Source organism: Macrotis lagotis, chromosome 8 (genome assembly GCF_037893015.1).
Source record: "Macrotis lagotis isolate mMagLag1 chromosome 8, bilby.v1.9.chrom.fasta, whole genome shotgun sequence".
In the NCBI taxonomy this organism is placed as follows: domain Eukaryota; kingdom Metazoa; phylum Chordata; class Mammalia; order Peramelemorphia; family Peramelidae; genus Macrotis; species Macrotis lagotis.
In genome coordinates this window covers 52,070,363-52,130,321 of record NC_133665.1, presented here as the reverse complement: position 1 = coordinate 52,130,321, position 59,959 = coordinate 52,070,363, and the positions used below count along the sequence as shown (strand labels likewise).

Here is a 59,959-nt window from a genome sequence, read left to right as displayed (position 1 = left end):
AAACTTTCTGTTCAGCTCTGGCCATTCCAACAGGAACATTTGAAATCCCCCTGGTTCATTGAAAGTCCATCTTTTTCCCTGGAAGAGGACATTCAGTTTTTCTGGGTAGTTGATTCTCAGCTGCATTCTAAGCTCTTTTGCCTTCCGGTATATTATATTTCAAGCCCTATGAGCTTTTAATGTAGTTGCTGCTAAGTCCTGTGAGATCCTGATTGTAGCTCCACGGTATTTGAATTGTGTCCTTCTGCCTACTTGTAACATTTTCTCTTTGACTTGGGAGTTCTGGAACTTGGCTATAATATTCCTGGGGGTTGGTTTTTTGGGATCTTTTTCTCAGGGGGGATCAGTGGATTCTCTCCATTTCTATTTTTGCCCTCTGCTTCTAGAATATCAGGGCAATTTTCCTGTAGTAATTCTTTGAAAATGATGTGAAGGCTCTTTTCCTGATCATGACTTTCAGGTATTGCAATAATTTTTAAATTATCTTTCCTAAATCTGTTTTCCATATCAGTTGTTTTTTTCAATGAGATGTTTCACATTTTCTTCTAATTTTTCATTCTTTTGGTTTTGAAGTATTGAGTCCCGATTTCTCATACATTCAGCAACTTCCCTGAGTTCTATTCTTTGTCTGAAGGATTTGTTTTCCTCAGAAAGCTTTCTTATCTCTTTTTCCATCTGGCCAATTCTGGTTTTTAAAGCATTCTTCTCCTCAATAACTTTTTGAACTTTTTTATCCATTGCCCTGCTTTTCTTCAGGTCTTTTTGTCTCAAGTATAGCAATGTGATCTTGGACCTCTACAATGAAGAGATAGCCATGTCCTTTAGGTTCATTCTCTGTAATTATATCCTACCCTCCAATTATGCTTAGAGAAGCAAAGTTCTAAAGAATTAGAAATGTTATATCTTCCCTTTTGGGGTTATATACAATTTGATAGTCTTGACCAACATTTGTTTTATTTTGTTTTTTTTCTTCCCCTTTCCATTTATCTTTTTTTTTTTTTTTTTTTTTTTTTTTAGCATGCAACTCTTCAGTCATGTATATGGCAATTGAATTCTCTGTTCAATTCTGGTCTTTGTGTCAGGAAATTCTGGAAATCCTCTATTTTATTGAACATTCATCTTTTTCCCTGACAGTATATGCTGAATTTTTCAGGTTAGTACATTCTGGGTTGTAATCCCAGGTCTTTTGCTCTCAGAAATATGCTATTCTATGTCTTCTGTTCCTCCAGTATTGAGACTAATAAGTACTATGTGAGTCTGATACTGTTTTCTTTATATTTGAATTGTTTTCTTTTTGCTGCTTGCAATATTCTCTCCTTATTTGAGAGTTTTGGAATTTTTATCCTAGGGTCTCTTTCTGGAGGGGTTCTGTGGATTCTTACAGTGGTTATATTGTTAGCTTATTCTAGTGAACTTGGACAGTTTTCACCTTATAATTTCCTGCATGATATTTTCCAGGTCCTTTTCTTGATCCAGGCTTTCTAGTAGTGTGATGATTTATGAATTGTCTCTTCTGGATCTATTTTCCAGGTCATTCGTTTTCCCTAAAAGGTACTTTACATTTTCTTCAAATTTTGCAGCCTTTTTATTTTGTTTTATGGAATCTTGTAGTCTTGTAGATTTATTGGTTTCTATTTGTTCAATTTTAATTTTTAGGGTTTTATTTTCTTCAATTAGCTTCTGTGTTTCCTTTTCCAATTAGTTATTTTTCCTTTTTTAACAGAATTGATTACTTTGGTCAATTTTTCCTAAATTTCCTGCATGACTTTCATTTTTTTTTTCATTTGTCTTCTTGCTCTCTTCTTTGGTTTTTAAATTCTTTTTTAAGCTCTTCACTGAGCTTTTGTATTTGAGTCCGATTTATAGGCTGTTTTGATACTTCCTCTGTGAGTGATTTTTCACTGCTTTCTTCTTCAGACATGGCATTGCTGTCATCTTTGTAAAGTAGTTTTCTATATGGGCACTCTTTTAGTATTTTGTTCATCTTTGCTCTTTTAATTCTCCTTCTGGGGTACAGGGAGTATAGATCCAAGCTCTTTTTTTTTTTTTTTTTGGCTCGGGCTGGGGTCTGATCCCTAGCTTGCCATTGATCAAGATGTTACCTATGCAGTCCAGGACTTGCCTTTGCAGTTGTTCACCCCCCCCCCCCCCCCCGCCTTTATGTCCAGGTTCTGACTTAACAGTGGTTTGTTCCCGACCCAGTCCTATCTTTTACCTCAGGCTTCTCAGGGTTCAGACTTTGGGGCTGGTGTACTCCCTCCTGGTTTGCTATCTAGCTGGCAGGACCTTTGTGCTGTTGTTAAGCTGTTGGGACCTGGATTGCACTATGGCTAAAAACCTGCTGGCTTTCCTGCTTTCCTGCCTCCTGGACTTCCACTTTTTTCCAAAGAATCAGACCTTCAATGAAGATCCTTCATGATGTCTACAGTTGAAAACTTCTTTGAATCTTCTCTTTTCCTTGGTGGGATCTGTAGTTTGAATGTCAGAGTGAGGTTTCATTTATTTTTGGTAGGGAAAGACTCCAGGAGCATGTTAGCTCCCATCTTGGCTCTATCCTGGAAGTTTCTTCCACACACTTTTCCTAGATATGCTATATACTGGATAAAAAGGAAAAACAGAGGAAAAGAACTAGAATTAAGGTGAGTTGGGAAAGGTTTCTGGTGCAAGCCAGCCAAGCATCCAAACTCTAATGTAGAGAACACATTTGAATGCCAAAAGTACATTTGCCTAAAAGACTATTTTATGGAAACTTCACAAAAGTATATACTCTTATGAAGAGCTCAGAAGTGATTACAAGGACATTCTCCAGGTCCCTCTGAGGAACTGTGGAATTGATTGTGTGACAAATAACACAAAGGACTACCCAATGTGGTCAAATGAACTCTATGAGCAAAATAGAATTGCTGTAGTACAAAGGAAACATATGAAAATTTAGAGGCATCTCCACTCCAAATGTTCATGTGAACTACCACCTGTGCTAGAGCCTTCTGAGCTTATATTGATCAGCTACATTTGAACATACTGTACCTTGACTCAACATAGTAATGTCATTTTAGTCATCTTTGAAAATTAAGGATAATCACTGTCACCATTTTGGTGCTGGCTTTCATCATTTTATATCAAGATAATTGCAATAGCCTTCTATTTGGTTTCTCTGCTTCTGATTTATACAAATCACTGAACAGCAGTAGCTTATATACCTACAAATATAGATACAAGAGATTCAAGATAATTTCTAGACGGAGGTCTCAGGAAAGGCAATATAGGAGGTGATAAATATTGAATACAAATTTCATTAACCCCCACAAAAAAATGTAAAGTTCTCTTAAAGCCCATAAATAATTAGGACCAAAAGTAGTTTGGGAGCAGTTTGGGAGTTGTCAATGTGCTATACTTGGGAATTATGACAACCTGTATCCAAATCTTGTCTCTGCCATTGACCATCTTTGCTCAGGCACTTAACATCAGTCTCACATCTGGAGAAGTGGGGAAGGGTCTCTTCTAACTCATGATGTCATAGAGAAGAGGACCTGAACTTGGGTGCTTTGTTGGTCCCCACTTTCCTGAGAATCTGGTCCTTCCAGATTTATAGCCCTCTCTGATGGAGCAGTCCTACAAAAGGAAGCACTTGGTAATTCCCATTTAGAGCACATACCAGAGTTCTGAAGGGCAAACAAAGCCCTGTTTGTTCCTCTAAGCCATGGTTTCCTGCTATGTTGATCTTTGGTCTCCAACCAGTCTATCTCTATTGGAACCATCATTTAATTGTCTCATTTGTCAGAAGTGTGTAGCAGATAAATTTTTTTTCTTTACTACACTATAAGCCCTTAAGGTCAGGTCCAAAATTCTTAGGAATAATGTAGGACATATAGGAGGACCCCCAGTAATGAATCTCTTTGCTTATGATTTCCAAATTTCTAGCCTCACTGCAATATGGAACTATGCCCAAAGAGCAATAAAAATATTCATACCCAGGGAAGCTAGGTGGCTCAGTGAATGAGCACTGGCCCTGGAGTCAGGAGGACCTGAGTTCAAATCCAGCCTCAGATACTTACTAATTACCTAACTGTGTGACCTTGGGCAAGTCACTTAATTCCATTGCCTTGCAAAAATAAATAAATAAATAAAAATGTAAAAAAATGTTCATACCCTTTGACCCAGGAATTACAATTCTAGGTCTATATCCAGAAGAAATTATAAAAAAAAATGGGAAAAGTCCTACATGTTCCAAAATATTCATAGCAGCTCTTTTTGTAGTGGCAAAGAATTGGAAATTGAGGGGATGCCTTTCAATTTGGGAATGGCTAAACAAGTTATGGTACATGAATACTATAGAAAACTATTATTCTATGAGAAACCAAAAAGGGTCAGCTTCTAGAGAGACATGGAATGACTTAGAGGATCTGATGCTGAGCAAAGGGAGTAGAACCAAGAGAACAATGTATACATCATCAGCAACATTATGAGATGAACAACCTTGAAGCAAGCAGCTTCTCTCAGCAGTCCAGAGAGCTAGGACAACTGTATTAGACTGGTTATGTCCTATATTTTCCCCATCTAGAGGAAGAAAAACAAAACAAAACACACAGGGGAAAAAAACCTTTCCATATCTGATGAACACTTTATAAAGATTATTTTATATATCTCTTTCCCCTTAATCCTAATTCCTCATGCCAAAGATTACTAATTTGTAAACATGTTTAACAACATATGTATGAAAATGCTAATCTGACTGTTCCCTGCTCAGGGGAGGGAGGGAGGGAAGGGAGGATGGAAGGAAATTTTGTAACTTGAAAATATGCATGTGCATATGGATGAAAATAAATAAATAAAATTTAGAAACCAAACAAATTTCTACACTCACCTGTTTATTAGATGGTGCAGTAAATAGAACACTGGACCTGAAAAGAAGACATAAGCTCAATTCTTGTTAACCAGGTGACCCTGGACAAGTCTTAGTTTTCTCAACTGTAAAAGGAAGATAATAACACCTATCTCCCAGGGTACTTGGGTAGATTAAATGAGATATCTCTATAGCACAGCGCCTAGAATATTAAATAGGCTCTTAATAAATGGTTGTGCTCTTCTGTCTTCCATTCTCCTAAATCCTGTAATACCATCTGGCTACTAGACAACTCCACTCAGATGTCATTACAGAATTCTCAAACCAAATATATACACAAAACAGATCTCATTACTAATCCCTCTAATGCAGAAGAGCCCTGATCCTAGAAGCAAGACCTGAGATCAACTTAACCACAAATATTTCCTGGTTTGTGTGACCCTGGGCAAGTCACTTCATTTCTTTCTACCTCAATCTTCTCATAGTAACTGTAATATCTACCAGAGTTATTGTGAGGATCAAATGATATAAAAATTGTAAAATACCCTAGTTCAGGTCCTCTTCTCTCAGCAGGACTAATGCAACAGCTTCTTAGTAGATTTCCTTTCATCTATCTATATTTTTTCCATTTTGGCCTCTACAGTACTGCTAAATTGTTATTCCTAAATCACTGATTTGCCTATCACTCTCTTGTTGGCTTACTTTCTATAGGAAGTTTTTTCCATTCGTCTACAATCTTATATACATGTTACCTCTGAGATCATCTCCAATTTAGCCCATTGATATCTGAATCTCTCATTTGATTTTCAGAATTTCTAATTTGGTATTTAACTGAGGATTTTAAATTTGTTCTTTCTCTAGTTGTCTTTAGTTGCATGTCCTCTTCATTGCATGTCCATTCTCTTGCTTTATTTTTTTCATGTAAACTTTTAAAGATATAAAATTTTCCTAATGACTGCTTTGATTTTAGCTCACAAGTTTTGGTATATTTCCTTAATGTTGTTGTCTTGGGAGAAATTATTATTTCTTTGTTATGTTGTTTGTTTCATTCTATCTTTAAAATTAGGTTATTTAGTTTCCAATTAATTTACAAGTGATATCCCATTGATAGCTTGTTTGTATCTTCTGTCTTCTGTTAGCCAATGAGCTCCTTGAAAACAGGGATTGGTTTTATTTTGTCTGTCTTTATAACCCAGATTACTGTGTCTGGTTCCTAGTGGGAATTTACTAAATGCTTGTTGACTGACTGCTCAAGAGGCTCAGAGGATTCCTATTACCTCTATTTTTTTTTTCTTTTTAGATTCTTCAAGGCAGTGGGGCTAATTGGCTTGCCCAAGGCCATAGGGCTAGGTAATTAGTGTCTGAGGTCGGATTTGAACCCAGGTACTCTTGACTCCAAGGCCTGTGCTCTATTCACTGCGCCACCTAGCCGCCCCTTCCTATTAACTCTAAAAGAAAATACTGGGGTGTGTGTGTGTGTGTGTGTGTGTGTGTGTGTGTGTGTGTGTGTGTGTGTGTGTGTGTGTGTGTGTGCTTCTTAGTAGGATCCAAGATCACCTCCCTCTTCTTAGACTCCTTGTTTTACAGAGCTAAGGCCCAGCAAGCAAGCTCTACCCTGAGCTTGTATAACAACAATCCTTTGTGCTTTGGATGAACTTTGCTGAGAATAAATCATAGAACTCCTGGACCCTGAGTTCAGGCAAGCACCAGCAGGCCTAGACACGAAGCCTTGAGACAAATGGATTTTTTTGTCTCTAGACAACCTTGCCTCACTGTTGCTGTTGTGCCTCACCACAGTAGTGGATGCTACGCTACTCTGATTCTTTATCTGTCCACAAATACATCCATCAAGGTTTAGCTCTACTGCTTTGGGTCTTTAGAGAGACCCCAACACACATGTCTAATAAGGGATAAGGTCTTATATGTTCATGTACAGGGTGGCAAAAATTTAGAAATTGAAGGAATGTACATAAATTGGAGAATGGCTGAACTAGTTGTGGTCTAATAATTGTTCTATCTACCTATCTATATATGTATATATGATCATAAATGGGAAGGAAGGGAGAGATCATAGAACAGTCAGTTGGGGGCTTGTGTGATCTTCCCAGGATAAGCCCACCATTCAGAACAATGCAACAATTACATCAACAGTGACCATATAAATAGATAACACAAATGTGAGAATGGTTGAGTTGATTTTATTCTTGGGGTACCCCATTATGCTACTTGAGTACAGAATAGGTTATTCTGATTCATTTCACTTAACACAGGTAAAGGAATGCAGGACTTGTCATATTTTAACAAATTACACTGGTTACCTTGTTTTTAACTATTTCCCAGGGCCAGAGTCTCTGCTTATGAAAAGAATCTCTAGAAACTAAATTACTTTATTAAATTTATTACACATCATATTCATATGAAAATCATAATTCTCTTTGATATAATGTCATGGAATACAGTTATGTTGTAAAGAATCATGAGCATGTGGATTTCAGAAAAACCTGAATTTGCATGAACTGACTGATGTCCATTGAGGTTTTTACATTATATAGTAACAGCACATTGTACAATGAGAAACTGTGATTGATTTATTGATTTAGGATTGACTTCTCAACACTACAGTGATTGAAGATAATTCCAAAAGGCTCAAGATGGAAAATGTCATCCATATTCAGAGAAAGAACTATGGAGCTTCAGTGCACACTATTTTCACCTTTCTGATTTTGTAAGCTTTTTCTATTTGTTCTTTCACAATATGGCTAACATGGAAGTATGTTTATATGATTGTTGAAACTCAAATCTTTATTTAAAAAAATATATGTTGGGGCAGCTAGGTGGTGCAGTGGATAGAGCACCAGCCCTGGAGTCAGGAGGACCTGAGTTCAAATTTGATCTCAGACACTTAATAATTACCTAGTGTGTGGCCTTGGGCAAGCCAGCTAAACCCATTGTCTTGCAAATATATATTATATATGTATATATAATATATACATATATTGTATATATATAAAATATATATGTTGAAAACTATCTTTACAGGCATCTGGAAAAAATAAAATACTATTTACAAAAATAAAATAATAAAGAATAGGGCTGATAATGAGGTTGGAGTTTAAGGGAATAAAATTCTGATAAAAATCCTACTTCACCGGGTTGCAAGGTTGGACTCCAGTGAGATTTTCTTTTTTTCCTTTCTTTTTTTGAACTTAAAGATTTTATTTATTTTGAGTTTTACAATTTCCCCCCAATCTTACCTCCCTCCCCCCACCCCCCACAAGAAGGCAATTTGCCAGTGAGATTTTCAAAAGAGCTTCTTTGTCCCTGTTCCCTCGGGTTAATTACCCCCATTCCGAGTTGCTCGGTCCTTGTTGATATTATTGGTTCCCCTTCTGGGGAAGTGTAAGCTCCTCCAGGGCTGCTCTACTGTTCCAGTTTTGTCTTTATAGCCACACTTCACAGGGGCACATCATAGGCCCTGGATGCTTGTTAAATTGACTTGATTTTTTTTTTGGTTTTATTTTTTTTGCAAGGTAAATGGGATTAAGTGGTTTGCCCAAGGCCACACAGCTAGGTTAATTTTTTTTAATTTAAATTAATTTTTTTTTTTTAGGTTTTTGTAAGGCCTAGGAAATTATTAAGTGACCGAGGCCGGATTTGAACCCAGGTACTCCTGACTCCAGAGCCGGTGCTCTATCCACTGCGCTACCTAGCCGCCCCTAATCCTATTGTCTTCATTAAATAAAAAATTAAAAAAAAAAAGAGTAGAGCGCGAAGGGTCCCACCCCGTGCGCTAAGCCCGGCTCAGGCGGACTACAACACCCAGAAGCCTCTCTCCGCAGCGATACGCACTTCCTCCCGGCGTCCTCCTCGGCGGGGAAGGAGCGAGCAGGGGAGAAGTAGAGCTCTCGAGGCCGACTCGCCCCGTCTCCCACTCGCCGCCGCCGAAGGCCGCTCCTGTCGCCGGCGCCGTGAGAGGAGCCTCCGGCCCGGTCCCCAGCGGCTCTCTTCTCCCTCTCCCCACCCGCCGCGGCCAACCATGTCGGCTCAGGCGCAGATGCGGGCCCTGCTGGATCAGCTCATGGGCACGGCCCGGGACGGTGAGTAGGGAGCGGGCCCGCGGCCGGGAATGGCGGGCGGAGGTGGTGGGGGGGGCGAGGGAAGACGGTGGTGGGGCCCGGCCGGCCCGGAGCCGGGGCGGGTGGGGGGAAGCGCGGCGGCCTCCCCGGGCCGGCCTCCCCGGGCCTGCGCGTGCGCCCCGGGTGCCCGAGGCCCGGGCCTCTTTGTCTCCGCCCGGATCCTGCCTCCCGGAGGCCGCTGCCTCGGGCGCCGGGGCGCCTCCCCGAGCAGCTCCGTGCCCCCTCCCCCAGCGGGCGTGCGCACGCACCCCGGCCTGTGGAGGCCCAGGCTGGGCCTCTGTGGCGCTCCCTCCCTTTCTCTCCACTCAGGCCGCGGGGCGCTGGCTCCCTCCACACACCTCCTTCCTCTAGAGGCTCTGGCGGGTTGTAGCCCTCCTGAAATTTGAATCCTCCTTCGTGGCTCCTTCTGGCCTCCTCACCTGAGCGGAACTTAAAAAGGGTGTCAGTAGTTGCCGGCTCAGAGTAATTGCACTGTCTCTATTTGGTGGGTTAAAACTCGCGCCCCCCTACGCCAACCCGCACATCTTGTCCGCTTTTGACCGTCTTTCTTGGCCCCAGGGCCGACTTTTACTTCCTCCTCTCCTGCACACATCCCCTCTCTTGTTGGCCTAGAAACAGCCAGCCTACCAGAAAAATAGGGAATTTTAGCCAAGGGCCTGAGTCCCTCGATCCGCAGACAGTATGCTTCCCCAAGCCATGTGGCAGTGTTTTTCCTGGGCTTCCTTTGGGAAGAAGTTGTACCAGAGAGAGGGAGCCTAATTAATATACAGATGATATATGGAAGTGCCATTTTCATTCTGTTCCACTGCAAAGAGATCATGTAAGGTCGGCTTTTCTAATATGGGGGTTTGTGCAAAGTGACTATCACCACCTTAAGCCTTCACATGAGAGAAACCCAGCGTTTTATTTTAGTCAACTCCTTACAGACGTAGGTAGGTTTGTTACCATTGATAGGAAGTCAAAATTCTAATAATCGTCTCAGGAAAAAAAAAAAGGCTGTTGCATCCTTTGCAAAACAAACAAACAAACAAAAACTATATTCCAGTTGTGGTTTGTGTTTTCTTTTCTACGGAAATAATGAAGTTGTAAATTCACACTGGCACATTTTCAGGGCTGTGCAGATTCTTTGCACTTTATTTCATAGATGAATAAGTGCTTTTTAGCTTTCTTTGTATATTGAGTTGCTTTTGAATTGCTTCCCATATTTTTATTTCATACAAACTGAACAATTGTGGCCCCTCTATTTTATTTATAAAGGTTCAGTGTATCTTTGCCTGCCTACATCAATCTGCAAGGGAGTTGCAGAAAAGCCTCATGTTCATCGAGCCGTGAGTCACAACCAATTTTTAAAGCTGTTATAACAAAAAAGTGTTTGCTTTTTTCACAAGTAACTTTAAAAGTGTAGTTTAGAAAGAAAACATTTTCAATAAAAAAAGACACTACATTAATCCTGGATGCTTGCAAATCCTAAAATATAGTCCTACTTTAGTATTACACAGATCTGTGTCATATACACAGATTAGCTTTAAAATTGTCACATTCCATTGCCACTTTGCCTTTACTTTTATGTATCATTCCCCTGACTTCCTTACTGCAGGTGTGGGCAAGAAAACTTTTCCTTTAAAACTTTTCAACAGCGGGCATAAAATTCTGCAGCTGAGGTCTTGAAGAATGCAGATGGGTACAGTATGTGTTGGAGCTCGCAGTGTGTATTGACTAACCTAGTTTCTTTCTGCCTTTCTCATATTGTCTTGTTTAAAAGTGACTCCCAAATGCCAAAATATTTTTAAGGGTGGGGAAAAAAGGGAACCAGGGAGATGTCCAGATTATAGGATTCTACAATGACGTTTGAATGCTTTTCCTGGACTCTGGACAAAAAACACTGCCTACTCAGTTGTCCACATCAAGAAAATAGATAAGTACCTGTTCCTGGTTGAAATTAGGAGGTGTAAGTGTCATATTCTTTGATTCATGGCCCTCTGAGAAACATGGGTTTTGGTATCTCCATCCCTATCTGTTCTCCTGGTGGAGGGTCCAGGTAAACTTCTGATAATTGTTAAGCCTTTTAATTGTGGCCATTTGACTTTATTTTTACATAATGGTCCGATCTCATTTGGTAAGATCCCATACTCTGTCATGATGTACTTAAGCCTATAAATTTAGTAGTCCAGTTTTCAAATATGTTTCTAGACCCTGTTTTTCAATGAATTTGATGGGGAGTACACAAAATTGATAGTCGGCAAATCCAGGTGAATTGTTGCAGCAGATACCCATGCATGGTTAATATGATAATACTGTCTTATTTAAAACCAAACATGAATTTCAGGAGACGAAACCAGACAGAGGGTGAAGTTTACAGATGATCGTGTCTGCAAGAGCCATCTCCTGGACTGCTGTCCTCATGACATTTTGGCTGGAACGGTATGTGCTTTTTCATAGTACAGTAAAGTAAAGAAAGTACGGGAACTGGTGCTCTTCAAATCATATATGTATAAAATCTTAAGAAAGAGATGTCTTTTAATATGATAGAACTATTACTTCAGAATGCTAGTCACACTGAATGCTAAGAAAAAATACTATTATTTACTGCAATATTCATGTGTATATTAAATACTATTTTAGGCAAGCAGATTTATCTGTTTTTAGACCCTCTGGGACCCTTAGCAATTACACTCATCAGTGTTGCCCAGTAATTTAGATTCCTGACTTTCTTTCTAGCTACTTGGTGTTACTTCTTTCTTTAACTGGTTGTTTTTGTTTTTTTTTTTTGATAGAACTTTTTCAGTGACTGGTTTCCTTTTTGCAAATTTATTCCATGTCACTATTTTAGAAAAGCAGTATGTAAAAGTCAGCAAATTGGGTTTTTCTGCCATTTTACGTTTTATTTCTTGTTCTGTTTATTTATTTATTTGGAGACATTTGGGACTAAATGACTTTCCCAAAGTCACTCAGCTAGTGTCTGAGTTGGGATTTGAACTCAGGTTCTCCTGGCTCCAAGACCAGTCCTCTATCCACTGTACCACTTAGCTGTCCCCCTTTTTTATTTTGCTTTTTAACTTAATCCACTAAATTCTGACCATGTTTCTTATGAAATTCATGCAAGGTTCTTGAAGATTGTCAGGGGGAGGCAATCTCTGATAGACCCTATCAGAAAGACTTGAGTTATGAGTCTAGAAGTTGATTGTAAGTTGGTTAGGCTGAATCCAGCCTTGCTTGGCTGACGGAAGAGTTTTTTTTTTTTTTTGTCACTATCAGGCCTTGAATGTTTTCAGCTACAGAAACTTGAGAAAACTAAGGGTTTTGTTTTAGATTGGTGAATTTTGCAAACCATGTTGGTAGAGAGTATCAGATGGGTTGAGACCAATTCATACTGACTTTTCAGATTTATTTGTTAGAAATTTTTGTAAAAGGATATCTTGTAAATAGGCAACTGCTGTAAATTAGGGTTTGACTGATTGGTTTGCTGATTACCTACATTTAAAAGTAATGGTGAAAATGTTAAATTATGTAGATCAAAATGTTCTGTTTGCTTAATTTCTTGAAAGCTTGTTGTAAACATTTACCAACATACCCCTGGGGTATATCTGAGATATTGAAATAAATACAGATTTAAAATGAAAAGAAAAACAGCAGATCTGTGCCACTTTTCTTAACTATGCATTTCTAAAATCAGTTAGGATTTTAAAAGGGCACAGCATTGCCTATAGTGATGAAATCTAGAGTGAATACCTTGAGGGCAGAGAGCCTATTAACAAGACCTAGCACATAGCTCCACAAGTATTAATGGATTTCAGAAATTTCATGGTTTTCTTAGATGTAGAGTTTGTCCACCAACAATTTTGAGGATTTTATAGCATGCATTCACTAAAGTGCCCATTTTGGCATTGAACACAAACCTAGATTTTAAAGGCTATGCCAAGGAGTGGATGATCTGGCAGATCTTACTTGCTTGAAAACTTCTGGCCTATATAATGTTAGCTATTATCTTATTATAGACTTTCTCTTGTATTTTTCCATGTGTTATACTTAGCTCACCACTAGAACTATTTTAAAATAATTAGTTAAAATTCTATAAAGTACTTAATATAGCATCATCAGAAATGGGTACTTAATATTAATGAATTGATTGTATGGCTTTCATGTGAAGACCATCTTAGTGATTCTCACTATTCCCTGTTATCAAACTATGAAAAACTAGCTAAATTCAGGAAGATTTATCACCAGGCTGACTGTTGAGTGATGAGTTTTTAAGGAATTCCTGCAGACCATCTACCAAATAGCGGAGGTCAACAAAATTATATATCCTTAGAAATATTGAAGGAGGATGTGTGTGTTCTCAGAGATAATTTTCTCTGTGATGAATCATTCCTTTGTCTATTATTATCTTGAGGGAAGCCAGTAGAAGAATGAACACCGTCAGTTTTTGTCTTTGATTTTGCAAAAGTTGGTAACTTGACTACCATAGCTATAGCAGCAGTTTGATAGGGTATTTGATAATGTTATAACTATTTATATTCCAGACCTTTGTGGCTCAATAGTAATCATAATGTTCACCATTCATAGACTTTATTGGAAAACAGTAATGGAAATGATCCAGGATTATATCCTGAAATTATGCATGGAGAAACTAAAAAGGGACCATTTCAGCCTTATTTTGATTAACTGTTGAAATCTCATATTTTTTTTATCACTGAGTGAAATATTTGTCAGACATAGAATATGTATTTATTGTGAGATTAATATTTAAATGCCCACTTGTTGTAGTGCTGTATTAAGTACTGTATAGCAATTTAACATCTATTAAATATCTTAAAGTGGTTCTAGTGATAAGTATAGCCAACTTAGAAAAATATAAGAAAAGAATAATATTTGGGTAATAGCTAGTATTGTTTAGGAAAAAATGTGCTATGTTTGAGTCCTAGCCCTCTCCTGTTCATTAGTGCTGTAATCTTGAGCAAGTTTATGGGTCCTCATTGCTGGGTTTGGTTTACTAATGTAGGTAAAAACTAGAATCCCTGAACTTTTTTAAAAAACTTAATATTTTAATAACAAACACTGAGTAAGTTTTACATTTAAAAACATTATCCTGAGAAATGGCTCATAGACTTTACCAGACTTCCAAAAAGGGGGTCTATGACTTAAAAAAGATTAAGAACTTAAGCTTTGAAGTCTCTACTAGAGCTCTATCAGTTTTCAATGCTTAGGTAGCCCTTGTCTGATTCTATTTTCCCCTGACATTTTTAATAATCTTTCCTTTAGTTCTTTGTCTCTATTTAGGAAATAAAACCCTGGAAAGAATTTCCTAATGCACAGAGACGGTGGGGTGGAACAGAAATTGAGAGTTCTTCTTTTTGGGGATTCAGTGTGTTAAGGAAATGAAATTGGATATGAAGCTGAGAAGTGAGGTAGAGGCAAGTTTTGAAGGGGAATTTAATAGAGGTAAGTGACTGAAAGATTATTTCAGTTCACTTGTTTTCAATAGTTTCAGGGTAGACACAAATGAGTGGGACGGTGAGCAAAGCTGTTTCATGTTGAGAACTTGATTAAACTTGAGTTTTATAATACCTTGGTATTGGAGTCAAAAGACCCCTGGGTTCTGGTCACTGAGCTACTTAGTTGCTTTATTTTGGATAAGTTAGCCTCTCCAAATCTGTTTCCTTAAGAGGAAAATAGTATTAGTTTTCTTTAAGGTATGGTTGTGAGGAAAGTTCTTAAGAGACAGGAGCTGTTGATATGATTGTAATAGCACTTATGAATTCTGTGGAAAAAAATAGTGATCCAGGTTAAAAAATATTCTTAGTTATAGTAGTGTTACAGTCAGTTCTATCTAGTTTATTCAGCTAGCAGCAATGGATAATATTGCAAAAGGAGCAAGTAAGAAGTAAAAATAACAGTTACTACCACTTTTGGTATAGTTGAAATAGTTTTCAAATCCCTCATTTGAAGGTAAAAGAAATGACATAGATGTCCATTGAGTTAGATTTATTCTTTCAAAGGTTTCTGGTAGTGGTTGCCATTTGTGTTTTCTGGTATGGAATTTGTATAGTTGCTGATACATTTCCATTTTTTTAATTTTAAATTTTAATGCTTTTTTGTTAGTTTTTTCATTGCGTATTCATTGTAAACAGCAGTGCTCTCTTTTTTAAAAGCAGTATTTACCTCTGACTAATGTAATGCCAAAATAGTTTTTCCACTTATATGTACTTCATTTCAGATGTGAAAACTGTACATTAAGGGAAAGTTGTCAACTTCCAGGCCAGATTTGGTTGCAACTTAATGAAATTACTCAAACTTTTAATGTTTTTTTTTTTTTGCAAAGCACTGGGGTTAAGTGATTTGCCTATAATTGAGGTTGAATTTGAACTCAGGTCCTCCTGACTCCAGGGCCACTTAACTGCCCCCTCTTATTGTTCTTAGATTTGAATTTTCCCTGTGCTCTTAATTTCTTCTAGTATACAGTAGTTTTGTCATTGAAGTGTGATAAGAATTTGATTTATATGTATTTGAGTAATTGAGTAATGTTAGAATTGTATTGATATACTTGGCCATGGGACATTGTGGGAGAACTTAGCACTTAACCTTTTGTGATGTTATTAGCAAAGATTTGGGATGTACCTAAAACAATTTTAGTTTCTCCATAGTTATAAAAACTAACTTTTTTAAAATAATACTTTATAGTTTACAAAGCATTTTTCTCACTACAGTTCCAGGGATGGGGGGGGGGGGGAGTGCCTGGGTTATCCCCAGTTTTTAGATAAGCAAACTGAAATATCTGAGAGATGAAATTAGTTGTTCATTCACTTAAGTCTTGACTCCAGGACTTGTGATATGTTCCTTGTACTCTATCAAGGATCCTGACTGAATCTTGAAAAGAGGGATTAGGTGGGGGCACTGATTATCCGTGGTTTTATTAGTCATCCTCCAAATGGTTTATATTTTCTGCTTTTAGTCATCCTCCAAATGGTTTATATTTTCTGCTTATATATAACATCTTGGATTAATGAATTCCTTGTTTCTACCATCTTTGTTATTTCCTATAAAGAATTGCTTCCTTTTTATTTGTCCTTAAACCACCTAACTCAGTTCTGAGCTTTATTTTCTGTAAAGAAGTACTTCTTTTTTATTTGTCCTAAAATCACCTCAGTTCTAACTCTTTCTCCTAGATTTCATTTTATCAAATCAAAGTTCAAGACAACTAAAATTTGTTGAATTACTACTGTTTTTAAAGACCTGTCAGGTTTTGTATATTCCACCATAAACATTACCCTTTATGGTTTTTATAGACTTCAAAGTAGTTGCTTTAATAAATACCTTATAAAACAGGAATTCTGTTTTTATTTTTGCAAGGCAGTGGGGTTAAGTGACTTGTCCAAGGTCATTTAGTTAAGTGTTAAGTGTCTGAGACTGGATTTGAACTCAGTTCCTTCTGACTGTAGGACCTGTGCGCTATCCATTTCACCACCTAACTGCCCCTAAAACAGGAATTCTTAACCTGGTGTCCACTCCCCTTAAGGAGTTCATGAATAAATTTCATATGTGATTTAAAATTTTTTAAATGAATTTGAAAATTTTTATTTTTAAAAAATAATTCTAATATGTTGGTAAATAATATTTAGTAATTCAATATAGTTGCTTTTCTTTGTAGTCTCTTATTTTATTCATTTGAAAACATTCTGAGGGGTGGCTAGGTGGTGCAGTGGATAGAGTACCGGTCTTGGAGTCAGGAGTACCTGGGTTCAAATCCAACCTCAGACACTTAATAATTACCTAGCCGTGTAGACTTGGGCAAGCCACTTAACCCCATTGCCTTCAAAAAAATCTAAAAAAAAACCCCAAAACATTCTGAACCAGAGACCCATAAACTTTACCAGATTGCCAAAGGAATCCATGACAAACAGCTAAGAACTATTATTCTTAAAGACTGACCTATCTGAAGGAAGGAGGGAGGACTAATAACTGAAGAAATTCTGGCTACCACTCTTATATAAGGTTTGGTTCAAACCTATTAGATAGAATGAATACAGTCTCTTTCATAATAATACTTAATCAATATATTGGGGTGGCTAGGTGGTGCAGTGGATAAAACACCAGCCCTGGAGTCAGGAGTACCTGGGTTCAAATCTGGTCTCAGACACTTAATAATTACCTAGCTGTGTGGCCTTGGGCAAGCCACTTAACCCCATTTTCCTTACAAAAACCTAAAAAAGGGGGGTGGGAAGGATAATTGTACAATTCTCTAAGCAATTCTGATTGGAGAAAATTACTTGCATTATTGTCAGGAACAGGAATTGTGAAAGTGGATTCTATTTTCAAAACCTGTATTATATACTTTCTTTGCATTAACTCTTCTTGCTTAGGATAGGGGATGGTGGTTAAAGACTTTAAATTTATAGCGAAATACTTTTAAAGGGGTCTATAGACCCTTAGAAGGGGGACAGGGAATTGTGAACTTGCTGGGTGAGGGGGGATTACATTTTTATTTTCATGGATTCTCCGACTGAAATTTCCTTTGTGGGGCATCAAACTTTAGTTAGACTTCATCAGATTGTCAAGGTGTTGGCTCAGGGGATTGGTCAGGTCAGTGACACAATTAGGAACTACTGTTCTAGGGAGATTAGATTAGGGAAGGTGATTTGGATCCCAGGTGTAGGCTATATATTAAGCAAATCTCCAAAAGCTTCGGAATCAAGGGTAATGGAACTAAAGACCTGCTAGTCTCCGAGGTGACTAGAGATCACAATGAGACCATAGTCCTTTAGGAAGTGGAGTATAGTATTAAGCAAGGAATCATGGCAGGGACTTGGGCACAAGGAAATGAGATAAAAAATAAGTTATTGAGACAGTTATACAAAGTAGGATGTTTTATTCATTATGTACAGCATAAGAGCCTAGTTGTTAGAAAACTTTGGTACAAGTTAAGAGCATGACCTAGCAGCTTGGCAGTGGTATTAAGGTCTGGATTAAGGAAACTCCCTTTGTTCCTTGCTCTCTTACGCTTTGCCTGTGTGATGTTAGATAAAAAGATTTAAAATCTGACGTGATTCTTGATAAAAAAAATTAGGGGATTGGATTACATGATCTTTATTTAATATAATATCTTTATTGAATATAAATTTTTTTTAACTTAAATGTGTTTTTTGATGCAAACTTTCTTGTATTTCTATGTTTTTCTTTTTACCCCTCATGATTGAAATGTAGTCTGTAGCATTCTATTACATTTATATTTGGCAGGGGCAACCAGGTGGTGCAGTGGATAGAGCACTGGCCCTGGAGTCAGGAGTACCTGAGTTCAAATCTGGCCTCAAACACTTAATAATTACCTAGCTGTGTGGCCTTGGGCAAGCCACTTAACCCCATTGCCTTGCAAAAAAAAAAAAAGAACTTAGGGTAAGACTAACCAGGTTTATATCTATATTTGGAATTCAGTTTAAGAAATTGGTTCCTTGGAGGCAGCTAGGTATCAGGTGGACCTGAGTTCCAATGTGATCTAAGACACTTAATAGTTACTTAGCTGTGTGACCTTGGGCAAGTCACTTAACCCCATTGCCTTGCAAGAGAGAGATTATTTCCTCTAGAGTTAAGATTGAAAAGAAAAGTAAAAAGTGAAGACCAAGTAAGGAAGGGCTGATAGTCTGAGGAATAGGATGTCACAATGTCTAGCCAGGTTTATTTCTATAATTGGAATTCACTTTAGGAAAATGAATATAATGCCTTTTTCTGATGATCATTCTTAGAAGTTGCCTTGTGTGTTGTTACAGGATGATATATTTTTTTTTGCCTTAAATAAATTCCTATTTTTCAAAGCACAGCTAATATATTCACAGTGAGGATGTTTGAATCAAATTATTTTTTTTTTTAGGTTTTTGCAAGGCAAATGGGGTTAAGTGGCTTGCCCAAGGCCACACAGTTAGGTATTTATTAAGTGTCTTAGATCAGATTTGAATTCAGGTACTCCTGACTCCAGGGCCGCTACTCTATCCACTGTACTACCTAGCTGTCCCTGAATCAAATTACTGACCCGGTCCTTATACTGGATGGCCTCAACATACATTCTCTAACCTCCCAGCTCCTCAAACTCCTCTTATGATTTACTTCTTTTCTCTATCTCAACCACATATGGAGATGGTCATACTCTGAAATTCCTTTTTATGTCTTTCTACCATCCTTGTGCCTCACTTCTAAATCTATTCTTTCTCCTCATTGTGACATCCGTTCTCTCTATTCCTGAGTACTCCTTAGTTCATTAGCCCTTACTTGGCCTTCACTTTTCTTCTTTTAGGTCTGAACTCTAGAGAAATAAATTGAGTGCGCAATCCTGCTCTGGCATTGCATCTAGCCTCTTCCCCCTTCTCATTGTCAATCATGTCTTAACCAAATTCCCACCATCTACTTCTTCTGTTTCTGCTCCCTTATTACCAAGCAGAGATGGAGGAAGTCATGTTGGGGCCACTACAAATCTGTGTTTTTGATTGACCCTCATTGTAGCTGAGTAGTCAGTCTACTTCAAGTGTCTTTTGCGCTTCAAATCTCTCATTTTACTCCCCCTCCTTCCTCCCTCCCTCCCTCTTATGTAAGAACCTCAACTCAGGCATTATTGAAAAGCATAGACCATTCACAGGGGCTCCCTGTTTTTCCCTTCTATATAGCTAATAATTCTTTATTCTCTGAAGAGGAGGTGGTCACCTCCTCTATATGTGCCCTTGATCCTATTCCTTCCCATCCTTCTGGGAAACTGCCCCCCACAATTATATCCCCACCCATTCTTTTTTTGTTTTGTTTTTGTTTTTTTCCAAGTCAATAGGGTCACAGCTAAGTGATTATCAAATATCTGAGACCAAATTTGAACTCTGGTCCTCTGGACTCCAGGACCTGTGCCATCTAACTACACCCTACCCATTCTTCAGTCTCCCTAACTACTGATCTTTCCCTCCTGTGCTGTTTATAGCTCATCTCAGTCCTGAAAAAAATCTTCATTAGACCATGGTCCCTCAAGCTAATTTTCTATTTTTTCTCTCTTAGACAATCAAATTCTAAGAAACAAAACACTCTGCCCTGCCTACTTTCCTCTCATTTGTTTCTCAACCTTTTACAATCTAACTTCTGACATTCAGGAGTTTGAATTCAGCCTAAGTCACTTACTAGCTGTTTTAGCCTGGATAAATACTTAACCATGATATACTTTGTTTCCTCATTTGTAAAAAAGCCTGACTTACAGGATTGTTGAAAGAATAAAATCACATGATGCTTTTAAATACTATTCTATCTATTACTATATGATGCTATTAGCTACACTTTTTATATCTTTGGTGTCTTTATGACACTGCACTATGTTGTCTGCTGTGATACTCTCTCGAACAATTGATTTACTTTAATTTCAGAGATCTTTACACATTTTCTCTGTTACCTTGTCGGTCTAATTATTTTGTGTATGTGTGTATGTATACACACACACACACACACACACATGCAGACTTAGCCTCTCTCCTCTGCTGCAGTCCTACATCACCCTATGAGTCATATCAAAGTGGATGTCTTCTCAAATTCAGCAGAACACTTCCTTATCCCTAAACCTCCCCTTTTTGATCCTATTGTTCTTGAACTTGACTTCCTCAACTCCTTTTTCTTTTTCTCACAGTCAATTGCCATATCTTGTTTTCCTTCTTTACTCTGTCATAGCCATCTCAGTAGGCCCTTGAATTATTGTTACTAATAATTACTTTCTAGTTCGGCAGTCTGCGTCCTTCCACTGCTCAAAACCTAGGTGACTCTTTAATTTAGGATCAAATTTAAACACTCTTTGCCATTTAAAATCTGTTACAAACCTGACCTCAAACTTCTGTCTCCAGCCTTTATATATCAACTTCTCTTTATACCCTCTGTGATCCAGTCAAATTGACATTCTTATCACAGTTTTCTACTATCTCCCATGGTTGAAAATGTTCACCCTTTTTAAGGTTCTTTCCTTCAAAGCACAACTTCTACAGGAAGACATTGCTGATCCTCTTTCCCCTTCTCATAAATTGCTGGTGCCATTCTCTCAAATTATTTTGTATATATTTATATCTTTATGTTACCTTTGCAGATAGAATGTAAGCTTCTGTAGCCCAAGGACTGTTTTGTGTTTATATTTGTCTATTCCTAAAACAGTGCTTGACACATATTAAGTCCTTAACAAATTGTCTTGATTGATCTCATGCTCTCTTCTTTTTGACAGTAGCACATAGAATACCAATGAGCTTGATATTACTGAGATTTTTGTGCAGGAATGTGCAAGCCCATTTAATATAATCTTGAAGCTTTACCTGTTTGATTTCCAAGCTTGTTGGAATATTTCTTTTTCCTTTTACTTCTCTTTCACTTGCATTATCTTGTTTTCCTGCTGTTTACACATAATTCCAAGACTCTGCAGAACTCAATAATTTTGGTATCAGAAAACAGGAAGAAACACACAAACCTTCCTCTGGTTATAAAGGGGAAAAGGATTATGAATGCAGTTTCACATATACTTTCAGACCTGGTTGCTTTTGTCAGTTGGTTTTGTTTAGTAGTTCTATTTTTTTCCAAGGGGATAGGAAAAAGAGCTAGATCATCATCAGGAATTTTTTTAAAGAGGCATTGATATTATTTTTTAATAACAAAAAAAGGGGGAAAAACTACAGTTAAAGTAGTGTATCCAGATGTAAATATCATCCAGGAAGGCTATGTGATACCGTGTACTATAGCTAATGATAACTGATGTTTAATATTTTAAAGTTCATCATTTATATGCCTTCTTTCATTTTAACCTCATCAATCTTTCACTTTGGCTTAACTACACTGGAGGAAACTGAAGCTTGAACTTGGGAGACCCATGGTCAAACATCTAGTTAAGAGTCAGAGGATAGAGCACAGGCCCTGGAGTCAGGAATGCCAGAGTTCAAATCTGGCCCCAGGCACTTAATAATTACCTGGCTGTGTGGCCTTGGGCAAGCCACATAACCCCATTTGCCTTGCAAAAACCAAAAAAAAAAAAGGCAATGCAATAAAGTTTGAAAAAAAAAGAGTCAGAGATGGAACTTGAAGCAACTTTTCTGGATAATAAAGCATTTGATCCACTCAATCACTGCCTCTTTAGCTGGGCTTGAATTTCAGCTCTCTTGCTTTCTATGTCTGTGTGACTTTTGGCAAATTGGATTAGGTGACCTCTGTGGTTTCAGTTCTTAAGTTTTTCTAATTAGTCCTTCAAATAGAACTCTGAGATTTAGAGAGTAAAAGATAGAGTAAGTGGGAATGAGAAGTTGGCTTTTTTGATATCTTGACTGTTTCTCCAGGCCATTTCTACTTGCCAGAAGTCCAGGTATCCAGAGCCTAGGTACTCAACCTTGGATGACTGATAGGTAGTATTGGAGGTTTAGGAAGGATCAGCATTGTAAGGAAGGAATTTTGACTTCCAGCAGCTCTAGCTAGTTCCTCATAAGAGGTGTGCATGCCTCCTAGCTTCTAATGCTTTCTCCTCTAGTACTACTACAAGCTTATGTTTCCAAATGGCAAGATAGCATATAGATTGGTCTTCAGTTGTCCCAAAAATCTTGCCGAGTACAAAAGGGAATATTTTGGTGTTTTTTGTTTGTTTGTTTGTTTGTTTGTTTTTTAGGTTTTTGCAAGGCAATGGCGTTAAGTGGCTTGCCCAAGGCCACACAGCTAGGTAATTATTAAGTGTCTGAGACCAGATTTGAACCCAGGTACTCCTGACTCCAAGGCCAGTGCTCTATCCACTGTGCCACCTAGCTGCCCCATGACCTTTAATTTTCAATTAAAATATTTATTCATATCTTTCCCAGTCCTTCCCAATTTAGAAAACAAAAAGTCATGGTCATGCAAAATAAGATTCTCTACTTTGTTGGAGAGGTTGTGAGGAATGCACTTTAAAGTGCTATAAAAATATCAGGAGTTATTTTTACAAAGTCCTCAAGAATTTCTGAGATTCAGAGTTCCTGAGACCCGGTGTGATACAGTTTTTTTATACTTTTTTTTTGAGGCAAAAAACTCCACATGGACCCAAATCCCCATATACTACTTTTATTTCCACCATTGCCTAAATTCCTCTTATTCCTTATGTTTCTATAACTTATGCATTTAACATCAGTAGTAATGGTTAACAGGAAGTTTTAGGACTAACTTTGAATATTGCCTTTGTTTATATGTATGAAAACTTAGAAAGTTGATCCAACTCTGGACATCCTGACTAACCCGTTTGTTTGCTATGTAGCCTTATTCAGCTTAACCTCACAAAATATGTAAGGCAAGATTTGATTAATCAGAAGAGAAACCTTCCTAATAACAAGACCCATCTGAAAATGGAATGGACTGTTTTAATATATAATTGAGCTTCCCATCACTAAAAGTCTTCAGGCAGAAATTAGATGATTATTTGGCAGGGATGTTGTTAAAATGGATTGATGCCTTAAGTTATAATTGAGCTGGATGTCTTCTGTGGAGCTTTCCAATGTTGGAATCCTTTGGTTTCTCATTGCTTTTTCCTTTTAATGTACTACTTTCTACCATGTGACTTTATTAAAAGAGTTATGGGTCATATGAACTAGCCAATTGACAGATGACAGAATGAATTTGACATGACAGATGGCAGAATACAAGTGGCAAAGGTAAGCTAATTATGGTATAGTTTTCATTGTCATAATCCTAATAACTATGGAACTAACAGCAACCTGGCCCTGGTTAGCTGTTTAATGTAACATCTGAAAACTTCGTAAGCCTGGAGTATTAAGAGAAATAGAATTTACCAATCATAACTGATTTCTTAATCTTCTAAAGTGGACTTTAGAATGAATAATGTAATATGCCAGTCCTTAACTTCTTAGCTTTCTTTAGCAGTAAAGTTTCATGCACTGATATGTTGCCTTTTTTTTTCTCTCCACAGCGCATGGACTTAGGAGAATGTACAAAAATTCATGACTTGGCCCTTCGAGCAGATTATGAGATAGCAAGTAAAGAGAGAGACCTGTTTTTTGAGTTGGACGTAAGTCTTACTTTGTATAAATTAGTCCAACCCCATTATGAGTGAGTATTTAAATTCCTAGTTGACATTTTTTGTTTATTTTGAGTTTTACAATTTTTACCCTAATCTTACTTCCCTCCCCCCCACCCCCCCACAGAAGGCAATTTGCCAGTCTTTACATTGTTTCCATGCTATACATTGATCCAAATTGAGTGTGATGAGAGAGAAATCATATCCTTAAGGAAGAAACATAAAATATAAGAAATAGCAAAATTACCTAATAGCAGTTTTTTTTTAAATTAAAGGTAATAGTCCCGTTTTTGTTCAAATTCCACAATTCTTTTTCGGGATACAGATGGTATTCTCCATTGTAGATACCCCAAAATTGTCCCTGATTGTTGCACTGATGTAATGAGCAAGTCCATCAAGGTTGATCATCGCCCCCCATGTTACTGTTAGGGTGAACAGTGCTTTTCTGGTTCTGCTTATCTCACTCAGCATGAGTTCATCCCTCCAGGCTTCCCTGAATTCTCATCCCTCCTGGTTTCTAATAGAACAATAGTGTTCCATGACATACATATACCACAGTTTGCTAAGCCATTCCCCATTGAAAGACATTTACTGGATTTCCAGTTCTTTGCCACCACAAACAGGACTGTAATGAATATTTTTGTACAAGTCATGTTTTTGCCCCTTTTCATCATCTCTTCAGGCTATAGACCCAATAGTGGTATTGCTGAATCAAAGGGTATGCACATTTTTGTTGCCCTTTGGATGTAATTCCAAATTGCTCTCCAGAAAGGTTGGATGAGTTCACAACTCCACCAACAGACATTTTTTTCTTTATAGCTTGTTGTTGAAATTGCTATCCTGGCATATTTCTTCCCACATACATGTAGACATGCTGGAATGTAATGGACTAGAAATATTGGGATTTCCATAGATTGGAATGGGAACTGGATGTTATGAGAAAAAGTCATTTAGTTTTATATAGTTCACAATTCATTTGAAAACTTTACATTCTTTTCTTATGTGTCTTCACATAGATTCATGCTGTTTTCTATTCCCTTCTCTTCGTCCTCACATACATGAGAGAAACTGGCATTGGGAAAAGACTAGGAAAGAGGAAGAAGGTCAAATTTATTAAGGCATGTAGAGAAGAGTTGAGTTAATTTTGAGAGTTTAATAAAAGATTAAATTGGAGCCAGTGACTAAAAAATGGTTCTTTAGTAGCAATTTGGAGATCTTTTAAGGTCATATGCTGTGGAAAATGGACAGAGAAAAATAGAATTATATGCTACCTTATTTGAAAATTATAAAGTATTGATTTGGAGGGTAGGAAAGGGAGGATTGGAACTGTCAAATTTATGGCTAATGCAGATTTGATTTTTATATAGGTCATTGATTAGGGTAGGACTCAGTTTTATTGACTGAAATCTCGATTATATAGTTTTTAGAAATATATAATTATCCAACAGATAATCAGACCAAAATATCAACACATTGCAGAAGATTGTTTTATTTTTGTCTTCAAAGTTTCTTATATCTTCTTCAAAGGAGAATAAAGCCAGAATAAAAAAAAAATTTCCCCATAAAACCTGGTACAAGTTGAAACCTGAAGCCTTAAGTCCATGAGAAATGATAGTTATGAGATGCTTTGATTTGGAATTAAGAACAATGAGTTCTGAAAAATAAGGAAATTTGAAAGTACATCTTTTAAAATTATAAATCAATTTATAAATAAAGAATTTTTCATACCGGTGATGTTTTTACTATTTTTCATAATCTCTTCAGGGTATAGGCTCAGTAGTGGTATTGCCAGATCAAAGGGTATGCACATTGTTGTTGCCTTTTGGACATAGTTCTAAATTGATTTCCAGAAAGGTTGGATGAGTTCACAGCTCCACCAACTATGTATTAGTGTCCCAGATTTCCCACATCCCTTCCAACATTGATCATTGTCTTTTCTGGTTATATTGGCCAGTCTAAAATGAAGTTTTTTCTTTAAATAGGGAATATCTGTGACTGGTCACTGTTATTGGCCATTTCTGCTTGCACTTTGAGTGCATTGTATGAGGAATTTATTAAAACAAAACAGAACCATAGTCTCTTCTATTTGCAGTCTCTTATGGGTATTGCTCACTGCTGACTACTGTTTGTTGATTTGATTGACAAATGTATGAATTTATATGGAGTATGAAGTAGTATGGTAAAGCATCCTGGTCCTGGATTTAGTCAGGGGACCTTGCAGGAATTGCATTTTTAGAAATCTTAGAAGGAAGTGATCATTGCTTTTTAGAATTTGTGATTAAGAAGGAAAGCAAAGCTACATAAATTGAGATATACACCCTAGAATTTTGGAGAGAAGATACGAGATTTCACAGATACTAAATTCAGACTTTTGATATAAATTTTTACAGGGAAATGGGTAACTCCCAAGAATAAAATCCTGAAATCACAAAAGCAAAACAGTTCTGGTGAAGAGGAAAAGGAGAAGTCTATAAAAGAGATTTATATGAATGCACTGGGAAGTTACCAGCATGTTTTTTTTTCAGCATGGGAAGCACATGTAGGGGTGGCTAGGTGGCACAGTGGATAAAGCACCAGCCCTGGAGTCAGGGGTACCTGGGTTCAAATCCGGGCTCAGACACTTACTGCACCTAGCTGTGTGGCCTTGGGCAAGCCACTTAACTCCATTTGCCTTGCAAAAACCTTAAAAAAAAGGACATGTAATGATGTGTGAATGCAAAAGCACATATATGAATAGTGTCAGGAATGATGACACTGCTAATAAACTCAGTCTGGTGAGGAAAAACAAGGACAATAGGTGTTGGTGACTGTTAAAGGAAAAATGGGAAGATCTCAAAAAAGATGGGACTGCTCTAGCTCAGAGCAGATGTGACTGTGATCGGGTGAGAATGAAGTGTTACTCATCTCTTATTTTAGTTTTCTCTACCAATAAGGCTGATATTTAGATTGCAAAGGATAGAACAGAAATAACTAAAAGATAATTAATTCTCAAGTTATTAGCGAACCAGTCTGAAGTTGGAAGTATTGAAACCCATAAGATCTATATACAGCCTAGGGTACTGAAAGAACTGTCAGATAGGAATTCTCCAATTGTGAAGAGTGGGAGGGGTGCTGCAGTAATGGAAAAAGGAAAATGTTCCAATTTCTGTGGTTAATGAATATTTCTAAAAAAGGGAGTGGTAGTCAGAATGAACCAGCATAGCTTCATCAAGAGCAGATCATGGCCTAACTTTCTTTTATGACTGGGTTTCTAGAATGGTGTAGACCAAAGGGATGGTGTAGAAATAGTGTATTTCAACTTTAGCAAAGCATTTGTTTGGTTTTCATACTATTTGTGGCAAAGACAAGTGGGCCAAGAAAGACATAAAAAAATGTGGACTTGGGTAATGATATAATTAAGTTTATTCAGACCTGGTTGATCAAACATTCTTAATGATTTGATGTTGACTTGGAAGATCTTTAGGGAGTGACCTGTTAGGGACCTGTGTTTAACCTTAAAATTTTTATAAGTGATTTAGATAAGGACACTGATTACCAGTTTTATCAGATTTGTAGATCACATAACATTGGAAATGGTAATGTGCTGCATGATAGAGGTCTGATTAGAAAGAGTTTGACAGGTTGCTAGAACAAGTAAAATAAAATATGATAGGAATTTAGAGTCTAAGCTTAGGTTCAAAAAATAACTTCAGAGTATAAGATGAGAGGTTAATTTTCTTTTTGTTTTGCAAGGCAATGGGGTTAAATGGCTTGCCCAAGGCCACACAGCTAGGTAATTATTAAGTGTCTGAGGCCGGATTTGAACTCAGGTACTCCTGACTTCAGGGCTGGTGCTTTATCCACTGTGCCACCTAGCCACCCCCCAGAGGTTAATTTTCAAAAAATAACACTAAAACTAATAGAAATAAAAAATTATTTTGCTGTTAGTATTCTTGAATAATTAAATGTAATAATAAGTATGTGTTTAAAAATTATATCAAAATAGAAATTTTCACTCTGTAAATTCATTGTTAAATTTTAGCTTGAATTAAATTCGATTTTTCATATATTAAATGACATTTTATACTGTCACATAATTTTATTCAACAAAGGGATTAGGGTCAATTAGTGATCTATTGAGTTTCTCTGACATCCCACCTGAAACTCAGAAGTGAGTCATAGATTCTTGGGAAAGAGGTATAGCAGAGCTGTAGATTGCCCTTGTCAATAAATTTAACCCTTAACCAAATGTCTAATGATTTGCTCTTCTGAAATAGAAATCATCAAGGAACCTTTTATTTAATTACATTCAAGAGGATTTAATTCATTATAAGTATACATTAAGGATGAATTTGCCAGATTATAGGAGAAGGGGACATGAAATGTTGGAATGCATGGGCCACTTAAACTTTGAGCTTATTCTTGACTAACTGGGCCTCATTTTCTCCTATAAAATGGAGATATTGGATTAAGTTATTTCTAATGTACTTCACAGTTCTAAAGTTCTTTGAGTCTGTCAGTAAGCCATTTTGTGATCCCATTTGAGGTAGTACAAAGTTGACTGGAGTGCTTAGCCACTTTAAAAGATAGTGGGGAAATCTTTTTTAGGTGATTTTAGGGCTATGTAAGCCAGTTTGTATTTTGAAGTACTTAATTTGAATCCATTGAATGGGAAGTTACAAGCACTGTTACTAATCCAACTCTTTGAGGTAAGAGATGGTTTGGTGCTTTACAAATACTAATTATTTTTTCAATTTGTTTTGCTATCTACATTAACTACATTTAAAAATAAATCATTCCTCCCTCACCCAGAGAGCCAACCTTAGAACAAAGAATAAGAGAGTGAAAAATCAGCTGTCACAATTAATGAACACATCAGAAAAGTCTGACAGCATATGTAGTTATAATCCCTAAACTTAACCATGAGGGGAATGAGGTGCATTGTCTTACCTTTTCAGGACTAATATTAATCATAACTACAGTTTCATTTCTTGTTTTTCTTTATATTATCATTGTTTGTATTTTTCTTTTTTTGGTTTCACTTTAGCCTGCACTTATTACAATAAGTTTCCATCTTTTTTGTATTCTTCCATTTTAATTGTTTCTTAGGGCATCTTAATGTTCCATTACATTTGTGTACCACAGTTTGTTTAGTTATTCCCCAAACAGTGAGTATCTACTTTGTTTTCATTTCTTAAGTGTTTAATGTTTATGGGACCTTTTGTCTTTGATTTCCTTAGGGTAAAGGCTTAGTAGTGAGATCTCTGAATCAAAGTGTACAGACATTTTGTTCGCTTTTTATGCACAATTGCAGATGATTGGACCACTTCATAATAATGTCTCACCAGTATCCTTGTCTTTCCTTAGTCCTCCTCTCCCCTCCAATATTGATTTCCCCTCTTTATATCATTGCCAAGCTACCATGTACAAGAGTAAAGACTACGGGGATATTTTGATTTACAATTTTTCCTATTGGTGATCTCGAAAAAATCTTTTTAATATAGTGCACTGTTAGTAGTAAGCAATTCTTTTGAGAACTGTTAAAAACCTTTGATTAAATAAGTCCTTTTTTAAAAATTAGTTGCTTTGATGCCTTTTGTTTTTACATCGCATAATGTTTTCTTCGTGTAAACTGTTTCAGAAGGTTCAACATAAGAAACTAAGATATTGGATTAACTCAGTCTTCACCTTCTTGTTTATTCACAGACTAGCAAAAACAGTCCCCAAATATCCAGGATTAACCTCTTGAATTAGAGATTGTTCACCTCCCAAAGACTTGACATGTAAGGTGAACATAATGAGAGCTGCAGGGGACCTTTGAGATTTATCGTTTTCTAATTTAGGTCCTAACAATTATAGCTGTTGAAAAAGGGCAATGGGCTACAGGAGGTAGTGGGTTTCCCGTCACTGGAGGTCTTCAAGCAAAGGCTGGATGACCACTTGTCAGGTATGTTGTTAGAGCTGGATTTTTGTTCAGGTATGGGTTGGACAAGTAGGCCTCTGAGATCCCTTCCAACTTTTAAATTGTGATTCTTTGACTTAGTTTCAAATCCCAGCTCTCACTTTACTGTTAACTCCCATTCTACCTTTATTCAGTCTTTTGGATCTTCATTTTCCTCATCATGAATGTAAATCTCTTAAGACCTCTTTCAGCTCTTAATCTGTGATGCTGTGAATCTTATATTGCCTCTAAATCTCCTATCTAATTGAATGTACTTAAAAGAGAGAGACAGTTACTTTATTAGCATTATAATATATGTATATTTATATATAATGTATAAGCATTATAATAATATTATAATTTTTATACCCATTTTTCTTTAAATTGTTAACTAGAAAATATGTGATGTTACCTAGTTAAAAGAGATCTTAATGAGCTTAGCTTTTCTATTCATTCTTGCTAAATTAAGATGTGAAGTCATTGTCTTTTCAGGGCAGATTTTTAGTTGGTTAAAATTACTATATATAACTTCTCAAAACTGAGGTACAGAGTAATACTTTCAAGGAATCTTCCCAGCACTTCCTTCTGCACATGCATACACAGTCTCACCTATCTTCATCCCATTTTACATATGTGATATCATGGATCATCAAAAAGAACTCAATATTTTGATTCTGAATTATGGTCTACATTGTTAAGTGTTATTTCATAATTTTTGATTTCTTAATTATAGTGTGCTTTAGTAATTAAGTTGCATTAATATGGGTCAATCATTATTAAAAAGACTTTACTGTTCCTGAATTTTCTCTAACATCAGGATATTTGATAGCTTTTTTATTTTTTTAAACAAAACTTGAATTATCAGTTTATACTACAAGACTCGATCTTTAGAAGGGGGTCTGGGTGTGTCTGTCTCTCTCATATATATATATATATATATATGTTGAATTATAATTTTTTTCTCTAATCTTGCTTCCTCCCCCAACAGAAGGCAGTCTCTTAGTCTTTGTGTGTGTGTGTGTGTGTGTGTGTGTGTGTATGTATTTTAATTTTAGGTTTTTGCAAGACAAACAGGGTTAAGTGGCTTGCCCAAGGCTGCACAGCTAGGTAATTATTAAGTGTCTGAGACCAGATTTGAATCCAGGTACTCCTGACTCCAGAGCCAGTGCTTTATCCACTGCGCCACCTAGCCACCCCTGTATATATTTTTTTAAAACCTTCTGTTACTGCTTATTCTCGTGATAAAAGGAGAAAAATGGCATCAAATGAAGTTATCTTCTTTGGATGTAAAGAATCCTTTTTCTTATTTTTTCGGAAAAAATGGATGTATTTTTTCTTCTTTTGGGTCTTTGTTTTTACTTTTCTCTCTCTCTCTCTCTCTTTCTCTCTCTCTCTCTTTTTTGCTTTTGGCTGCATTTGTACCTACCAGAATATTATTTTTCTGTATGAACTTTCTTTCATAGGTACCTACTCTCTGTATTATCAGATTATTTTTTTTCTTTTGAGACGAACCCTAAACTTTTAGGAGTTATAAATTCTGCAGAAATAAAATTGTGACTTCTCAGTCCTTTTTTGGAAACATTACTATTTATGTAATGCTTTTTTTCCCCTCCCACTTGCCTTGCAAAAGATATTCTGGGACTTTTGGTTTGATAAAAATTTTAACATTAAAAACCATAAATACCTCTACTTCTCAAACCACAAGTTCTAGCTTTGGAAAGGTTAAAAAGAAACAGTTTTTCTGCTTCAAAAAAATATTTATTGCTCATTTTGTTTTCAGTAGGTTTCATCACATTTCATATGGGAAATATATAATTTTCCATAAAGATTCTAATATATTGCTTACAAATTGAATTTAGCTTTTTTTCTCCTAGTAAATAGCCTGAGCTGAACTTTACTTCTGTTGTGTTCTTGAGTATTTTAAGCAAATGAAAGTTGTTACTGTATAAATAGCTGTTATTAAACTTTTCTTGTACTTGTTCATTAGAATGTTCCAGGTAAATGAATATTTGTTGATTAACAGCTAGTTTTAATAATGTTTCTAACAGCACTATTATGTTGAACCAATTATCAGCTTTATTTATGTTACAGCTAATGCATGAATTTGTTTTACCTTTTGGGAATTGATTAGAAAAATGAAATGCAATTTATATGTTATGAATTACTTGGGGGATCTCTTTTTCTCACACACATGCAATTCCATACACATGTTATCTAATCTGAATGCAGATTCCTTTGAGTTAGAGCCTGTTTGTTGTCTCTAGCATTTAGCACAATGACTTCCACATAATAGAGACTTAATAAATGCTTATTGTCTGATAGTAAGCTTTTAATGAAGTGTACTAATATTTATCAAATATTAAAAACAGGCAAATAAAAATATTTAAAACAGGCAAAAAATTGTTTTTATAATTCTGTGGTTTTCTACAGATCTATATTGTAAGCCCAGTAAAGTAGCTAATTTGTTGAGGTATATACATGTGAATATATTGAAAATCTTAACCATTCTTGATACTCACCCTTTGAGATTCATTCAATTCATATTTACCAACCAGTTGAAATTCTGGTACCTTTTATTTAGTACCTTCAGGACACTCCCCTTCCTCAGTAAGTTCATATTGATATTCCTTCACACATCCTAAACTCATTTCCTCATCTTATTAATTTCCCATGATCTCTCTTCTCTTTATCTTAATTACACACAAAGATGGTCACACCCTTTGTTTATGGAGAAATATACCATTTTTCCTCTTCTTTAACTCTGAAATGTACTTTGATCACAATCTTTTGGCTTTACTCCTCTACTTCTGTCTTCCTAAGCCCTGTTCTTCATCCACATAATGACCTTCAGACCCTTTACTTCACTTGCAGTTGATCATCCCTTTATTAGCTGCTCTCTTCCCTTTTCCATCTTGACCCCTTGGTGAGCCAGTTAACTCTACACTGTCTTTCTTTAGTCTCTTACTCTCTTATCTTATTGCTGATCTTTACCAGTCATGCCATACCTTGACCATACTATCTGGCTTTTTTTGCTGCTGAACGAGGCTAGAGAAAATCTCAATGTAGTTCTTCCTGGAGTCATTTAAAACTGATCTTCCATGGCCTCAGTTGAGCCCTTCTTGCTGCCGCACACTCTATAATGTAACTCATTGTTTCACCATAGCAATTTTTCATCTCTCATACCTTTTATGGTTCTTCTCCCTCTCAGCTGAGAACTTTACTTCATATTTTATTGAATAAATTGAAACTATTTATCTAAACCTCCATCTCCCCTACTCATCTATCATTCAGATGCCTTCTAGCATTCTTTTCTACTTCACCTGGTCTCACATGAAGAGATTGCCCTTTTCTTTTCCAACTCTGCTTTTACAAGTGATCATATTTTATTCCTTCTCTAACAGATTGTTCCCCACTGTCACCCTAAATCTCTTGGGTCTACTTCCAACAGACATTCCTATGTCTTCCTCTTTCTCAGAAAATTAAATGGATCCATTCATTTCTGATTCTTATTTTGTGTCTGGCATTTCTTTTTTGACAAAATCATTTAAAATTAGAAGTTCTCCCTTTTTAACTTAAACTATTCAGATTTCCAACTTCATTTAACTGAAATAGCTCTCTACAAAGTTACTATTGCTTTTTTTTTAATTGCCTTATTTACTCCTCCCTCTTCACCTGACTGAAACTTTTGCCACTGTTGATTACCTTCTTATCCTTGATATTTTCTTTTCTTTATATTTTTTGTAACACTATTCTACTTATGACAACTCCTTCTTGGTCTCCTTTACTAGATTTTCATCAAAGATTATGAATATTCTGCAGGGTTTTGGCCTGATATCCAGCCCTAAGTTCACTCCTGACTTAAAGTCTTGTATTTCTGACTCACTATTAAGCATTTCAGATTAGAAGTTTTAAATTGAACATGTCCAAAAACCTTTCTCTTCAAATCTTTCCATACTTAAAAGCTTTCCCATTACTATTGAGAGCACCACTAAGAGTTTGCAAAAGGAAGGGAAAATATGGAACAGTAGTGGATAGTGGTAGTGAGATTCTTGGGGTAGTTTTTTAAGGACAAGGGGAGATTTGAGCATTTTTGTATATAGCAGGGAAAGAACCAGTAACTGGGTAAAAATCTGAAATGAATGTAATATGTATAAGTAAAGGGATTTAACCCTGTGGTAGATAAAAGATTGCTTCTTCATTAGTGACTAGAAAAAAAAATAGAGGATATCAGAGGATGTTGAGATGTCAACAAGAGGTAGATTGTGGTAAAAGACTTCTTGGTCAAATATGAGAGTTTGGGGAAGGACTGTTGTGGGATACTTGAGAGAAGAAATTTTCAAACCGTTGTAACCTTCATTTTGGAAGGGGTAAAAAGATTGCCTCTGCAATATGATACCATAAATTTGTAGTGGACTTTGGTTCGGTAGAATATGTAAGTATACTAGGTGCTGAAGAGATAAGAAATATAACATGATAATGATAAAGGCTAAATATTTCCTTAAATATCAAAGAACCATAGTCTTTATACATGTGTTGTGTATTCTGAACTTCGTAGGGTCAAGTTGTTTAATTGTTTTTTTGTCATTCAAGAAAGATTTTTTTATTTTGAGTTTCACAATTTCCCCCAGTCTTGTTTCCCTCACCCCCACCCCACAGAAGACAGTCTGTTAGACTTTACATTGCTTCCATGGTATGCATTGATCTAAGTTGAATGTGATGAGAGAAATCTTATCCTTAAGGAAGAAAAATAAAGTAGAAGAGATAGCAAAATTACATAAAAAGATAATGGTTTTTTTTTCTAAGTTAAAGGTAATAATAGTCTTTGGTCTTTGTTTAAACTCCTCAATTCTTTCTCTGGATAAAGATGGTATTCTCCATTGCAGATACTCCAAATTGTCCCTAATTGTTGCACTGATGGAATGAGCAAGTTCATTAAGGTTGATCATCACCTCCATGTTGCTTTTAGGGTGTACAAATGTTTTTCTGGTTCTGCTCATCTCGCTCAGCATCAGTTCATGCAACTCCTTCCAGGCTTCCCTGAATTCCCATCCCTCTTGGTTTCTAATAGAACAATAGCATTCTATGAATAGTTTAGTATTTTTAACTCATTTAAGAGCATATTTGGAAATTTTAAAGCTTTCTATTTGATTTTGGTTTGTAGTATATACACTTAGTATTTTTAATCTTCCAATTTGAGTTTTTGCTTAAGCAAATAGCAAACATTCATATTACTTGGGGATGTATAACCTAGCTATATTAGGAAAAATTGTTTGAAACTGAATGAAACAAATGTTACATTGAAATTCTGCTCTGCTCATAATATAATAAAAACCACTGAAAATTGAATAAACGATTAAAGCAGTTTTAAAGTTCTTTCTATGTGCAGAGTATTGGAGATCTAACTCAACTGGTGGTGCTTTTAGTTGGGAATCATAAGATTGATATTAGAATAGGATCCTTTCCTTTCAGACTATTTTTTAAATTCATTCTGGAAAAAGAAAACCTATAACTTATAAGGTTTTCCAGAGAAGACCTCCCTATGATTGACCTTCTATTTTTAAAAAATCCTATTAGGAAGTTAGTAAGCTTAACCTGAATTTCTTTTTTTTGCCCTAGTTCTGACCTGATAGAGTTAGAGAATGGCTGATTGCTACCTCATCACTTTCTCTAAACTAAAAAAAAAAATTTAACTTTTCCCCAAGAGGCTTAATTTGTGTATTTTAAAAATTCTTTGCTCTTAATATTTAAAGTGTTGTTGTTTAGCCTGAAGTTTACCGTGGGCTAGTATGGTCTGTAGTGAAAGGAGCACTGAATTTTAAGCCAAAACAGTGGAGGGTTCGAATTAGCTCTGCCAGTAGCTTGACTAGGCAATTCATTTCATATAGGGATCGTTGTTTTCTCATGTGTAAAATGGGGACGTATTTGAGTGCGTGATTTCTAAAGAGTCTTCTAGCCCTAAATCTTAGATCACATGACAGAAGATATAAACACACACACACACACACACACACAGACAAGTCTGGTCAGGCATTTGTGTCAATCCCTTTTAGGATATTATTTTCCTACTAAGGTTATCTACATTTAAGCATGTCTCTGAAATTATTTCTTTTTCATTTTCTAGTTACCTTTTTTTTAGGTTACTCATTCTCTTCCCCTTAGAGCCTATTTCTGCATTTTAAAGTATTTCTCCTTTCAAATTTTATCCCTTATTTGCTAAAAATTGCCCTCTTCATCCCCAAATAAAATTTTCTTGGCTTTTTTGATGAAATACCTACACATCTGTCTATACATATTATATTGTGTATTACAAACATCTATGAATCTCCTGAAAAGGTCTTTTTGATTTTCTTTTTTAGTTCTCTTGTAGATTAGATCTCAGGGAACATTTAATTTTTCCTGAAGCTTTCCTAAGTAAAAAAAAAATATCTCAATGCTTTCTCACTTGAAGAAAATTATTTGACCCATTATAGTCACAAATTCTAAATCCAAGTCTTGTATTACTTCCTGAGCCTGCTTTTCAAAAAAAATTAGGGACCAATAGTTTTCAAGAAAGTACTTCTGAAATTTTTTTTTCAAATATTTGAGTTGGTGGATTTTGTTGGGGGTTTTTTTTTAAGGAGATAGAAGAACATGTGTTATTTTGTAATTTTTCTCTTAAACCAGCTTCCCAGCTGTAAGAAACTAACTAACCTCAGGTTATACTTTATATAAGTTCTAAGGGCTACAAGAAAACACATGATTATAGCTGTCTGTCTTGAATGCAGGCAATGGATCATCTGGAGTCCTTTATTGCAGAATGTGACAGGAGAACTGAACTTGCCAAGAAACGACTTGCTGAAACACAGGAAGAGATCAGTGCTGAAGTTTCTGCAAAGGTATCATTTAATGAAATGTTTAATTAAGTTCCTACATTACTTGTTAATGAAATGAAGGGCTTTTGGTATTTTCCATCGTAACAAAAAAAAAGCACTCGTTTAAGGAATTCTCTAAAGTTTAGGAATCTGGAATGTATTGCATTCTTGAAGACTGTCATCTTCATATGTAATGAACAAGGTTCTACAAAGCATCAGTCAATATTTCTCACTCACTGAAGTACAAGAAGCAACACTAATGATTGACCATCCTGCCTTGTAAAAACTTTTGGACTAAAAACCCAAATTAGCAAAGTATATTCCATTTAGCTATTGAATGCCATCTGTTAGTTTATTGGAGAAGGCAAAAATGAAAACCATAAATTAGTTGGAATAAGTGAACTAGTAGGGATAATCCATTCCTATCAGATTTTCATTTCAAACAAATTTGTATTGTAGGTTTTTCTATCTTATTTCTGGGCACTTTTTACCTTGGAAATGACCCATATTACAGTATTTTTTGATCTAGAAAACTTAGAACAGTTTGTTGAGGATTCTTGAGATCACAGTAAAAGAAATAAAAACAACTTAAGCCATGTTGTGTTTTTTTTACACATTATGGTGGCACTGAAAGTTGTTGCTGGGTATGCTTGATATAAATCACCACAAATAATTGACTAGCTTTAAGTAAGACTTAGAAATCAACAAAAGGTAGCAGCTAGGTGGTACAGTAAATAGTGCACTAGCATCAGGAGTTCCTGAGTTCAAATATGACCTCAGACATTTAATAATTATCTAGCTGTGTGATCTTGGGCAAGTCACTTAACCCCATTTCCTTGCAAAAACCAAAAGAGAGAACACTGAGCCCCCCCCCCCCCCAGGGAAAGTGATTTGTCTTCAAAGAAAAAAAAGCATTACTTAAATATTACTTATTGAAGAATCTTTAGCAAAAGTTTTTATGTAATAATTCAGCAGGAGTGCCAAGACTCAATTCTCAGTCATTAAATATATACATATTTACATATGCATAAATTACACAAGATTGATGTCTTTCATTTTTATATTACATTCATTTCTAAATATATCCTTCCTAACTGGAGAGGAGTTGTACAAGTGTATCTCACTATAGTGATGAGAGCCCATGGGTGTAAAATAATATTATTTCCAGAAGCAAGTTGCTATATTGGTTGACTTTGCTGGATTGTTTATTTTTCTTTTCTTTATTTTATACAAGGAAAGGGAAACTCGCCATTCTGTAAAGTCATCCTACATTGGCTGTTTCTGGTAATATAAGCCATATTCCATATGCATGGTCTTGGGCCCATTATATGGAGTTCTGTTTCATTTTAGTCTTTGTATTTTCATTGTTATATATATTGATTTTCCTGATCAGTTTCATTATGCCTTATTTTCAAGTTTTACTATTTTTCTCTAAATTATTAATAGTTATCATTTCTGAGTCATGATAATAACTCATTATTCATTGTTAGCCATTTTGCAATTGATGGGCACTTTGTTTCCAATTTTTTGCTACCATAGAAAGTGCCACAAGAAATAGTAATTGTAGAAAAGATGTGCCTTTATCGAAGAATATGAACCTTATAGTCAGTTTTAATAGTTTCAAATTGCTTTCCAAAATCATTGAAGTAATTCATTACTCTACCTGTAGTGTTCATCTACAGAATGCCTATCTGTGGTAGTTGGGTTCTTTTTACCATATCACAGTCACCACTTTAAATTTTTAAAATCCTAAAATATTTCAAGAGCGATACCAAGATACTGGCTTAGAGAAAGAGCTATGGTAAAACTAGTCAGTTGAACTTATGGTTCTATTTCTTATTCATATGTTTGCTGATCATTTCATGGTGTGGTTGACTAATTGTAATTTAGAGGTATTATGGTGTAGCAGAAAAGAGAAGACCTCAAAGTCCAGATTATGGTTTTTTGTCTTTTTGTCTCTGATAACTTCTAATGGGAGAGTCACTTAATCTCTTTCAGAATGTAATATGTATTAAAGTTAATAAATCTGCATTATTGAGGGAATTTTTATACCTATGAAATTACACCTGAGGAAAAAGTTGACATTTTCCATATTTTTAACTTTCTCATGCTAATCATGATATTAGAACTATATGTCTATTTGAGGACTAGCCTAGCAAAATTCATTAACTATTGGCCAAGGCATTATATTTTTGGTTATAGCAATTCTTGAAGACCACTTACTATAAGTTTTTGTTGAGTTGGATAGAGTTTAGGGTTTTGGTGTTTTTTTTTAACTAGTCAAGTATTTTAATTATACCACAAAAGAAATATTTTGCCATTCTTGGACTCCTTAGATTCTCAAAATAATCTAAAGAGGCATGAGGTAACTGGTGTGTGTAGCAAGATCAGTAAATTTAGAGTAGGGAACTGTGTTCAAGCCCTAAATCTTGTTTTACTGCCTTGTATGATCCTAGAATATATGTTCTTTTTTTGTTGTAAAGACTTTGAGCCAGTTATCTGAATATTATAAAACCATTTCTCTATTAGAAATATTGTTTGCCTATTTTTTGTCTTTGAGGAAAGTCATGGTTAATGAAATTTTCCTTTTAATAGAAAAGAATTGTTTCTTTCCAATCCTAAAGAATCCTTTCCAGCAGAAATTAACATTGATTCAGTTTTTTAATTAAATTTTAATTCTCTTCTTTTTCTTTGTTATTATATTGTCGAAATGCTAGAGGAACTATTGAAAATAAGCATTATGTGTTATGGTGAAGCAAATTAATAGAGTACATATATAGTGTATTCCAACTCCTGATTTCTCCCAGTCATGTTCTTTTTTGCATTAAACTTCTCAATAATCTGTGATCATAACATGTTGAGGAAAACCAGTGTGTGTTTTCATTGTATTTTAACCCTAGAAAGATTACTTTTTATGACAGTTGATTAGTGAGAATTAGAGAATAAGATTGGAAGGGGTTGGGGTTTACCTGTAGACATTATGAACAAAGACTAAATAGAGAATAATAGAAAAACTGGAATATGCTTTAAATTTAAAACCTCAACAATTGACATTTGTCTTAGGAAAGAAAAAGTTTCATTCTTAATATAATATAGAGGATATAACTAAATTACAGTATGCCTTTTGGGATTGCTTCCATATTGACCCCATATTTCTGAGATGTAATAGGAGTGCTGCATGTTTTCAGACTTGTGTTCACAATTCTTTTCTCCTCTAGGCAGAAAAAGTACATGAATTGAATGAAGAAATTGGCAAACTGCTTGCTAAAGCTGAACAACTGGGAGCTGAAGGAAATGTGGATGAATCCCAGAAGATACTTATGGAAGTGGAGAAAGTTCGAGCAAAGAAAAAAGAAGCCGAGGTTTGTTAGGAATTTCTAATGCTCTCATAAGGGTTGCAGGGCAGATAACATCTATATTTTTACCTGAGAAAATGGAAACTTAAATTATGAATTGCTTAAGGAAACATGACTTAGTAAAAAGGTCAAGCCAAGATTTAGACATTTTTAGCAACTGATGCATGATTCTCATTTAAATAAAGAATACCAAGAGGCTTTTAAGTAGTTCAACAAGGTAGGCAAAAAAGCTTATGTCATCTCAACTTACAATATTAGAGGTATAATGTCCAGCATGAGGACAACTAATATTCTCCCTTTGTCAAACCATATTCTAGATATATAGTTCTACAAGGAACCTTTCTTTCAGGAAAGCCATCACTAAGCTGGAATGAGTTCTGTGTGTGACAAGTATGAGAAGGATTATCATATTATAAGATATTGTATTGAAGGAACTAGAACTAATTAGCCTAAGGAAAGAGAGTCTTGGGGATGGGCAGGGAAATAATTTGAGATATTCAAAGGTTTTTCAACAATAGAGAAATTCATCTTGTTCTATTTAATAATAGAAGGAAGCTTTAGGGCAATTGGGGAGAATTATAGGGAGACATTTCAGTATATTAGAAGTCCTTAATAAGCAGTTTGAGGAGTGAGTTACTTTTGGGAAGTAATGAGTTTCTCATCATTGGATGTCTTCAAATAAATTGTATGAGTACTTGAAGATAGTGTTGCAAACATTCAAATTTTGACCATCATGGAAATCTTCTCTGCCCAACTCAGGAGTCACACAATTTAGGTATGGGAGCTGTTCACTTGAGAAGATTCATGCTTTTCTAAAAGGACTCTGGAAATACTTTTTTTGGACTTTTCTCCCCAGTCACCCCTTGGTTTGGACTGTGTTCTTCCAATTTTAAGAAAATTTGAATTTGGATTTTGAATACTGCTTTGATTGAGGGAATGTCTTTACTACATCAATGAATCACAGGGCAGGCAAAAAAACAGCAACAATCATTTTGTGCTTTAAAGTTTGTATTTTATATTTTGTTCCCCCCTGAAACAAGAAGAGCTGGTATAACTGAGATATGGCTTATCAATAGTCTGTGCCATATTTTGTTAGAATGCACAGTGGGTGACATCACTTACTCAAATATGAATTTGATTTCTGATGCATTTCCTTTTTTTGGTTAGTTTATATTATCAATTGTCTTGAAGGGAATTATCCAGAAGATTTTCCTCCTAAATTCTGTCTTTTATGGAAGTTACTGCCATATTGTCCAAGATGCTAAAATAAAGTGGACAAAACTATAAAGTTGAGGGCCAGTATTGGAAATGCCAGCTTGTTTTTATGGGGTTTTTTTATGTTATTTTCTTAATGTATGAAGCACCTGTTTTTTGGAAATCTTTTGAAAAAAAATAGACATAGAATTTGTTTACAAAGAAGCCCTTTGCTTTCATCTTGTTTGAGCTTCACAACTCTGTAAAGTTGTGGGATTATTATCCCCATTTTATATAGTTGAGTAAGGTGAGACATTGAAAACCACTAGAAGGCTCTTCACAATTCCTCAATATCAGATTTTTTTTTGTCATTTATTGGTAGTTACTAAAGCTTACAGAAAACTTTAGGCAATTTTAAATAGCTTAAACTAATCTGGGAAATTTTGGTTTTTGAGTTTTTTTCTGGTAGAAATGACTTGAGGAGGAAAGTGCTTGAAGTTGCTAATTGTGTAGTCAGTAACATGGTACAATATTCTGCTGACCAGTTTAGGATTCATAGGAGTCTGGTAAATAATCAGATATTCATTCATCAGTGAGTGTATAGAGATAGGTGTCATTTCCTATTTTTGCTCCTGAGAAAATTAGATTGTTGTAGGAAAGATAGACAAATATATAAAAATCCTTTGGATCTTCTAAAAAGAAAGTGTCATGGCCTTTCAGAGAAGGGAAAGAGAAGGAGTCTCTGCAAAGAAAATGATATTTGGGAGTAACTTGTCTAGAACTTAGTTTAGAAAGATTATTCTGTATGTTGGTTGATTGGATTGGTATATGAAGTAGGAAGAGACTAGACAAAGAATATATAAAGTGTATACAAACATATACACATGAGTATATATAAAGTGTATACAAAGTAATTTTTTTTTGTTTTTGTTCATGGGAGATACTAGAAGCTGGAGAGGATTGAGAAAAGACCTTATTAGGAGGTCAGGCTATGAAGGAAATTGGGATTCTAAGACACAGGAGGGGGGTGATGCATTTCAGGCATGATGGGGCAGAGTAGGAGATGTAAATATCAGCAGGAAGTCCAGGTTGGTTGCCTAGGGAGGGACAAACCAGTCCAGGTTGGAAAGAGAGCAAATCAGAAGTTCTCTTGCCAATTATAAGTAATTGTGAATAGTTAATAGTGAATATCTGTACTTCCAACCAGAGTAAGATGGAAAGACTATCAGATTTAGCTATTAAGAAATTACTAGTAAGAAGGTATAATAAAACTGAAAGGCAACAGAAAAGTCTTTTGGTAATTAGGAGGTTAACTTTGAGAATTAAGTTGATCTGGTTGTGATAGAAGCTAGATAGCAAGGAATAAAAGGAGTGTATAGTTGATATGTAAGTAGTAAAGTAGTAAGTACTTCTAAAGTTTGTCAATATGAAAGGAAGGAAAAAGGGATAACTTTAAGGGAATAGAAAGGTTGAATAGAATTATAGATTGTATGTTGGCAGAAGGGATGGAGCAAAGAAAAAAAGATGATTGATAGAGTCCAGGTTCCAAGGGTACTGCATTGTCATTTCATGTTTCTGAAAGGATTATCCTTAAAGAAAGGAGGGGAAATTAAAAAAGCATATAAGAAAAATTGTAGCAACAGAATTCCTGTCCATCTAATGAGGAAAGTCAGGAACTAGCAGGTTTCTGACCTAGTCTGAACTCAGAGCAAATCATTCCCCTTTACTATTTACAAAATATTTTGTAAAGTGTTCAAAATGGTATATATAAATATGCTTACCATTGTCTGATTTTTAGTAAAGCTGCCATCTAGGGGTCTATCTTTAATGTTTGGGGGGCATTAGGAAAGAAGATGGCCCAGTTCAAGACCCATCTATTATATTCATTTATTCACTACTTTTCTCTTTTATACTTAAGATCTCTACTGCCACTCTGATTTCACTGGAGCATTCTTCTCTTGCTATTCAAGTGTTGATATTTGATATCTGGGTGACTGATTGGCATACTACCAAGATGATCATCTTCCAGAGAAGCCAGAGGAGATAAGAACTAGTTGGGTCAACTGGGTTGGTCGAAGAGAAGCAAGCATTTGGGGTCTATGTCTTTAAAAAGTATGGTTTGCATTAACAGCAACATTGTGTGATGATCACCTATGATGGACTTAGCTCCTCACTGAAGTTTAGTAATCAAGGACAATTGTAAAAGACTTATGATGGAAAATGTCATCCACATCCAGAGGAAAACTGAATGTAGACCAAAGCATACCATTTTCACTTTTTTATAGTTGTTTCCTACCTTTAATTCTGATTATTCTTTCACAACATTACTAATGAAAATATATTAAGTATTATTGCATGTGTATAATCTGTATCAGATTACTTCCTGTAAAGGGAGGGAAAGGAGATAGGTAGAAAAATGTTGAAAACTGTCACTGTATGTAAATGGAAAAAATAAAATAATATTCAGAGGAATTTGTGGGGCAGTTAGGTGGTGCAGTAAATAGAGCACTGTCCCTGGATTCAGGAGGGACCTGAGTTCAAATTCAGACTCAGATACTTAATACTTGCTTAGGTGTACGAACTTGGGTGAGTCAGTTTAACCCCCATTGCCTTGCAAAAATCTACAAAACAAAAAAATAAGAAAATGTGTGTTGTAATGGGAGGAATATCATCTGAGTGATGAGGATAGATAGAATTTGTTTATGTAGAGTAGGAAAGATTTGGAGCAGCTGCAGAAAGTTAACATAACAAGTGGTGGCCCAAGTGAAATTAGATCACCTTACTTGGTTATACAATCTATCAGTATCAGCATCAACTAGCAGCAGCATAAAAAGCAAAATGCAATTGTGTAGATAGAGCAGAACATGTAGAAGGTGAAATGAAGAGAGCATAGTTCAGAAATAATTGCTAAAAAGTGTCAGATCAAAATGGGAGTGATGTCCAGTATCAAGGGCCCAGAGGCCAAGAAGCTAATTACAAAAGACAATATTAGAAGAATGAGGTTGGTGGAAGGCAAGAAAGATGGTAATTTAAGAGTTTGGAATCTTATGTCAGTTTTTTTCCCCTTGTTACTTAGGAAGAATATCGAAATTCCATGCCAGCATCCAGTTTTCAACAGCAGAAACTTAGAGTCTGTGAAGTGTGTTCTGCATACCTTGGTCTCCATGATAATGATCGTCGTCTTGCAGATCATTTTGGGGGCAAATTACATTTGGGATTTATTCAGATTCGTGAGAAACTGGATCAGTTGAGAGTAAGTTATATTATCTGTTAAGATCTTTCCTTTCCTTTCAATTCCTTTTAGATAGTTTTGGTTTCACTGGTGCCAAATCATAAGAATAAATCCTTGTCTTTCAGACTTCTATAATAATAATAATAAGATTATTGAAATAATCACCTTTTAACATTCCTGTTTTTAAGTTTCTTATTGGGATTTTTAAACTTTGAAAGTTCCTTATGTAAAAGATAAATTAAATTGTTTTTAACTGACACTATATAGTATTTTACAACTTAACAAAACACTTATGTTCTTATTTGATCTTTGAAGAGCAGCCCTTCAAGGTAGGTAGTAATTCCTGTCCATTTTTTTAAGGACCAAACTAAAGTTTGGGATACATGGTGAAAATCTTTCTGATCGTAAGATCAGTGTTTGTTTTTTACCCATTATGTTATATTATCCTTATTGTATTTTTTAATACTTAAAATTTATTTTTTAAAATATAAATATCTTAGCTGCCTAGTATAAGGTAAGGAGCGTTCACTTTTAGTTTTGTAGAAGCACCTCTGTAGTCTATTAATACTAGCATATTATGGCACTTCTGGCTCCTTCCTAACTCTTTTCATTCTATTTTTGCTTTCTGAGGCATGAAATAGACTTTTTGATCAAAGAGACTGTTTGTTTACCTTATCTATTGACTTATTGAGGCTAAAGCTTTTCTGTCTCACTTCACTAGATCATCCGTGGCCTACTTGGGAAGTAGGACAGCAAAAAAATAAAGGGTAGACTCTTTTTTACTCACGTTAAAGCAAGGCATTGGTCTCAGAATAGAAGTTCCTATCTTTTTTGTGCTGACTGGCAAGTTTATTTACTTGATAGATTATTGTGCTATCTCAGAGTAATTCATAATCACACTTTAAATATGCTTCTCTCTTTAGTTAAAGCTGGCAGTTCCCAGGGCAAGCACATAAGAAAAAAATATGTGCTTGCCCTGGGAACTTGTCTTTAGCATGCTTCCTGGTAGGCAGGTCATTGGTAAGATTTTGAAGGCAACTTAATAACAGAGATTTCACAGCACATCTACAAGAGGAAGGTATAGAATCTTCTGAAAACTTGAGTTGATTTGGGTGTTATTTTGAAGTACGGTCATTCAGTCAGTAAACCTACTTTGTGTCAGGTACTCTGTTAAGCACTGAAATGTTATGAATTAGATGATTGAAATTTTTTTTCTACCTCTGGATTGTGTTGAATTCTTTTTTTCTAATTTATTTATTCATTTTTTAATTTTGCAATTTTTTTCCCCTACTCTTGCTTTCCTTCCGCCACCCCCCCCACAGAATGCAGTCTGATTGTCTTTACATTGTTTCTGTGCTATACATTGATCAAAATTGAATGTGTTTGAGAGAGAAATCATATCCTTAAGGAAAAAAGAAAATATAAGAGATAGCAAGATTACATAATAAGATAGTGAATTTTTTTTTTTAAACTAAAGGTAATAGTCTTTGGTTTTTTGTTCAAACTCCACAATTCTTTCTGTGGATACACATACTATTCTCCATTGCAGATAGCCCAAAATTGTCCCTGATTGTTGCATGGGATGAGAAAGTCCATTAATCATCAACCCCATGTTGCTGTTATGGTATACAATGTTCTGGTTCTGCACATCTCACCCAGCATCAGTTCATGTATATCTTTCCAGGCTTCACTGAATTCCCATCTTCCCTGGTTTCTAGTAGAACAATAGTGTTCCATAACATACAGATACTATAATTTATTCATCCATTTCCCCAATTGATGGACATTCACTCAGTTTCTTAATTTTTTGCCACCCATGTTTTGAATTTTAAAAGTACTTGTTTGATTTTTGTCATGAATTTGTGAAATGTGCCCAGAGAAATTGACTTCTGTATGATATTTCTTAGTCTTTTAGCAGAATGAAGACCTTAAGAAATTTTTTAAATAATTATAAAGTCATTTTCTTGGTGATTTTTTTCTTTTAAATTTCATAGTATTTAAAATCTTACAAGTATCTCTCTGCTTTTAGAAAACAGTGGCAGAAAAACAGGAGAAAAGAAATCAAGATCGTTTGAGGAGGAGAGAAGAGCGCGAACGAGAAGAAAGGATGGGCCGAAGGTGAGTTTCAGCAGTCATTCCTAAGTTAAACCAAATAGCACAAAGGATAGTTTCAGAAAAACTTGTGGTTTTAACAACTTTCCAGAAAATATGAATAAGATTCTGCAAATTTAATGTAACCAAAATTTAATAAGTTCCTACAAGGCACTAGGGATCCAAAAATGGAAACACTCTAGAGATTACAATCAGATGTGGAGGGCACATGTGCAAATCAGGGTAACATAAGGTAGAGTCAGATAAAAGCAGTAGAAAGTTAATTTTTGGTGAACAGATCACACGGGATCCAAGATTTGGAATTAGAAAGGAAAAGGACCTTAGAAGCTTGAGTGAATCCCTCTTCATTTTACTGTTGAGGAAAGGCCAGAGAAAGTGTGACTTTTTCAAGGTCACATTACTAGGTGATAGTAGATAGTGACCGATGGGATTTGAACATTAAGTCTTGTGTTCCCAGATTTTGTACCTTTGTACTAGGTGATATTTCAGATCAGGAAGAATTTTATGATAAAGCTAAACTCAGGAAGAAAGAGAAAGAAGGCCTTTTTACAGATGGAAATGAGGAAATAGCCAGTCTTATGGAGTGACCTGTGAATTTAATGAGGCAAAGGGGCAGGACAGGTTGAAGAAACAGTTGATGAGAACATAAAATGCTTAAAGGGGGGGAGAAATGAGGAAAACAGTGAAAGCTAGCCTTATTTTGTAGTCAACCATGCTTATGTAAGCAAACAGATTTAAAACAATAAAGATAGTGTTTAGCCTTCCTTTTGTTTCTTTCATGTAAAAACAATGTTTAATATTTTTTTAAAAAAATCTTGAGTTCCTAACTCTTCTTTTGCTCCCCTCATTCTTCATTGAGGAGGCATGCAATTTGATTGATCCAGGTTATTCAGTTATTTCCACTTTAGTCATGGTATAACAATTTTATTAATTTTTTTTATGAAGTTACTTAGTTCTTATTAGTATAGTTCTTAACCCCCTATAACATGTATGTCAAAAGTCCTGACCCCTGTATTTCTAGCAGTATAACTGAAGAAGTTAAAAGTCTTAAGACTAAATTTCATTATCTATAGAATGAGAATGACACACCACCTGTTTCAAAGGGTGCTTGTGGGGGAAGCACTACATAAATATGAATTATTCATCTGTTTAGTTAAATGTTTGCATCTTTTTTCTAGGTCTGGATCAAGAACTAGAGATCGAAGAAGGTGAGTATGTTGTACACATGGTGAGATTTTCTCTATTAGAAATGGGGGTAGGAGAGATCAGAGATGGGGGCAAATTAATAATAGGGAAACCAGTAATCTAGTGATGAGCAAAAGGAACAGGACCAGTGACCAATGTAATAGGTGGAAGGACATGCTTTACTGCTGGTATTCTTCCCATTGAAGTGTGGGACCCCATTCAAGTATACTCTTTTTTAGGGTTTTTTTTTTCTTTTTGCAAGGCAAATGGGGTTAAGTGGCTTGTCCAAGGCCACACAACTAGGTTAATTATTAAGTGTCTGAGACCAAATTTGTACCCGGGTACTCCTGACTCCAAGGCTGGTGCTTTATCCACTGCACCACCTAGCCACCCCATCAAGTATAATCTTTACTGAAATTTAGCCTTAAATATTATTCAGTCTCAGTCCATATTTAATGGAATATGTAGAATATCATGGATGAAATATTAGATAATTAGGAAAAAAGGAACAACAGATATAAACTAAAAGGACAAATTGCCATAACACAGGGAAGTTACTGAAAGGTAACTTAATTCAGGAGTCAGATCATAACCAAAGGGTACTGTGAATTACAGAATCTGAGATTTAGAGATTTCAGAAGTCATCTGAATGAAAGAATCTAAGTATGTTATTCACTTTCAGTTGTATCCTACTCTTTGTGACCCCCTTGTGGGTTTTTTTTTTAATTTTATTTAAATTTATTTAAGTGACTTCCCTAGGTCACACAACTAGGCAATTATTAAATGTCTGAAGGTAGATCTGAACTCAGGTTTTCGTGATTCCAGGGCCAGTGCTTTATCCACTGCACCACCTAGCTGCCCCTAATGGGTTTTTTTTTTTGATAAAGATACTGGAGTGGTTTGCCTTTTCCTTCTCCAGCTCACTTGACAGACAAGGAAACTGAGGTAAATAGGGCAAGATGACTTGCACAGGGTCACATATCTAATAAGTGTCTCAGGTCAGGTATGAATTTAGATCTTAAAACTCCAGGTCCAGTTTTCTTATTGACTGCTCCATCAAGTTATTTTTCAAACCCCCCCAGTAACAGGAAAATCCACTACTTTTTTTTAAAATTAATTTATTTATTTTTGAATTTTACAATCTTTCCCCTAATCTCACTTCCCTCCCTCACCCCCCCCACAGAAGGCAGTCTGTTAGTCTTTACATTGTTTCCATGCTATACATTGATCTAAGTTGAATGTGTTGAGAGAGAAATCATATCCTTAAGAGGAAAAAAAATATAAGTGATAGCAAAATTACATAAAAAGATAATGGTTTTTTAAAAATTAAAACTAATAGTCTTTGGTCTTTGTTCAAACTCCACAATTCTTTCTCTGAATACAAATGGTATTCTCCATCACAGATAACCCCAAAATTGTCCCTGATTGTTGCACTGATGGAATGAGAAAGTCCATTAAGATTGATCATTAACCCCATGTTGCTGTTAGGGTGTACAATGTTTTTCTGGTTCTGCTCATCTCATTCAGCATTAGTTCATGCAAATCCTTCCAGGATTGCTCCTGGTTTCTAATAGGACGATAGTTCCACAACATTCATATACCATTCCCTAATTGATGGACATTCACTTGATTTCTATTTCTTTGCCACCACAAACAGAGCTGCTATGAATATTTTTGTACTAGTGATGAAACCCACTACTTCTATAAGAAAATCATTTCACATGCTTTGGTATAGCTTCAAGTTTTTGCATCTTTTACTTTACTGCTTGTTTGTTTTTTTTAGGTTTTTGCAAGGCAATGGCATTAAGTGGCTTGCCCAAGGCCACACAGCTAGGTAATTATTAAATGTCTGAGGCTGGATTTGAACTCAGGTACTCCTGACTCCAGGGTCGGTGTTCTATCCACTGCGTCACCTAGCCACCCCCAGAAGGCTTTCTGATATTCTATTTTCTTGCCTTACCAGTGAGTAGGAGAAGAGGTGAAGGGAGAGAATTTGAAACTGAATATTTTTAAAAAGATTTTTTTTTCCTTTAAAGAAAGCTTTTTGATAATTGTCTAAGCTTTGAACATTGGTTCCATTAGATATTGTCAACAAGATCCCTGTATAAGAGGGATACTCTCAATTGTCAGGTTGATTAAAAAGCTCAGGACATAAGAATGTACTTAAGGTGATTAGTTGATTTTTATATAAATATGCAGAGGTACAATCAGAAAAGCACTAAATTAGTGATTGAGAAGAATTGAGTTCAAACTTGTCTCTGGGGGTGGCTAGGTGGATAGAACACCGACCCTGGAGTCAGGAGTACCTGAGTTTAAATCCAGCCTCATTCACTTAATTACCTAGTTGTGTGGCCTTGGCCAAGCCACTTAACCCCATTGCCTTGCAAAAACTAAAAAAACAAAAACGAAAAACTTGTCTGCCATTTATCATGTCATTTCCTCTCTGAGCTTGTTTCCTCATTGTGTATAATGAAGGCATACCTGCTTTGCTTATTATTAGTAATTCATTGGAATGTAAGGCTCAATTGAAAAGAACATGCAGTATAAATGTGAGGTATTATTTGTTCTTTTAAGAATCTATAGCTTTAGGGGTTTTTTTGCCTCCATTAACCAGGTCACGATCTCGAGACAGGCGGCGAAGACGGTCAAGGTCTGGCTCTCGTGAGAGACGAAAGTCCCGGTCACGGTCTCGGGACAGACATAGGCGCCATCGCAGCCGCTCACGTAGCCATAGCAGGGGTCATCGCCGAGGTTCCAGAGACAGAAGTTCGAAACACAAGTAACTACTCTGACTCCTTCACGTAGCAGCAACCAGGAGTGAGCTCCTTCTCTTTGTGTTACTAGGGTCTTTGGGTCCTAAAAGTTATTTTTTAGGTTTTTTTTTTTTTAGGTTTTTTTAATTTAAGGCAATGGGGTTAAGGTCACACAGCTAAGTAATTATTAACTTTCTGAGATCAGATTTGAACTCAGGTCCTCCTGACTCCAGAGCCAGTGCTCTTATCCACCTAGCTGCCCCCAAGGGTTTTTAGTCAAGATTTTTGACCTGGGTGTTTGGTGAGATTAACTGAAATAAAACCTTGAATTAATTCTAACCAGTTACCTTGGTAGTATTTGGCAATGTGTTGGAGAGGATTGGACACAGAATGGAGTTTGAAGGATGGGAGAATGTTCATGGAGCATTAAGTTTTGAACAAAGGCCAGTGTGAGCTAATGTGAATTCATACTTGAACATAAATATCCTGACATCAAATTAATGGGGACATTCTACCTGACTTTTGTTACTACAAAAGATTTAATCTGTATTTGTCTTTTTGTCTTTATATCCCACTGCCTATGATTTACTAATAGGTACCTTTCTATATAATCAGGATGCTATTTAATCTATAGTATCTTCCCATCGAAATGTTTTCAACTTCCTTTGATTGTTTGGTGTTTCTGTTTCGTAGATCTAGAGATCAATCTTCAAGAGAGAAGTCCCAGGATAAAGAGAGGAGGGAAAAGAGCTTTGCTGAAAAAAGGCATGAGGGTTCAAATGGCAACGCTGGTTCAAAGAAATCAGAAGAAAGAGAAGCTGGCGAGATCTGAACTCACACTCTGTGTTGCACTGTAAATAGTCTGATAAACATTCTACACACAGCCTAAATTTACCATTTATATTTGCTGAATACAACTCATCTTTTGTAGTTTTAAATTTTTATTGTTTTGGAGATAGCTGTGAGTTTATAGAGATACAGAGTTACATACTGTTTACTGGAATTTTGTTTATTAAGAATATAAAAAAATTTGATCTGATGGATTGTCTTCAGTATAGGCCAGTGACACCCATGTAACTTGTTGGTTGCCTCATCCCAATGAATGCAGCAATTAGCCCCATGGTCAGAAATGTAATCATCCCCCCCTTCTCCCCCTCCCCCATTTATGTCCTTTAGAAAACATTCACCTTGACCTTTCAGAGACTTGAATTATATAAGATTAGTTAATAACATTACTACCACTGGTGCTGAATTTGCTATTTCTATTAGGTTTATACACAGAAGAATCAAGAATTTTAAATATTTGGCCACTTCATTTTGAGTTTCTGTAATCTGGTGCTTCAAGTCCAGAATATTATTATTTGTACACCTTTGCTTCAGAAAGATAACCAGAGAACTTTGTCTATCTTATGCATGGGGTATCCTAAATCACTTAAAATTATTTGATTTTAAAAGCCAGAAATCAGATATAAATTTGGTTCTTTTGTTCATTCTATTTTCTGGTTCCTTCCCAGTTAAACATAAGTTCATAGAGCACCTTTAAAGGTTCTACATATGCTGAATTGTTTTTTGTATAGTACATGTTGAGCCTTTTTTAAAAAAAACACCATACTTTAGCACAGATCTTTTTTTGTTATTTTTTCCAATTAAATTGAAAGATTTTAGCACAGATCTTGTGGGATTGTCTTCACCTGAATTCTACAGTGTAGTCTCTTTGTTTACCATTTATATTTCAGACAAAGATAAATCAATATGTAATGAAATTTTATATCCAGAAATTCTCATCAGTAGGGGCACTGTTAAAAAAATGTTGGTGCTGTGAATACCTTGGCTTCTAGGGTTACCATAGTTCCTTTTTTTTTTGTTTTGTTTTGTTTTTTGCTTTACTCTTTAAAACACTTTGTGATTTCATATAACTAACTTCTTCTAAATTGATTTCTTCTGTTAATTGAGGCAGCCAATTAGCTTTGATGGCAAGTCTCCTGAATTTTATCCCACAAGTTAATTTGTTTTAATTTCATAAAGCAAACATTTTACATTACCACCAAATGAATATTTTCAAATTGGTGAACTTGTTATTTGTAGATAATGCAGAAATTTCCATTTTATTTTTTATTTTTTTAGTTTAAGTGGGGCGGGAGAATTTTGAGGAGCTGAGCTTCTAATAAACTTTTTTCTTTTTAATGTAGGCCCTTCCACCTTAAGTTTCTGTGGAGATACAGGAGCTGTTCTTGGTCTGTTTGGTCTTATTGATGCATGTTTAGCTATTGCGGGAATCTAGTTCTGTTTTTTTCCAACAATTATTACATTTTAATTATGGGTTATTTGTAGTCTCTACTATGTTCAGGGTTCTCCTTTTCCATCTACTCCCTGTTCCTTCCCTATGACCCTTTCCTTCTACTCCCGAACCCCAAGGAGAGGACAGGCCTATGGCTGTGGTGAGTTTATCTTTCTTGAACAAGATGGACCTAATGTCCCAAAGCATCTGATAACTAATTCCACATTAAAAAGGCAGTGGTAGAATGGAAACCATATTACATCGATTTGTTGTCTGTGCAACATTTTGCAAATATCATGACAACTGGGAGTTGTTTCTTTTGTGGCACCTTTGCTTATGAGGAGTTTTGGTCTAAGTATACAAATGTAAGTAAAATACGCTGTTCTCTTGCCAGTCTAACTCACATTAAAGATTTATGTTTATGTCGCTTGGAGTAGAACTTGGGTAATTTCTTACTTAGTTTTTTATTTTAGCAGGAGACATCCTTTGATTTTTATGTATAATTGAATCTTGGTAAATCTTGTATTCCAAAGAAACTAATTTAGTTGACATTTATTGCAAGCTCTGAAGAACAAACTATCTTCAACTGCCAGTAAGGTTACTTCCTTTAGGTCCTGTTCCAGTGCTCTGTGATTCATGAGGAATTGCATGGCTTTAGGAAGTAACAGCAGCAGAACAGGAAAGACAGGAGACTTCTGTAAATCCCCAATATAGTCTAGTTAATTTTTTTGAGAATACCTAGAACAGGGGTAGAGATTTGTGTTGCTGCCAAGGGCCATTTGGATATTTATAACTTCAACTGTGGGTCATATTTTGGTCAAACATTTAATTCACCTCTAAAAAAGCTCCTAGAATTATTTAGAATTCTGCCTGCAGATATCTTGGTACTACTAGACCAACATAACCCATGGGCTGGAGGTTTCTGTACTGTGATAAGACCCAGAAGCAGCTTTCACTAAGATGCTGGGATCTGTCCCCTCAGGGATAGGTTTTGCGGATCCCATGATTACCCATTTGAATATGAAAAAGATTCCTGGCTACCAGACTACAGGTGTTTCTCTCTCACCCCAGGAACTATGCTCATCCTTTTGTGGGATATTAAATGAGTAAAGTCCAAACAGAATATAATATATCCTTGGGCTCTTCCTAAGGACCAAAACAGCTAGGTAGTGACAATACAAAGACAGAATGAAGTAGTCCTTGACCTCAAGGACTTCACATTCTCATGGAGAAAGCAGTTTGCAGATATGTAGATATGAACAGATACAAGGCCTTCTGGGGGGATGGGGGAGGGTAGAGGGAAGATTCAGCGGGGAAACCATGCAAAGGTTGGCACATGAACTGAATCTTCAAGGCTAACCAAAAAGGAGAGAGAAGAGAATCTCACTTAGGCATCCTTCAAGCTGATTGTATAAGAGCCTTCATGAGCCTTTTGTTAACTTCATTAGGTAAAAAGGAATAGATATGAAGGAAGATAGTAAAAGAAATTAGTCCCATTTGTTAATAATATTCATTATTGGGGCAGCTAAGTGGGTAGTGGAGAGAGCACTGGTCCTCGTCAGGAGTACCTGAGTTCAAATCTGGCCTCAGACACTTAATAATTACCTGTGTGACCTTGGGCAAGTCACTTAGCTCCATTGCCTTAAATAAATTTTTTTTTAATTTATAAAATAATATTCATTATCTCACTGGGAGTTAAGGAAAGAGGCATGGAATATTTGCTCTGCTTTCGTTTGATATTTTGACAGGACTGCTGGGGCTTCAGTTTCCTCATCTGTAAAGTAGGGACTAAATGATTAATGTGGTCCTTTCAGATTCTGCATATATGAACTGGTTTTTTAGTCAGGTAAAGTACCAGCTGTGCTAGGCAGTAAGGATATGAAGAAGGAAAAACTTGTAAGTTCTACCCTCTAGGAGTTTATACAGAATATTCAGATACTTATGAAATGAATGCAGTAATAGTTGGAGATCAGAAAGGACTTCATTACTAGTTGGAATTTGAAGAAAACCAGAAAAATAGACATGAAATTTAGTTTAGTAGACTCTTCCAGACTTTAGAATGTGCTGCCAGAACCCTTTAAGAACCTAAGTTGAAAGGCATAATAGGTTTGTATCTTGAGTGATATTAGGCATTTCATCCTATATTCTCTAAATGAAAGGCTTAGATTAAATAACAGTTCATTCCAGCCTTAAAATATACAGTTTGATATCAAACTCTTCCAGTATATAGCACTGTTAGATATATTACTAGCTACATGGTACTCAGACAGTGGAGACACAACATTGATCCTGGGTTCAAATTCATCCTTGGAGGCTTTACTAGCTATGTGACTCTGGGCTAGTCTAGGTATCTGCCTTCTCAGGATGGTTGTGAGGATCAAGTGAGGTATTTGTACAAAGTACCTAGCACAGGACCTGGCTTGCATTGGGTGCTATAGAAATTTTCATTCCCATTTCTTCTCCAGAAAATAGGGAAGTATGGTGGTCCTATCCTATTCCCTAATAATGAAGGTTCTTGCCAGAGAGTGCTGAAAAGTCAACCATCAGTGTGGTGGTCTTCTAGCAACACTGGTTGTGGGGGATCTAAAACAGAAAATGATGGGACTACTGCATCTCTCAAAGTAGAAGCTTAAGATCATATTCACTTCTGCCATTCCACATACTCCTGACATTGAATTTAGCAGTTTACTATTTTTTTGACAAGGTAATGGGGTTAAGTGATTTGCCCAAGGTCACACAGCTACAGTCACACTTTGCCTATCTTGTACTTGTGAAATTGGTTTCCAAAGTATGAATTAAAATGCTGAGAGCCAATTTATTATTGTTTGGGGCTAGTTATCTAATCAGTTCTGAATATAGCTATCTAGTCCACATCGGTCCACCTCATCCATGAGGATAGCATGAGATTACATTGTCACATGCTTTGCTAGGTATGTTGAGTCTACTAGTCTAGGAATGTTACCATAAAGGGAAAAGAATTTCATGTGGCACAACGAAGAAACATTTTAGAGCTGTGGAAGGAATTGTGGTTGTCTAGGCTAATCCCCTTATTTTATAGATAAAGAGAATGAATCTCAGTTTAAGTGATACTTCCAAAAGGACTTTTATTCTTTCTGGTATGAAGGTCATTGTCTTTAGATGAAAAAACTGAAGCAAAGAGTTGGATTTTTTTCCATTACCTATAAAAATCCCATCTAACTCGAGCATCTTACCACTAACAGTTTTGTTATTAGCATTCATAATCTCACGTCACTATGGGCTTTTGCACCCCTGTCTAATTTTATAGGCACACCCTCTTATATTCTCCATGATCTACTCTTGCTTCAGTCTTATGGCTGTGCCTTTTAAAAATCTGTTGGTTGATGAAGCATATTTATTTTTGGCTTGGATATACAAATTTTAGGTCTTGATAGCTTTTCATCCCTCTTAGAGACTTGTAAATGTTAGACCTTAGATTTACCAATCTCATTTCTCAAACTTAAAATACATCTTTGAAAATAATGGAAGAATCTCAGATTAAGCCCAGTTTTCTTGTCAGTTAGCAGTATCTAGGGCTGTCTAGTCTCCCAGGGTCTCATTTTACTGAATCAGTCCATTTCTGGTCAGAATCAGGTCCAGAAAATCCTCTCTACCACTTTTATAAAGCTAAATTATGTAGCTTTTATTTTTTATTCCCATTCAGGTTGTATATTAATCAATATTGCCTTTTTGAGCACTCTAAAATGATTATTGATTATAGGTCTACTCTTAGACCCTCAAGGTCATCTAACTTATTTAAGTGTTCTTGATAGTGTTTCATTTTATGTTCTGGTGTACTTCCCTCTGCTTGTCCATAATATTTTTTATCTCATCACTTGTTTTGCACATTACTTCTGCTAATTTTTTTCTTGTGAGGATTTCTGGCATATTTGCCATTCAGTTCTGCATAGTTTTCTGTATATTTTTTAAATCCCCATTGTTGGACTATATGCCTCAACCCTGTTCTGACACAGGCACTTTTGATTCAGCCTCTCCTGCCAAATAGAAACAAGGGAAGAAAAGGACTATAGTCTCAGCTGAGCACTGGATTTCACCCAGTATACAACAGCCAGGGAACAACATGTAGCCATGGTAAAAGACTTCTCATTAAGTAGCCTAACTCTAGGACCCCCAAAATTTCTGATCCACATTGAAGTATTTTGATTGATTCTAATCTATTAAAATTCTTGCAGTCTATCTGGTCAGCTACTCTATTCACCAAACATCTTTGGGCTCTTTTTTTTTTGCTGGATTTGGAGAATGAAAGTTGGTAAAGTGTCATTTACCTACCTGTAGTATTTCACAAACTCTTCTAAGAAGCTCTTGGTCATTGCTTAATGCTAGAGAATTTTAGGCAGTTTTACTCTCACAATCAGGAAATATTAAAGCTTAAGAGGATCTTACAGATCTTGTTTAATCACTTTATTTTTTTTTGGATATTTTTCCAATTACATGTTTCCAAACATTCACATGCATATGCATATTTTTAAGTTACATAATTTCCTTTCAACCTTCCTTCCCATCCTCCTCCCCTCAGTAGTGGTACAGTCTGGCATATTTGCCATTCTCACAAAATTAGCAGAAGTAATGTGCAAAACAAGTGTTGAGAGAAAAAATATTATGGACAAGCAGAGGGAAGTACACCAGAACATAAAATGAATCACTATCAAGAAACACTAATATTGTACATACACATTTGTGTTTAACATGTTCAAAGATCAGTTATTTTTCTGTATGAGGAATTAATCCCTTTATTTTTTTAGTGAGGAAAGAGACCCGGAGAAGAATAAATCTGAACCAAATTCACAAAAGGAATTTATTCAATAATTGTCACTATGGGGGCGGTTAGGTGGCGCTGTGTATAGAGCACCGGCTTTGGAATCAGGAGTACCTGGGTTCAAATCCAACCTCGGGTTCAAATCCAACCTCAGACACTTAGTAATTACCTAGCTGCGTGGCCTTGGGCAAGCCACTTAACCCCATTGCCTTAAAATCTAAAAAATAATAATAATAATTGTTACTATGTTTGGTTCCTAAAATCCTTTCCCAAGAGAATTTCCTTGGTTATCTATCAAAGGCAATTCTAGCAGAAAGCAACCTCTAGTAGGTCTAAAAACAATTGTTTTTTGAGCAGAGGTTAATGATAAAAGTAGCCTGGTCAGTTCATAGGCTCAATAACTTTATTAGAATAAGCCTTTGAGTTGGGGTGAGAGTTATAAAGTCTTCTGAAGAAGCACCCACACTATTGAATCACATCTTTTAAAATATTTGAAGTGTGGGGTGGTTAAAGTGCAGTGTATTTTCTATGTATTAGGTGTTGGTGATAATTGATTTCTCCTGGAAGATTTAGAAATTCTAATATTTGTTAAGTGATCTTTTTAAACAAATGGGATGGAAATTCTGCTCCTTAGCACTAATAACTCAATTTCTAGGGGAAAAACATTGATTTGCTTAGTATTTTCTCCCTCTTAGCAAAAAGGGGGAGGAGGGGGAGATATAGAGAAGTTGTACCTTGCACACTGTGCTTAATAAATGTTTGAGTCAAAACAGGATTAAAATAAGTGGAGCCAAAGGACTACAAGGGACTTTAATGGTTCAGATAGGATTGGAACTAACAACTGTATGCTTTTTTTGTAACCAGTTATCTAAACATTTTATTCAGCATACTTTGTTACTTCCCTTACTCACCTAATAAAGCCCTCTTTCTTAAACCCTGTTTTGTCTCTGTTGGATTAAGGAGCTGATTTTTTTTTTCTTTTACCAGGCCAGGATAGCAGGGCAGTTCTGAAGTAGAGGTCAGGGAGTTGCTGTGACCATTCCTCAGAGTGCTCTGTGGAATCTGATGCTTTTAGAAACTTAAAAACTGTGGAAAGTAGGTCTGGAATTTACCTCAAAACTACCTTCTTTTACTATCTAGGTATTTCTTTAGAGTTGCTATGTCAGACTTACCATGAGGATAATCCACTATTGGATAGTCTTTCCTTGTAATGGGAATTAGCGGTTTAGTTGTATAGTGTCAGATTTGTAATTCCACTAAATCTGCAAGGTACATAAGCATGTTGGACCAGCATATTCCTATTTATCCATCATGTATCCATCCATGAGTTCATATGATATAACACTCAGGTGGTCACAGCCCAAGTCCTTTACTGCTTCCAGAAATATAGCAGCCCTGACTACCAGTCAGGGAAGTGTTGCCATAGCCAACCAAGCTCCATTTGAGACATCTCTATGATCACTGTCGCTCAACACACTGCCCAGTAACTCCAGGTGTATGCTAGTCTGACAGGGGTAAGCCAAGACTGAAGACAACATCAAAGGTAATGGAACCTCTTTATCATCCCACCTTTCATGTGTAGCCCATCTGTGTTCTATACCTTGAAGATGTTTGGTCTTTGTTCCCAAAGAAGACTGTGACATCAGGGAGGTGATGCCATGACAAACATGAATTAGACTTGAGTAAGGAGGTACTGTGCTAAGTGACCAGCCTTCCTTTCTCCTTCAGAGTCATCTGGATCCAGTGGCCAGATATGAATCAGGACAACTGGAAATAACCCTGGATTCAAGGTAGAGTTAAATGAATTGCCCAGTGTCTGAGGTTGGTTCCTGACTCCAAGGCTATTATTCTATCTACTGCAATGTAGCAGAATAAATAAAGCACTGGACTTGGGTCCAAGTTGGATGATCCTTGTCAAGTCATCAAACCTCTCTGTTGAGCCTTTTTTCTTATCTATATAGTGGGGATAGTTAGTACTAGTAACAGATTGGTGAAGCTCAAAGGAATGCCTATCACTTTATAAACCTTGAAAACCTGTAAAAGGAGGCAAGCAAATTAAAAAGGAGATTTTAGGGTACTGTTGACAGGGAAGGAAGAGATTGCTTCTGGTTCCCCAGAAGGATAGCTCACTGATGAGCATGACAACTGGGAAGAGCTCAGGACCCATAAGGACAATTTTCCAGACCCACAAGGTTACTAGATTGAATTCTATAACAGTAAAAACATATCTATTACCAGCATGACCTTCCATACAGTAGGCATTCAATAGTGCAAATGAT

At 36.0% G+C, this 59,959-nt stretch overlaps 1 protein-coding gene across 4 annotated transcripts; it reads left to right on the top strand.

Annotated features, from left to right (window-relative positions):
* Window positions 1–8,738: 8,738 nt before the first annotated feature.
* On the top strand, window positions 8,739–53,318 carry LUC7L (LUC7 like). Of its 4 annotated transcripts, XM_074197014.1 has the most exons (11): window positions 8,835–8,940; window positions 10,237–10,307; window positions 11,306–11,400; window positions 23,897–23,995; window positions 36,689–36,799; window positions 39,994–40,137; window positions 44,402–44,578; window positions 46,587–46,675; window positions 47,848–47,877; window positions 50,469–50,633; window positions 51,301–53,318. In XM_074197014.1, the coding sequence occupies exons 4-11, from the start codon at window positions 23,900–23,902 to the stop codon at window positions 51,437–51,439; spliced, it is 951 nt and encodes a 316-aa protein (XP_074053115.1). In that variant the 5' UTR covers window positions 8,835–8,940; window positions 10,237–10,307; window positions 11,306–11,400; window positions 23,897–23,899; the 3' UTR covers window positions 51,440–53,318. The 4 variants fall into 4 exon arrangements, with proteins under 4 accessions (XP_074053112.1, XP_074053113.1, XP_074053115.1 ...); XM_074197011.1 differs by lacking the exon at window positions 10,237–10,307 and having other exon boundaries at window positions 8,739–8,940; XM_074197012.1 differs by lacking the exon at window positions 10,237–10,307 and having other exon boundaries at window positions 8,741–8,940; window positions 50,469–50,671; window positions 51,301–51,390.
* The last annotated feature ends 6,641 nt before the right edge of the window (window positions 53,319–59,959 follow it).

Bases quoted from the DNA above. Each gene is read 5' to 3' on its own strand.
- LUC7L (XM_074197011.1), top strand. From the start codon at position 8,880: ATGTCGGCTCAGGCGCAGATGCGGGCCCTGCTGGATCAGCTCATGGGC. The intron at 11,401-23,896 runs GTATGTGCTTTT...TTCTCTCCACAG, and splicing joins ATGACATTTTGGCTGGAACG to CGCATGGACTTAGGAGAATG. The intron at 40,138-44,401 runs GTTTGTTAGGAA...CTTGTTACTTAG, and splicing joins CAAAGAAAAAAGAAGCCGAG to GAAGAATATCGAAATTCCAT.